The sequence below is a fragment of the Periplaneta americana genome, chromosome 6 (genome assembly GCF_040183065.1).
Source record: "Periplaneta americana isolate PAMFEO1 chromosome 6, P.americana_PAMFEO1_priV1, whole genome shotgun sequence".
NCBI lineage: Eukaryota > Metazoa > Arthropoda > Insecta > Blattodea > Blattidae > Periplaneta > Periplaneta americana.
The window spans coordinates 144,486,628-144,558,716 of NC_091122.1; the positions used below are offsets into that span (position 1 = coordinate 144,486,628).

The window sequence follows — 72,089 nt, forward strand, 5'->3', positions numbered from 1 at the left end:
AAACTCAAACTGGGTAGTTTCCTATACTTGTTTTTTTGAAAGATGGGACATGACAGGATCGGAAAAACAACTGAATGTCACATAGCGTGGTAGGTCTGTTGCTATGGTAACAACGGTTCAATTGCCAAACTTACCATTCCCACGTGGCGAGTGCTTAATAGCTCTCTTGGTGACATTTATTGTGCACAGAATGTTAGCATTGGTGCGTTTCGTGTTTGATTCTCTGTCGATTTTTGTATTGTTTTCTTACCTTAGCGTCAATTGTCAATGAATGTTTTAACGTCAGCCATCTTAACGTCAATTGCTATATAGCTTCCATCAGCTGGCAGCATGGTAGTCCATATTGGCAACATAGCACTGTAGTACCAAGCTCGGCCGCATAACTGTCATGTCCAATCTTCCAAAAAAACAAGTAAAGTATTCGGTATTCATTACATAAGTCGTTTTTGTGTTTACACAGTGGTTACTTTCTGAAAGGAATTTTAATAGTTTGTTATTAGACGTGATTTTAGTCAGTTTGTAATATATTTTTGGTTCAGGGAAAATATACATATTTTATGTATATCCAACAATTGCTAACTTAACTGCTTATGTAACGAGTACCTGACACTAGAAAACTTCCTTAACACTCTAATATGCTTGGAATATCTGTAATCCTTGTATTTAGTAATATAAATTAAAACAAATTACACAATTAATCTTCCTTATGGCACGTCGTGACACAAATGACGCTCCGCCAACCAGTCGTACCAATACCATTTACCATAGATCACCAAATCCACCTGTACTCCGTGTAATCCGTGTATGTTCTTATATATCAGTGGTTTGACCAGATGACCACACAAATCGGCCTATTGGAGTAGCTAAGGGGCTTGTCAACTTTCCGATAGTTCGTTGCTGATGATTGTGAATAGTGAATGATGCAAGAATTATACGTGTGCAAAATAAAAGGATAGCTGAGTGTTTATAAACTTTGGGATTTGATTTTATTAGTTGAGAAGCTGGTGGTTTTCTTGAACGAGAAGTTCATAGTTTTGTAATGACTATTGAATTTTTATTAAAATATTTTTTAATCCTCGCACGATTGTTTATATATATGTCAAGCTTAGACATAATTGTTTGTGAATTTATGAAGTGCAAAAAGAATATATTTCACATTCGTTTTTGGTCTATAAGTTGAAATGACATTATGATACACATTACGAAAATACAATTTTTAGTTCTACTTATTGTATTACCACTGACAGCCTCAAATGATGGTTCTATCACACAGGTAATTGTTGTGGAATGTGTACGTGTAGGGCCTATGTAATTTATAAAACCAACTATAGAGCACTAAGAGAACCTGAATATATATTATCTTTCATGTAATAAGATTTTTGAAGTTGAAATTCAAAGTGGTAAGACATATTTCTTGAAGTTGTTTCTGTTTTCTTCAGCCTCATGAAGTGTTTGTGTTAGAAAAGTTAATGGGGCTGAACGTACTTGTCACTAACCTTCCTCCTCATCAAACACTACCTAACCTCAGCACTGACAGTGAGTGTACTTGTCACTACCTAATTTATCTCGTCATGAAACTCTTATCACTTTGACTACATTGGGACTACTTGTGGTTAATCTATCTCCTCATCACATTCTACATAACCTGTAACCTTGTCAATGACACTGGGCTACTTGTCACCAGGGGTGTACGCAATTGGAGGTTACCGAGTTTGAACTCCCCCCCCCCCTTCAACTTAAAAAAAAATCGGTATATTTAGATTAGAGTATTTTTTTTATCCATGGGAAGATTGGAGAATACTGGGTTTTCAGTGAAAGACCTGACATTGGCAGAACACCATGTATGTATGTAATCGTTCTTCCTTCTTTAATTTTTCACTGTCAGAGTAACAAAATCTACATTGACATAAGGCATAATCCTCCTACCCCTCCTTCAACATAATCCCTGTGTTTGGTGCTGTGGTACATTCGAATTATAACAATGCTATCTTTATTATAGAGAGACCTGCCACTCAGTACCGACCTTGTAATAAAATCAAGTCGACACAATATGAAATTTAACTTCTTGTTTGTTAAAAATTGGATGGATGTGAAAAAATTACGTTTCAAAGATTTTATAAGGATATTCATGAATATGTTTTAGTATTATAATAATAATAATAATAATAATAATAATAATAATAATAATAATAATAATAATAAATATACCATATAATAATCATAATAATAATAATAATAATAATAATAATAATAATAATAATAAAATTTAAAATACCGATATGTAAATTGTAAATAGATAGATAGATAGGTAGGTAGGTAGGTAGATATTTATTAGCCTTAGGAAATACAATGATTTCATGGCATCGTCAGAGTGAATACATAATAAATATGCGGTTACATACATGTTATTCCGACATACAAGATGTCTACAATAATATACAAATAATATACAATCAACACATTCAGTAATGAAGTCAATTCTCCACAGTTTTCTTCAGACCATTACTTGTACAAGGTTCTTGGTTTCCTTATCTTCTTGGGCAGTCTCACCCCAGACATGAATCAGACAGGAAAGAAGAGCAGTAAACACAAAAGGAGATACTAACTACTGTAAGCTAAATTTGGAGTGCTAAACTAAGATACTCATTGACAGTAAAAGGCATGTGGAAAAGTAAAATATGTTTCACTGACTTTTTAAATCTAGCATAGTTAAGGGCTTTAGTTTCAACAGGGAGTTTGTTGTAAAGTCTTATCCCTGTATGTGATAAGCTATTGAGACTCTTGGATAACCTATGATGATTAAAATGTAAATTAGTGCATGTTCTTGTGCTGTAGCTGTGATAATCAGAGTTTATTTTAAAACTATCATAATTTTGGTGGATGAAACAGACTGTTTCAAGAATGTAAATACAAGTAGGGGCAAAATATCAAACTCTTTGAATATTTTTTTACTATCCGAGCGAATAGGTACTTTCTTTATAATTTTCAATATTCTCTTTTGCAGTCTAAACACTTGTGCAAGTTTTGATGACGACCCCCAGATAATTATCCCATATGATAATACAGAGTGAACATAGCCAAAGTAAACCGCTCTAAGTAGTTCCTTGGGAGTTATATTGGTTAGGACACGGAAAGCATAACACAAACGACTTAGTTTATCAGTTAAGAATTGAATATGACTTTCCCACGTGAGGTTGGAATCAATCCATATCCCTAAAAATGTTTACAATCGACGTCCTTTATTCCAGTATTATTAAGTAGTATTTCAATGGAGTCATGTAGTTGTTTCTGACTGAAATACATACAAACGGTTTTACTGACATTCAGTTTTAGTCTATTGCTAGCTAACCACTGTTCTAGTTGTCTTGAGGTTTCATTTATTTTCTCCTGTAAATTATTTTTATCAAGAGCATTGAAAACAATATTGGTGTCATCTGCAAAGAGAACGGTTTTAGCTTGTGTTATCCTTGAGGGAAGGTCGTTTATATATAGGAGAAATAGGATTGGGCCAAGTATGGAACCCTGGGGCACCCCGCATTTCATGATAGTGGGATATGATTTCATTGAGCCTATTTCAACAAATTGTTGCCTTGCACTTAGGTAAGAAACAAACCAACTTTTAGCTAACCCCCTTATGCCAAACCATTGTAGTTTCTGGATCAGTATCATGTGGTCAACTGTGTCAAATGCTTTGCTCAGGTCCAGGAATAGCCCAATTGTTTGATTCTTGTTGTCTTTTGAATTTAGAATAAATTCCGTGAAAGTGAATATGGCGTTATTAATTCCTTTGCCTTTTTGAAATCCAAATTGAGCATTTGATAGTGCACCATTGCAATCTAAAAACCGAACTAATCTATTATACATAACTTTTTCAAGGATAATTTTAATAATGGTCCCTCCTTGACAAAATTCTATTTACGCCACTGCTTGTTACCGACATGTCACAAAGAATGAAGAGGAGTACAAGTAAATATCAGGCCCATTATCCTTCTGTTTGGAATAAACTTATAAACTGGAGTTTACTTCATGTTACCATTTTACTATTACCGGCAGAGCAGAGTGATAATAAATTGTGTAGTCTATCGAAATAATGGAATACTTTTGGTAAGAGAATACACCAGGATAGAGACTATGACCAATATTGTATCATTCTTAAGGTAATATAACATAGTTGTTACTTAATCTGAGAGTTTCATTTTCATTTCGTTTATTCTATTCCATAGATCTTACATCAGTATTGTAGCTTTGAAATGTAACAAATCAAAAAGTTATACAAAAATGTAAAATAGACTACATAGTAAACAGTATACAAATAGGAGTTAAGCATAGTAAGTCCCAGGCTGCTATGCTAGCCTTTGGACCCTCTTCTGTAAGAAAAAAACAGTACCACAATATAAGGCCTATAGTAAGCAGAGGTAATTCTTGTAGTTATCTGCTTTAAAATTAGCATGTAAAACAAATATTTCTGTGGAAGGAATAGCCCTAAGTAAAACTGTATAGAATCGAACTGTACACATGTAGCCAAATTAGGCCTATATTTTTTGTGATAGATAGTTTAAATCTACCGATATTAATTCATAAAATTACATTAACCGAAGTCCCGAACTAAACCTGCATGGTCTAAGTCTTGGACTAATGATGCAGAATGAGTGCTGGTTCGAGTCCTCATGGGGGTAGACATTTTCTCATGAAATCTCGTTTAGTGTATGGGACTATGTTCACCTAGCATCGTGATGAATTTGGGGAGCTTCAGGAAATAGCGAAATCAGATTTCATAAGCCAGTGTTAATGGCTGGGAAAGGGTTATTGTGCTGATCACGTATTACCCTATACTGGTCGAGTGATCATTACTGAGGCATGTGAACTTGAAACCATAAGTCTGCTGTCTGTGGGCCGTGGTGTGACAGATGTTCATATTAATAGTGAAGTCATTAGTTTTAATCGTAATCATATTATACAATGATTGAATGTCAACCACAATGAACATCTATGATCATATACATCAAACTAGGGAATTTCAATACAGTCCAAAGAATCGAAATTAATCCTTCTCGAAAACTAATGTCAATAAAAACGTAATAGAATTTTGTAGAAAAGAAATGAATGTTCAAAACAAATATGACAGAAATTTGCAGAAGAAACTGAAGGAATTGCTTTCAAGGAGAAAGGAAAGTATTTTCAAACCGTAAGTTACTTGATTTTTAGCTTGCAGTATGTAGGAATTTTTGATGCCCCGAAATGAAATGAAAGAACCAATTTCGGATGGAAGCAGAATGGACCAATTCGATTAAAAATTTCAGATAGTATGATGATTTGTTGTTAGCACTTAGTGTTTGTTTTTCTGGACCAATGATAAGTTATATAGTACTTTAGTTTATGCAATTTTTACTAATGTACTGTACCATTTATATTGATATTTTTAATTTTCAGACTTCTAACAAAAATCCAGTTCAAGAATGGGATGATCCGTTGCTCTTGTTGTCAACTTTGGATGGTTCTTTGTATGGGGTTGGCCAGAAAACTGGATACATTAGATGGAAATTGAAAGATGGTATATTAGCTTATTTTAAAAACAATACATGATCCAATTCTCTCTCTCTCTCTCTCTCTCTCTCTCTCGCGCACGCGCGCGTGCGTGCGTGTGCGTGTGTGTGTGCCGCGCGCGCGTGGGTGCGTGTCGCGCGCAATAATAAGCTGTATAGCTAATTTGAGAGAAGGCAGACCGAGAATTTTAAATCCAAATCCAAATATTAATACACACTTACATGTATTACTAACAACAGTCACTCACATTATGGCTGTAGTGAAGTACAGGGACATCATTTTCTTTTTACTTCAATTTTTATTGTACCTGAGTTTCTGAATGTACTTCACTCCCACCCCCTCTACTAGTAAGCTTAAAATCGTTTTCCACACAGAGCCAAGGCCGTGTATGCAGTACTGAGTTAGTGAGTATAGTACATTCCAGAAATATGTTCACGTTTTCCAGTGACGAAAGAGCTTTCAATATTGAATCATATTTTCGCACAGGTACTGTCGTCCGTTTGCCTACGTCGCATCCTGGTTTCCCCCACCTGTTTCTGTTCGCCCCTCTGTAAAGTCTAGTAGCTGGGCTGTCTTAGCTCTTTTCTGAAAACATTAATTTCTGTTAGGAATTGGACGTCTACGTAATATTATACAACTGTTTAAAATAACTTAAGTAAAAGGGCCTCGTTAAGTAATTAACTGTCACGTGATTTCCTCCTCCCCCTTTCTACGACCCTGCGACAAAACCACTTGAACGGACAATAGGTAGCAATTCTGAGTAATTTTATCTTTTTGGATCTGGCAGAAGTGACGATTAAATTTACAGTATGTAAGGTACTCTTTTATAGAGTAGGTACAGAATTATTTCAACATGAGTTACTCGTACAAAGGACGAAACTGGTAATTGGAATTAGGTACAGTAGTCTATAGTGCGATAGTATGCACTAAAGAACTGAAGCCTGTATCGAAATGAACGACCACCATTTTAAAAAAACGAGTTTAAATATCCATATTATGATTATTTTTCAATTTAACTTCATTCTCTGTATTGTACGCTAATGTGCTGTAACAGTACAATATACACTGCATAATTAATACGTCCGACTGGATAGCTCAATTCATGAGTAAAAACACTAAGTGTTAATACAGTACTGTATTTTGATTAAACAAAAACCTAATGAAAATTATTAAACTCAAAATTGCGATATTTCCTAGTTTACATAAATGGATGAACTACTTTTCTTCCCTCCTATACCTAGTAAAATGATTTGTATTTTACGCCAGTATCATCGAACTCCAGTCTTGGAAGGAGGAGCAAGCGGTGTTTCCGGTTCTAGACTTTTAATCCAAAGATATAGCCAGGTTAATATTAAAAATGTTTGTAAAAATAAAATGATGTCCCTGTATAAACGTAACAGATGTCGGTTGTGTTTAATTATATTAAAGACATTTCAACGTTAAAAGTTTATGTTCCATTATAATTATGATCTTTCTTTTTCCAGAACCTGTTGTAAAAGTTCCTGTGGATACTACTAAAGCTATAGTGTGAGTACTCAACAATTACTGGTATCTTTTAATTTTCAACTGAATTTATTGTCGTAACATTGGTACAGTACATCTATTTGGGGAGGATTCTGTGCTTCAGACTGGATTTCCCTTTAAAAACCTGCATTGATATTCTCAAAGAATGTTTTCGATTATCATATCTCGTGGCAATTAATTTGAATATGACTTCATAAACTAATAATGCTATTCCTCTGTAATGTTCACATATTTTTTTCCTCCTTTCTTACGTATGAGTCCAAATATTTTGAATTAATTTAACAATCCTAAGTATTAGGTCTTTCGCATCATTTTTGAGTAATTCTGCAGTAATACCATCTTCTCCTGGAGTTTTATTGTTCTTTAGTGATTGAATTATAGATGTTCATTTTCAGTTGGCATGAATTATTCTCTTCAGTCTCTTCTATGACTAATTGAAGCGTGTAAACAATGAAAGTTGTAAGTGCACAAAACAAAATTTTTCAGGAGACATTTTTCTCCATCCAAAACATACACTACTTGTGACAACTGTAATTGCATACGTTTACTAGAGCCTACTTCCACTTCTAATGCCATCATTTGGTTTTTGTAGGTTATTGGGCTTCACATATACAACTTGTTTTGACAACCACTTAAAAATTATGAAAATGCCTCTTACAACCTTTGTTGTTTACACTTTTCAGTTATATTGCTATCTCCTTGATCGTCCCTCTCTTTACTTCTGCTTTCTTGTAATTCACTAAAATATTCTATCGATCTTCTCTCGATTCCTTCACTATGTCCTATTAAATTCTCTTCCTTGTCCTTACAGAAGTTCATTCTCAGTTGGAAGCCTTTGTTGTCATTTTCAAACCTCCCATAAAATTTCCATTGATTTAACTTCAATAATAGAGCTTTCGCAAAATTCATTTCCTTAAATACCTTAAAACATTCCTCATAGAACTATTTCTTTTTATTTTCAACTAGATTCTTATCCAATATCAAATCTGCTGTTTCTGTTATGACAAATAATTCAGTTGCTGTATACTAATGTTTTCCTTCATATCTTCCAGTTTTATCCTTCTATCTCATTTTATATAAATTAGTAATATTTTTCTTTCAGTTTCTTTATGTCATATTTAACTTTCTTGGTTTCTCTTGTAGACTTCTTATCTAATAATTTCTGTCTACATACATTTATTCTGTACTAGGAAATGGTCCAAATTACAACATACTGCTTTTCTGCTATTAATATATTAGACGTCTAAAATTTGATTATTTGATTTTGAATCCCTAATTCATCTTCATATTAAATAATGATCCCATATCAGTAAGAAAATTTAAATCATTCCTTAGTGAAATTCAGATGTGTTAGTGATATATTTATTATAGTTCACAGACAAAAAAAGAAAAATATAAGTACATACATATAATCATTGAAGCCTTACATTACATAATTTATAATTTACATATAGATATATAATTTTTAATATAATTTCTAAACTTAACTATTTAATATAAGATGTTTTATCTTGCACTTGCGACTAGTTTTGTGCAAGCTCAACTCATTTTAATATGATGAATTTAAATACTTTATAGTCACAATCATGCCATGGTATGAAAGAAAAATTTCACAACCTCGAGTGGGATTCGAACCTGCGACTTCCTGTACTCTGGTCAGGCGCTCTACCAACTGAGCTATCGAGTTTGTCTCACGCTAAAGGCTCGGAATCATCCTTTCATACTGGCGACTCTGTTATAGAGTACTGTCCATAGCGTCTGATCAAGTCAGCACTGCTTATGGGTGGGAAGAAACATTACAAATGTAATCTTCATCTTGCGATGTTGGATGACGTATATACGTCCGTTGATGTGACATTTTAATATGTTGTTACAATTAGTCTTTGCTCACTTGGCTAAGATATACTTCACGTTTCAATCTGCCATGTGCAGCTATCATATATAAATCTTCCATTATTCTAGTATATTTAAAACTTTTGAATATATATATATATATATATATATGTTTTATTTTATTTATTGATAGTACTGTTCAAAACACTAAACAATTTTTTCTTATCCAATTTTTTTTCTCATTCAATTCTAGCTATTTCATTTATTCTTTCCATTCTAACTTTTTTGACCAAAAAAGATATAGATCTATTTGCCTTTGTGAAATTCAGATGTAAGGAGAAATTGATATGATTGTATACCTTTCCTTCATGCACCTCATTGATAATATTCATAATATTGTATATAGAGTTGTGCGAAAACCAATGAAAAACGGAAGTTTAAAATGTAAGTAATATGCATTTTTTTCTGTGGCTAATACATATTTCATGACAGGATTTTGACAGTTCAGTGTTTTAATTCTTGTCTTTGCAGTCCTTTGTTCTTGCCAGATCCTAAAGATGGCTCCTTATATGTGCTCGGTAGCTCAGACAGAGAAGCTCTTAAAAAGTTGCCTTTTACAATACCACAGTTGGTTGCATCGTCACCTTGCAGAAGCAGCGATGGCATTCTGTATACAGGTATGTTAAGTTTCATATGAGGAATAAATATAACACATTATCGGTAGAAGAAAGCATAGTGCAGTAGTTTTTGTGGTTTTGAATTCACTGAAGCTGTCTGGCTTAATTGTATCAATGAAAGTTAATTTAAGAAGTTTGTTATGATGTGTTCCCCACGAAGGTAAACTCAGTAGACATTGCATGTAGTTTCCACTGACCTGAAACATCATCTTCCAAACATGTATTAGGCCATGTGGCCTGTTACAGACTCGATCCATCTTTTTGCAGAATGTTGTATTGATCTTTTACCTGGGAGTCTGTAACGGAGGATCATTTTTGAGATTCTGCTGTTATTCATCCTGAAACATAACATAGCAAATTCATCATAATTTGTTGAAATATTGGTTTTGCAAAGTAGTTTCATATCTTCCATTGATTTACTTTATCCGTGAAACTGTCGACCTGGTTGGCGAGTTGGTATAGCGCTGGCCTTCTATGCCCAAGGTTGCGGGTTCGATCCTGGGCCAGGTCAATGGCAATTAAGTGTGCTTAAATGCTACAGGCTCATGTCAGTAGATTTACTGGCATGTAAAAGAACTCCTGCAGGACAAAATTCTGGCACATCCGGCGACGCTGATATAACCTCTGCAGTTGCGAGCATCGTTAAATAAAACATAACATTTAACATTTCCATGAAACTTTGATCAATATTTTCCATAGGAAAAAAAATGGACACGTGGTTTGCTGTGGATCCAGACACAGGAGTTAAGCAAGAGATTTTGAGTTTTGATAAGGCGGATAAAACATGTCCCCTTGATTCATCTGATGCTATATTTATAGGACGGACAGGTAAGTATTTGATAAGATTATTTGTAACATAATTTTATGTTTAACAAGATTCCTAGTTCCAGCCTTCTTATATTTATAGCTTACACTTTCTAAATGAGAATGAGAGTTTATCATAATATTATAATAGATATAATCTGTATGCATAAATGTGAAGCACATCACAATATGTCATCCTTATGTGTTACTGATAACCATGCAGAGTTAAAAGTCATTGCATGACTATGTAGGAATGCAATTATTTAACATATTCTGCAACAAGAGATTTACATGTTCGTACCTGTCTGAAGTCTGAATTTTCAGAAATGATACAAATCGTACTACAACTCTTCTTACAAAGGAATTGGAGTTGAGTGTTTTGTATATTATCACTTTGCTGCACGTAAAAAATTTACATTAGCAGTAAAGCTACGGTTTGTTTACGGACGCACGTCGCTGGCGATTATAAACGCTGGCGATGATCGTCAGGAAGTGGTTTCTTTATCAGTGTACATCGCTGTCAATTCTCATTTGTTTTGCTACCATAACTCGATTCAATATTTCTACATGGCCTTCTCTAAATATCGATTATTATTGAACATATATGCAGCGATGTGCATCCTGAATTTGCTTCAGAAGCAACCTCCAGCGATCTGCATCGTGTCCAATGATCTACGTTGGCGATCATCGCTGTAAGGAAACCATGCGAATTCATTTTAACTGCTAGCAACTCCAGGTGACAATCGCCAGCGATGTGCGCCTGATGATGATCGCCGTAAACAAATCGCAGCTTAATTATAGAGTGCAATTCACAGTCTGGTTGATGTGTTTGTTGGGTGCCTTGTACTGGCTATTGACACACACTAGCTATATGATCTACGTGGCTATCTTTGATGATATCACAGGATGTTTCTGCTTGTATTATGCTGTCAATGTATGTTCATTTTTCGTTCTTGCAGAATACAACATAATGATGTTTGACAGCAAACAGAAAGAAAGGAGGTGGAATGTTACATTTTATGACTATTCATCAAGTGTTATGGATGCTGAAAGGCTGAATAATTATGGTATGTTACCTTTCATTATATAACAATAATAACTGAAGAACTCACAAAAATAACAGTACGTACCAGTATTTATTAGTTGGATATACGAGAGTGGAGTTTGGAGTTAATAACTGTTCAGATTACATTGGAAAGTTGGTTAAGATTTTAGTTCTCCTCCTCCTCCTGTGCAACAGTCTAGTTAGGCCAAGACGATCTTCGTCCATTGGATACTTTCCTGGGCTTTCTTCTTCATTGACTTCAGGATTTTCAGGTTATTTTCCACATCATTAAGCCATTGTGTAGTTGATCTTCCCACTTATCTTTTTACATAAAATGGATCATAAATGCATTTTGTGTTTCTGCTAAGGAAATGGGACTGAAGTTCAACCGGAAGATGTCAACAATGAGAAGAATCAAATTTATGGTCCAACTGTTCTTTATTATTTACATATGTATAAGTTACGAACTATTGAAATTATTGGGTTATTAGTGGGCGCTAGAGGCATGATTACAAAAAAATGTATTAATTTCTGCAAAGAGGTCAATCTTGAATCCTCTTTGGCCAAGACTGTTTCTTTAATAGCTCTAAAATATTAAATCTATCTTCTAAGAAATCACATATATAAAGTAAATTAATAACACAATAATAACAATTATATTTCTCACGAAAATATTTTCATAAAATTGTACGCATTTATTAATACTTATATATTTGGTATGCTTTGTCCTTCAGGACAACCCATATTTTAGAGGAATTTTGTTTACATACATTATAACTTCCTGAGATAGTTATTGATTGTACTTTATAACAATGTGAATAACATTTCTGAAAAAAAAAAAATTGTTTGCATCAATTTAACTTGTTTATTTTTCAGAATTTGTTCATTTTACTGCCAGTTCAACAGGCCGTACTTTAAGTCTGGACCGTAGAATAGGTACCTTTCTATGGGAACAAAATTACGGATCTCCAGTTATTGCTATGTACATGCTTGAGAAAGAAGGTCTTGTGTCTGTACCTTTCACAAGTGTAGCAGAGGAGACATTAGATCACCTGGTGACACAATTTACATCATCTACAGATCAAATCAGAATCAGTGATAACATGAAATTATAGTGAGTATGAACATGTACTGTACAGAATATGGAATAATAGTGACTTGATAATGATAGAATAAAAATGTGAAACGTCCTTTTTCATGAATATGACACCATTCATTGCATTTAACATGGTACTAGTGCTGATAATAGTATTAATCAGATTACACAACTGAACGAACTTTCAATGGAATGAATTTAGCAACGTAATGCTGAAAATTAGAAATCTGTAGTTTTTAATACAGCTTTTATTTGAAGTGTTTTAGTATTTATGAATGTTTAATCTAGAGTGCATATTGAATAGTATGTCTCGCTTATAAAGACGACAGTTTTATATGTAACATTTTTTAATGTATGTGCAATGAAAAAGTTGTAATGGGTGTCAAGATGAAAGAATTCTGTATACAGATTTTTCAGTCAACTGTCAGCATACAAAGAGGAAGAGATGTGTATTGGAATTGTATGTTTTTCGAAATCCAATGCAGCATATATAAATATTTTCAGTACCTTCTTTTATTTCATTGTATTTAAAATTATATTCTACTATTGATTGAAATTCCCAGTATTTAAGGTTAGATACGAGGCGTTTCAAATACACTGCAAAGTTTAGAGTTTTCATCTTTTTACTTTTGGGACAATATGTAACTTTCATCATTCTCGTCATCGTCGTCTAAGCCTTTAAAGGCTTGTTCCAGTCTCATGCATTAAACATTTGTTGAGTCCATCTTTTCTTTCGTCTGCCAATGTTTCTTTTGCCTGTTGGTCTGTAATCTAATAGCAGTTTTGGAATGCGGTATTCTTCCATTCTTTCCACATGTTCCCTCCACTTGGTTCTATATTGATGTATCTTCTCTATTAGTTTTAAAATGCCTAATTCTTTTCTTATGTCATCATTTCTCCTTTTGTCTAACAAAGTGTAGCCAGCTATACTCCTTAGGAATCTCATTTCTGCGACCACTATTTTCCTCTCTTCACTTTTTCTTAATGTCCAACATTCCGAGCTCTATAGTAACATGGACACTGCCATTACTTTATAAAATTTTAATTTCGTTTCTTTCCTAGTGTGTTTGAGGTTTCTTTTTATTGTTCTACATATGTAGTTAAATTTATTCATCTTTTTTATTACATTGTCATTTTTAACGTATGATACACTGCAGCCTAAATAATTAAAATTGTTTACTTGTTCTATCATTTTTCCTTCTAAAATGATGAGGCTATAATTTCGAGTTACGTTTCATATCTGTAATTATTCGATAGAAATTTATTTGCTGAAACAATCACAAATATACATAATAAATTAGCGTATTAATTGAAATACAGAATGAAAATTAACCTGGTACTGATTAATTTTGATTCACAGTCCAACATTGTATGTTGGGGAACATCTTTACGGACTTTATGCACTTCCATCTCTGGTTGATCAGAATACAGTAACAATAGGCCCAGCACAGACTGGCCTCTTGCTGCTAGAAGGCCCATCTCATCTACAGGCAACAGAAGAATCATCAACAAACTACCGTAGCAGTAGCAGTAGTTCAGGATTGCCTTTGCCTGGTCATAATGTGAGGTTATCACAGTCTGCAAACCATGTTGACATTCCACTGACATTTCAGAGTTTGCCAAAGGAGAAAAATGAAATTACTACACCGACAATTCTTCTAGGTATGCAATATTTATTTCAATATGTGACTCACAATTCAAACATTGTAATGGTCAAAAGAATACAGTGGAGCTGTGATTAACACTTAATTCATTTTACAGAACTGTGTTGATTATCAAAATAATTTAATAATTATTTATAGTGACATTTCGTTTCAAAAATAAAATTTAGGTACTTAAATATTTTTTGGGTTATAATTTTGAATAAAATTATAGGAATATAGGAACAGCTGGAGAATGCATGTGCTACAGCAGCAGTATGGTAGCTGTCTTTTGATTGCACTAAAAAAAAATGCAGATTTTGGAAGATGATATAACATGTTTTTTTCAAAGTATCTAAGGGTGTCAAATTTATTCTATCAATTTTTGTCATTTGGACTGTCAGTTAGGAATCCACCTCTTCAATTAGAGTTCTTCACTCCTGTCTTAGGTGAATGACACGAAGTCAAGTGTCTGTCATTGGATAAAAATATATATTTATCTGCATAGCTCATATTATATATTTTAAAATTTGTTACAGGTTACTACAAAGTACCAGATTACAGTAAATCTTTTCTTCAAATTACTGGAAGGTCAGATAAAGTAATTGCATCTCCAGAAAGCCTTATTGTTGATGATAATGAAACAAATTTTGAAAGAACTGAAAAGGCTGAATCTGTTGAAAGAGATAATGCTGAAGAAAATGAAGCAAGAAAACAGAGTTCAATTGGCATACAAACAGATGATGAAATGGAAGGATCTTGGGAGAAACTGACCTTTTATTTCTCAAAAAATTTTGTCAGCTTTTCATACGGATCTGCCAAATTATGGCTGAATCAGCAAGAGAATAAAGGTCTTAAGTTATTACTCATTATACTTGTTGGTTGCATATTTGCCATGTTTTGGTACTTCAATGCTCAGGTAAGTGAAATTTGATGCGTGTGGCTCCTACTACATACAAAGGTGAAACAACCTAATTTTATATATGGTTTTTTATTTTATTATCATCAGGTCTTACAATGTCCTAGGACATCGTCCTGCACTTATTTTCAGGATTCTATAGCCTTTCTCCATCCTTCTCTATTCTCCATGTCCCATCTTTCAATCCCCTTTCTCTCATTGTTTTAATTATTCCTTGTGTCCATGTCAGTTTTTGTCTTCCTCTCTTCCTTTTCCCCATTAGAATCCATTTATATACATTCTTCGGCAATTACCTTCTGTTATAATCTTCATATGACCAAACTATCTTAATTGTTTTGTTCTGATATAGTTTACAAGTGATCCTTGCACTTTCACTTTTTATCTTATAACAGTATTCCTTATTTTGTCCTTCCTTCATACTTTTGCAGATCTCCGCCAGAAATCCACTGTTTTTTTTTTATTACCTGTACTCGAAAATAATTGTGCTGTATGTAGGTTATTGTTTTTTTACAGCCAAAACGCGATCATTTTGACAAGTTCAAGACTATTTTATTTAAACAATTACAGTATAGATACCAGTATAGGCTGACCAGACCTCCCCGATTTCCGGGGACAGTCCCCGGTTTTGAGTTGCTGTCCCCGGGGAACAAATGTCCCCATTTTTGTCCCCAGAAGTTTTGATTTTGTTTCAATGATATTTTACACGTGGATATTTAAGTATCATAATGAAACTGCTGCGATTGATGCACATTTGTGAACAGTTTTCACTATGAGACAGAAGAACCAGTAGGCACAGAATGCGATATTCTGTACTCTTTAAGAAGAAATACCATCTTTGTCTTCATTCGCATTGTGCGGAAATGTTAGAACTGCTGCAGCATCCATTTTTAAGTAGTTCAAAAAATGAGAAGTTTAGTGACAAACCAACAGTTGAAAATTGGTGTGATGTTTTTCAACATTAAAAAAAAAATTATATTTTATTTGAAAATTTTCTCAAAATATTGTCATTAATCATGTGTCTTGCAGTCAGTAATTAGTCAGTTGAAAGACTATTCTCCACAATGAACTCAATCTGGACTGATGAAAAGTCAAGAATGAAAATTGAAACAGCTTTGTTATAAGTGAAAACAAACTTTCATTTCTCATGTGAAGAACTTAGTGTGAAGCTGTATGGGAATGAACAGATCCTTAAAAAGATATATTCTTCAGACTAGTACTTGTAAAATGTGTGTTCAGTGTATACAATATTATGTGAAAGACTTATGCATGCATCAGTACTGAAATGAATTCTTAGTGGCCATAATTATGTGTAAGAGTTATGTGTGTCTATTCATTTAATTAAAAAAGTTAAGGTACTGTACAAATTTAGTATGCAAAGTTATATAATTGTATCTGCTGTTACATGTAATTTCTGCAACATTTCAACGGATAGTGACTAGATAAGTGTTTGTGGTTTTTCTTGAAATTTCCGATGTCCCCTGCTGGACCATAAAAAATCTGGTCAGCCTATACCAGTACTTCTCTTTCAACTTATATTTACACTTTAATTTAAGGGTTTAAATATTTGAATGGAATACATCAAATTTGATGACACTCAATTTAAGCAAAAGTAACTACCAAATATTTTCACTTGGTAAAAAAGAAAGAGAATTCAATATCCAATACAATGGCCAACACCTTCCTAGGACTTATGAATCCAAATATCTTTGAGTTATTTTCGATAGTAAGTTAACATGGAGCAACTATTTGAAATACATTTCTGAAGAAGCTCGTAAAAGATTCTCCCTTCTAAAAAGACTAGCAGGAAAGAAATGGGGATGCTCTAGGAATACTTTGAACACTACATACAAAATGTTTATACAGCCAGTGCTGACATACTGCGGAGAAATTTTAATTACTTCACCTTTCATAAAGGAAATAGAATATGTTCAAAACCAAGCTCTCAGACTCATTACTGGTGGAATCAAAACACAACTCCAATAGATTCTATGAGATTCCTCACTAATATTAACAGCATCAAAATGACAATAGAAGAAAAAGCACTGATTCAATATGAAAAACTTATTAGACTACCAGGAAACAATTGGCATTCATACAGTCCTCTCTGTAGATTGAAAACTCAAAAAAGTTTCATATCCATTGTTCAAGAATTAAAACAGAAAATCAATATCCCGAATTTAAAAGAAAACCTAGAAATTAAACCAAACCCTTTAACTCTATTAAATATGGAATATAATCTAAATTTAACAGAAGAAATACTGAAATCAGAAGTAAACACTGAAATATTAAAACAATTGTCTTTAGAGACAATTAATATTAGATACCCTCCACAAAACTGGCTTCATTTATACACTGACGGATCCTTGATCTCCAGAGAACAAGGTGCCGGTGGAGGTGTTACGTGCTGTCTCTTCTCACTTTATAGATCTCTTGGGTATGGAACAACAAGTTTTGATGGAGAAATCATTGCTATAAGTGAAAGTCTCAGGAATCTTCTATGCCACATCAGTAAATTTAAAAATGCAGTTATATTGTCAGACTCCAAAGCAGCTATTCTATCAATAGTCTCTAAACACACACCTTCATCTCAAACAGCAGAAATAACTAAAATGCTCTCTCAATTAATATCACTCAATAAAAGAATTGTATTCCAATGGATACCATCCCATTGTGGAATCCTGGCAAACGAGAATGTGGATGCTTTAGCAAAGAAGGGCAGCACTGCTACTTACAGACCTGTTACTAAATCTACATATTACTCTGTGAAAAGATTTATTAAATCTACATACTTAGACTTCAACAAACAAAATATGGTAACACAATCCCAAGGGAAAAAATGGAACTCTCTGCATCAAAATCCACAGTTAATTACCGATTTACCACGAAAATCGTCTGTAGCTGCATTTAGATTGGCAACAGGCCATGATTGTTTGGCCAAACACCTGCATAGAATTGGAATATATCAGTCCCCTAACTGCCCATTGTGCAACTCAAACCAAGAAATGGATTCGGAACACCTCAAAATCTATGCTTCAGTGGCTGGCCATGATAATATCTTTGAAAAATATTGAAGTGCAAGAGGTCAAATGACTTTATTGTCAAACGCCTGGCATTGGAAAACAACGACAACAACATATTTACACTTTAACTCGGCAACAAATTCCTACTACTGCATTACCATATTCTGAACTGTGTTTGCAAGCATATTGTTTACATCTGCTTTAAAGATGTTGTATATGAACTATAGTTGGATAGAACTGTAATATTATTTTTGGTTGTCTTATTTATGTTCAGTTGTTTGTGGTTCCACTATGAATGTATTTCCATCTGAAATGTTTTATAATGTTAGAGAAAAATTTAGCATTGATGTCTTGTATTGTATTTATTACTGTAATTATTTATTTTTTACTTTCAAGGTACGAGAATTCCAGCAACTTTCACAAGGTTCGAGATCCAGTAATAGATCAAGTTCAGGTGGTCGTAATCTGGCAATAACTGCATTAGCAGAAGATGTTGGTGGTGGAAATGTACAAGTTGGAAAAATTACTTTCAACACAAATGAAATATTAGGCAATGGATGTGAAGGAACATTCGTGTTTAAGTGAGTAGTTCAGACTTCTCATTAGTTTTGACGACTAGAAAGAAATTTCTTAATTTGTTCGGAGTAATGTTTACTAAAATACCCTATCAGTCTGAATCTAGTATGAGCCTGAATATAATATGATCCTGGGTTTTCAGATGTTCTACATGGGATAATAAAAATATCTCATTATAATACAACAGACTCTAAAAATGTTATAGAATGAATAGGATGAGAAAACTTACAAATTAAAAGTTGTTTTCAAGTTCTCATTTCCAGTCTTCAGCAACATTCTCTCCTGGTTATCACTCCCAGTCTATCATCGTCATCTTTTCTTCTTCTTCTCCTCCTCCTCCTCCTCCTCCTCCTCCTCCTCCTCCTCCTCCTCCTCCTCCTCCTCCTATTGCCTCATCTTCTAAACTGGAACTAGATTCTTCTTTAGAATGGTAATCTAAAAAAAAAAATGAAATAAAAATAACATCGTTATTGTCATCCGTTTTATTACAAACAGCACTATATGGAACCCTTCAATAATTGACACATTGCTAACTCTATTCCATGGTGTAATATTATTATACATTGGACCAACAACTGTACACTTGGGTTTTTCAATTTGCTTGTTGGAGTCAGAACATAGTCCTTTTTATTACTTGAAACTGAGATTTTGCATTTTCACAAGAATTATGCACTGTACATGCATCTGGTTTATTTCAGTTTGGCCCTTTGTCTACTAAAGCATCAAGGACGACAGTTTAAAACGAGTTTTGCAACCATTCAGTTCAGTTCTTTAACACTGTAATGATAGTACTATTTGTTGTTGTTTAGTCAACTGTTAGAAGATAGATTTTAACCTCATAAGTGACACCAACAAGACATAACTTATGAGTCAACTAAGCCAGGAGATAATGGGGTAGAGTGGCCAGTTCTTTTCCCACTCCATTGCATACATCACTGACTAGTAATATATTACACTAATCAGATTCAGATGAGTACTATTTATAGTTCATTTTTTTGAACTGTTATTCAGAAGACGTTCATAAATAATGTAATTTAATACGCACCCAAATAAGAATACGAACTTTTCTGATTTTAACACTAAATGCTTTTTTTTATTATCGCAAAAGTAAGATATTTGTCTTTATTTTGTATACATTGTGTATGTTTAAATAAGCATATTCAATTAATTTTGCAGAAATTGACATGAATTGTATGCATATAGTAATAGCTTCAAATATTGTTTTACAATTTAAATTGATATGAATGTTAAGTGGGTGAGGGTAAGAGGAGAAGGGTGATGGAGTGAGGAAGAAAGGAGTGGGGGAGTGGATAAGTTTCTCTTAACAAAATATTCACAATACAAGATTCACAATTTCATTTGTTTCAGTTTATTCCACCCAATACAGAACATCACTTCCGAAAGTAAGATCCATTAATTCCTTGCTAAGAATAGTGTGTTATGTTCATCGTCCCCTGGTAAATTTATCTGTAGAGACTGAATACCACTGTACACAGACAGACGGTATACCCAAAACCACTGAAAACATATTTCCGCGAAAATGTCGAAATCATTATTTTGAAGCATCATCATCATCATCATCATCGTGATCGTCGACATCGTCATCATCCCTTATCTGCCCACAATGCACCTCCATTTATTCTTATCGTCTGTCTTCCTTTTCCACTCCTGTATTCCCACTATTTTCTGATCTTGTTCAGTGCTATCCAGCCATCTGATGCTAGAACGTTCAACTCTTTCCTTTTATCTGAAATGTTGATAGCTTTGTAGTTCAGTATTTGCTGCGAGTTTATATTTGAATCTTCTTCTCTGCAGAGAATACATTTTAGCAATGTATAAATTCCAATTTTGAAAGGATGCACTGACAAGAATGTTGGAATATGTTATAAAATAATAATTTTTGTTTCTTTTCCAGGGGAATGTTTGATAACAGAGCAGTAGCTGTGAAACGTCTGCTTCCAGAATGTTTCACATTTGCAGACAGGGAAGTGGATTTGCTTCGAGAGTCAGATGAACATGGAAATGTTGTACGGTATTTTTGTATGGAACAGGATAAACAGTTCCGCTATATTGCTCTTGAGCTATGTGCTGCTACCCTTCAAGATTATGTTGAGAGAAAGTTTGAATGCACCACTTTAAGTCCACTTGAGATTCTGCATCAGGCTACAGCTGGATTGGAGCATCTTCATTCATTGGATATTGGTAAGTTAACAGTATTAATTATTTTTAATAAACACTTACTTACTCTTCACTCACAGACTAGAGCAGCAGTGTCTTAAAAATAGTTTCAGAACACAACAAGCTCAGTGATTCTCCCCTAAGGCTGTTAGAGAGGAAAACTGATGTAGTTCATGTATCTTTGTGTCAAGTCATTCAACTCAAGATTTGAACATCATGAATCATGTTGCTTGTGCATTTATGTTTTTAGTTTCAAACATTCACACTCCTACCCAAACAACTCTTTCTTTTACATTATCTCCTCATAATGAGACATAATTTGTGTGTACGTTTTGTAAGCAATGTTCGTAAATATGATCATATTACTCCATCCCTGGAAACAATAGGTTGGCTTAAACTAGATAAGAAAAGAAATTTACATTCACTTCTCCTTCTCTTCGAAATCTTGAACTCTTCTATTCCTTCGTACCTGTCTTCTCGCTTCACTTACCTTTCTTCCCACCACAATCTGAACACACGCTCTTGCCATGAAACAATACTAACAATACCATCCCATCACACCTCCTCATATTCATCCTCTTTCACAATAGCCCTGCCAAGACTCTGGAATTCGTTACCTGCTAGCATCAGGGACTGTTGAAATAAAACTCAATTCAAACGCAAACTTACTAGGCACTTGGTCAGTAATTGAGATTCGTTCAGACATGGTTTCTTGTAAATAGTTCTCTTAATATATCACAAAATATTTCAATATCCGGTAATTTCATCACTATAGAATTTTGTTATTCTAGGTTTAATTTGTAATTCAGTAAATACAAAAATATTCTTTGTTCTTAAATTCTATGATAAAATGTCTAGCTTTCATTAATCAGGTAATCTTGTCGTACTTTAATTTTTATTGTAATTGTAAATTTAATATTAATTGTAACTTTATTCTTCATATTATAGTTGTAATCTCCTGGTAGAGGAGCAGAGAAGGCCTGACGGCCTTATCTCTACCAGGTTAAATAAATAAATAAATACTAAATAAATACTGATTAACTTTTATTTCCCCCTCCCTTATTTTCACAATCTACTGAACATTCAAAGTGTGATGTACATATCCCATAACTACAAGTTCCAGAAACTTCAGAAAAAAATGCAGGACACTCAACACTGATTTTAAAAATTGAGATTTGGTGTACATTTTCCATTGCGCTTATTCATGATGTCTTCAAAAATTTTAAAATAATACAATTAAATTAAATTAAATACTATTATTGAAAAGTACTTAAAAATAACACACAAAGAACACCCACAACACATACTCAATAAACAAATTTCAGAACACGCCCTATTTGCCTCCACACTACCACACACAAACGCATCCCTCAGTTAACAATTGAAGAAACTGAAAGAAGCAAGGATCTCACTAGTTTTGAGGATGACTAACATGAAGTCGAAACTAGGGAACTAAGTCATTTACCATTTAGATTTCTTTTACAATAGAAAGTTGTTAATATAATAAAATTCTTGACACAAATGTTAAAAGTGTGTAATCAAGATGAATTTGACAAAATTAATATAAAATGTACTCCTTACAAAATAAGTTCTCATTATAGTACACTGCTATAATTCAGTCACTCCTACAATATTTTTCTGATGAAAGAATTTCCTGTAAAATTTTTTTTTGAAGCATTACGTCATAACATATAAATTATTCCAAAATAAGCATTGATTTTACTGTCTTTATATGCAACTTGTTTTCCTCATCAGTCCAAATTGAGTTCATGATGGAGAACAATCTTTCAACATTTGCATTTGTACCACGGATACACCTAATGAATCATACAAAAACTTGAAAAAAATGAAACTGAAAATATCAGCTGTTATTTTGTTATAAAAACAGTCTTTACCACTGTTGGTCACATTGGAATTTGCTGCACTGGCAACATTGGACGTGACACAATGCTTACAATGTTCTTAAAACAGTTCATATTATGAAGCACTTAAAACAGTTCATATTATGAAGCAAACTGCTACCAGATCAAATATTGTTGAATCTCGATTGTTTGACGAGATCATAATTGTGAAACATTTTCTGAGAAAAAAAAAAGATAGTGAATTGGGAGAAATTCTTAAATTAAAACATTTAAATGAAGTGTGTATGGACATGTTCAAAAGTTTTGATGAAATGCTGTTTTATGGCAGGTTTTTACAGGGTACTCTTTTCCCTCTTGGCATTCAACCATTGTTCCATTAATCATAAGTAATAACCTCATCATCCTATCATTCAATAAAAACAATTTGAGGAAACTATGTAGGGTTTCACTATTCCCCAGGATATCACTGTGGCGAAAGGAATTCACTACACTGATAGCCAACAACCAGCCATTGGTTATGGTACTTGAAGATTCACTTCATTGTCCGTTTTATTGACGTGGTTAAATAATAAATATTGTATATAAAGAAATTCTGTTATGATAGTACCATTTTATATTTTCAGTTCACCGTGATATCAAACCCCATAATGTGTTATTGTCCATGCCTAATGCAAAAGGTGAAGTTAGAGCCATGATATCAGATTTTGGACTGTGTAAGAAATTAAAAGTGGGAAGAATGTCTTTCTCAAGACGATCAGGTGTGGCTGGTACAGATGGCTGGATAGCTCCAGAAATGCTGAATGGAAACAGCAGAACAGTAAGTGTCATTGAATTGTTATCTTGTTGGCATGTTAAATTTAACAAGTATACTATTCATTACGTTAGGGGAAGGACATTAAACAAAAGATGAACATTTTTAGAAAATGCCCAAATGAATAAATAATAACTTTTTGTACTAGAATGTATGGACACTGATTTAAATATCGGTATAACTGGCAGTGTGTTGTACTGGAATTTTCTGAATTTGAACCCACAAATACGGTAACTAGATGTTATCTGTCGACTAAAATAAAGATCTTACTCTAGCATATGATATTTTGACAGATACATGACATGCAGTTTGATTGTATTTATTTGTATGCAATTTCATCTCTCTTTCAGACATGTGCAGTAGATATATTCTCTCTTGGCTGCGTGTTTTATTATGTTCTTTCAAATGGTAAACATCCCTTTGGAGATGCATTGAGAAGGCAAGGCAATATAATAAGTGGAGATTTCAGGTATGTAACTAAACATAATGTCATCCTCACTACATATACGTACATGCAACCATAAATTTTGAACAACTTTGAATATCTATTCAGATGTATGGATATCTGAATGTGTTCAGTAAATTCTTCTTTTTAATTATTTCAGAAAGAAAAAAAAAACAACTTATTAACAATATTTTGGAGATACGAAACATGCACTGTGTACTAATCATTTAATTAAAATTTATCTTATTATATCAGAATTAAATTGTAGTGGAATGTTTATTGTCCATATATATGACAATTTATGACTTACAGAATCGATTAATATAATTATGTGTCCGAAACTGATCATGTCTTCATTAGAGATAAAAAAGTATAATTACTAAATTTATAGATGCATGTTTGTACTGTATGCTGTTATCCATATTCAAATATGAAATGTTCAGAGGTTTGTTACATATTGTAATTAAAAAATTCATGATCTACAGATGTTATAGAGAAATTATATTCTTTATGTCTACTTCTTTTTTTTAACTCTACCACAAATTTTGTTTTAGGCTTAGTGAATTAGAAGGGGAAGAAAAATTGCTACAAAAAATACTTGTCGAACAAATGATTAGCACTGATCCAATGGAACGACCTCCAGCAAGTGCAGTAAGATTACACCCCATCTTCTGGAACAAGTGTCAAGTTCTAACATTCTTCCAGGTATACAATATCGAACAGATTATGAACTGTTGAAAATGATTACAATGTCTAACTTTACACATTTTGAAATTTAAGATGCATCTAAACATATATATAGCATATATTCAACAATTAATCTGATTAGTTGAAAAAGTTTTCATTAAATTTGAACACTAACACATGCATTTCAAACATCATGAATGTTGCTGTTGTTTTATAATGCCATGCGTTTGACAATAAAGTCATTTGACCTCTTGCACTCCAATATTTTTCAAAGATATTGTCATGGTCAGCCACTGAAGCACAGATTTTGAGATGTTCCGAATCCATTTCTTGGTTTGAGTTGCACAATTGGCAGTTAGGGACTTGGCCAATCAGTCATGACCTGTTGCCAATCTAAATGCAGCTACAGACGATTTTCGTGGTAAATCAGGAATTAATTGTTAATTATGATGTAGAGAGTTCCATTTTTTCCCTTGAGATTGTGTTATCAAATTTTGTTTACTGCCAAATGTATATACTTTTCTTTCTTAGGAATACATGCTTTAATTCTGCATTTCTGTTAGTGTTACTACTTCACATGCTTCAGCTCGTTTAGAATGACGAATTTTTCAGAGTAATAAAGTCCATACTAAAGCATTGTTTTATAGGTAGTAAATTCAGGTCTCGTACCAAATTTATGACTTGTACAAGAACAAGAATTTTTTTTTTAAAAGGGGATATAGCAAAATTATAAACCTTTTATACTCAAAGATAAGTATTATCTAAGCAACCAGATATGGTATATGTCAAAGAATGTTTACAGACTCCATTGTGGTTTCAGGATGTAAGTGATCGTGTGGAGAAAGATGATCAGGACAGTCCAGTTTTGCAAGCATTGGAGACAGGTGCCTACTGTGTGGTTAAAGAAGACTGGAGAAATGTAATTGATTCAGAAGTGGCTCAAGATTTAAGAAAATATCGCAATTATCGTGGTTCAAGTGTTAGAGATTTGCTCAGAGCACTTCGCAATAAGGTAAATTTAATTTCAATATTGTCGCCGTGCCTCCAAAATCCGCCATGTGCATTTAAACAGATTTTTCAGGAGAGAGAAAAAAGTATTATCACTTTTGATTTCCTTGATTTTCAAAGATACTTTCGGTATAATTTCAGTCATTACATGAAAAATGATGAAATTAGTTTTGAAAATCAAGGGAATTAAAAATGATGTTTTCTTTCTCCTGAAAAATCTGTTCAAATGCACATAGCAGATTTCAGAGACGCAGTGACAATATGTATCTGATCAGTATAATAGTTATAGTAGTTATTCACTATCTAAATTGTGTGATAAATTCACTAGCCGAAATTAATAATTTATACTTATTCTTATATGTTAAGTGCTGATTTCAGTAATGATAGATTTTTCTATCACCCACTATTTTTGTGTAACAGAGAACATTGATATAGCAATAAAAAAAAAAAAAACTTAAAACTTCTATGTTGATGCAAAGAGACAGACACCGTTTGTAAATGCCATTATCTTTATTAAATTTCTAATGTGAGATCCTCACTAAAGTCACAGATCATAGTACAAAATCATCTGGTACGACTTGTGATATAAGAAATTTTTTATGCCTGTTTTCTGGTTGGATGGCAACCTTCGTATATGTGAAAAAAAGAAACTGTATGTAGTTCCCGAGTATTCTAGTCTATTTTGTTAGTAACTCTTCTCTTTCTTTTACATGAAGTTTAAAGAGAGGTATTGTGATGATTAAGGAGATGCATTAATGAAATTTCTAAAATCCAGAGTGTTGAAATTTTTATTGAATATGCATATCAATATCATAATTACACATCGTAAATTTCAATATTTTCTCATAAACACTTTTAAAAAATTAAACTTAATTTTTTTTTAATTTTCTTAGTGAGAATTCTATTTCTCAAAGGTAACACTGCATATTGTGTAATGGTTAATGGAACTTTTAGTACGTCCCACTCTAATTTGTTCATTTATAAAGAAAAACAATGTTTAGACATTAATAAAAAATAATACTGCTTTACATATAATCTCTAGAATAAACTATGCTGAATACAGCCACTCAAATGCTCCATTTCACAACAGAAATATTAATGAATAAGTATGCCAAGTTTCATCACTCCAGCTTTAACTACTGAAAAATAAAATGAATACTTGTCATTGAAAATGCAGAATTTTTTTTTTTTTTACAATTAAATTTGAAGTTTTGGTTATACATAACTCATATATTAACACAACTTCTGCCAATTATATGTTGTTGTTTTCTAATGCCAGGCGTTTGACAATAAAGTCATTTGACCTCTTGCACTCCAATATTTTTCAAAGATATTATCATGACCAGCCACTGAAGCACAGATGTTGAGGTGTTCCGAATCCATTTCTTGGTTTGAGTTGCACAATGACAGTTAGGGGACTGATATATTCCAATTCTATGCAGGTGTTTGGCCAAACAATCATGACCTGTTGCCAATCTAAATGCAGCTACAGACGATTTTCGTGGTAAATCGGGAATTAACTGTGGATTTTGATGCAGAGAGTTCCATTTTTTCCCATGGGATTGTGTTATCAGATTTTGTTTGTTGAAGTCTAAGTATGTAGATTTAATAAATCTTTTCACAGAGTAATACGTAGATTTAGTAACAGGTCTGTAAGTAGCAGTGCTGCCCTTCTTTGCTAAAGCATCCGCATTCTCGTTTCCCAGGATTCCACAATGGGATGGTATCCATTGGAATACAATTCTTTTATTGAGTGATATTAATTGAGAGAGCATTTTAGTTATTTCTGCTGTTTGAGATGAAGGTGTGTGTTTAGAGACTATTGATAGAATAGCTGCTTTGGAGTCTGACAATATAACTACATTTTTAAATTTACTGATGTGGCATAGAAGATTCCTGAGACTTTCACTTATTGCAATGATTTCTCCATCAAAACTTGTTGTTCCATACCCAAGAGATCTATAAAGTGAGAAGAGACAGCACGTAACACCTGCACCGGCACCTTGTTCTCTGGAGATCAAGGATCCATCAGTGTATAAATGAAGCCAGTTTTGTGGAGGGTATCTAATATTAATTGTCTCTAAAGACAATTGTTTTAATATTTCAGTGTTTACTTCTGATTTCAGTATTTCTTCTATATATATTATATAAAAGTATACTTATAATTAAGATATTGAGATGAAATTTTCATGAAACTGTACATTTTTTAGAAAAAAAAATAGAAAAATGATCAAATTTGTCAAAATTCGACTATTTTCACTAAATAAAAATTGATAAAGAGGTTTTCACAGAAATACACATTTTCAGCATTCCTGATACCGAAAAAGTGATTTTGGGTCTGTTTGTGTTCTGAACTAATGGACTTTCAAATAGTAATATGCTCTCCTCCCTTCCCTCACCTTTTATTACGTTGTAAGTGACCTAGAGTTCAGCTATCTGGACTTTTTTTTTCTTTTCAAATAGTACCTCATAAGTTGTTAAGAGGATGTGTTAATGGATTGAGTGTGTGCAAAATTCTGCTTATTGAAACAGCATTGTTTCCTTTTTTTACTTTGAATATAATTGCTATTCTTTATAAAGCTTTAATAAACAACTTCTGCTTCTATTTATTAGAAAAAGAGAAATAACTGTAGCTATATTTAAGTATCAGTTATCAGTTAGTGGAATGCAACACACAAAAATTTAATTTGTGGTTCTTTTTATTTTATTTTCTGTAGAAACATCACTACCGTGAGCTGTCTGAAGAAGCACAACAGAGTCTAGGTGAAATTCCCAACAAATTTATTGATTATTGGACCCAACGTTTTCCATTACTTCTTTTACACTCCTGGATAACAATGCAGTGTGTTAAGGATGAACCCATCTTCAGCCAGTATTATCACAAGAATTACACATTTAATCACGATTTGTACATAGCCGGTAGTAAAAATGTATGTAGTGCTTATAAATATACAGTACAAACAGAAGATAACTTTTCTGCAATGCAACATTGGATGGTAAGGAAGTCTTTGTTCAACACTCCACAGAGAAACAAACTACAAGCCCAGAATAATATAGGCGAGCTATTAAGTATTGAAGATAATAATTCGCATGTAAGAAGAGGTCTAGACTCATCACCTAACAGAAGACGCTCGCCAAAGAAATTTCAGAACACAGGGAGAGATTCTCAAGTTTCGAAGTTCCAAAATTGGAGAGCTGAAGGTGACCCCGTGAGACAACTGTATCAAAGGACTAGAGACGACGAAATTGTGACTGACCAATCACTGCAGTCGTATGTTAGACCCACTCAAGAAAAATTTGTTTCGTGGAGAGATTCTAGAAGGCAGATTGAATCTAGGACAATGCTTAATGAACCTACCTTCGATAAAGAGTCAGGTTTTAGGAATAAAGCAAATGTAGAATTAAAAACAGATAATTGTCTCGACGAGTCATGTGTAAACTCTGCAACAGAGGGTGTGTTAATTGTAAATAGTGAGAAAGAGATTTCCCCTTTGTGGAGGCAAGACAGACTAGTAAAGAAAGATGTTAAAAATCGGTTAGTTAAGAAGCGTCACAGACATAAATCAGCTGAGGCGTCTCCAGTGTGGTTGTTGCCCGATTCCTCTCAATCATGAATAATCAGTATTCCTTCTTGGCAGTGAATACTGATGTAAGTGTGGTCTCTCTAAGAGAGAAAAGAAGAAAATTCCTTTTAAGTGTATTTATTATTAATGCAGAGGCTTTTTTAAACTGTGCTTTTCAGAAGTGATCACGTACAATATGTGTGAAATTTTAAGATGGTGATTTTTTTATACCTTTTTTTTTATTCATTCATGACCATAGTACGTACATTTTACTTTAAATTGAATGAAAGCAAGTATGTTGTGTTTACAAATTTCTCAATTCCTTGAAACTTTTATTCATTGGTCATTTGCTCAGATTTCTGCATGATGGAACAAGAGTGGATGAAATATTATTTTGTTTCAGAGATAAGTTCTTCAATGAAAAGTCACAGTTTTACGACCAGTAATTCAGTCTGTGACTCTTGTTTCGTACATTAAAAATTAATGACAGAATCAGTGAATTATGGATTGATGGGAAACAAACAGCGTATTCCGAATCTCACTGGTCCGGTGGCATCAATGACGTCACGTTGCAGCGAAATTAGGAACAAAACTGGTGGAAGGATCGATGGCTGTCATGGCGACTGTATAAGTTGTCTGTGCTACGCTAGCAAAATTTTGCGAAATTTCCGTACTGCCATCTCGTTCAAAGAAAAGCGATCATAAACAACTTATTTCTTGAACCGGTAGTAGTAACTGGTCCGTTGACATGTTCGCTCATAAGCCATTAATATATTGTTTTTACATTGTGCTCATTACAAACAATACAGCAGAACTAAAGCAGAACACACCGCCATGACACAACAGTGCACGATATCATTCATCTGCTAATTCCCGCCCTATACAAGTACCAATCAGATTCACTGATGGCGGCTGATGGAGATTGCCACCACCTCTGCAAGCTGATGGCAACGGTGTGACACCGGTGGAGCATCAATGATGTCATCGGTGGAATTCGGAACACCGTGATGCCATCGGATTGCTCACCGGTGAGAATCGGAATACGCTCAAAGTAAACACTGTCCATTCCACTACAACAGCACAATACAAGTAGTAAACTGGATCAGCTACTAATTTAGTATGAAATGACGTTAGTTTAGCACTACAGTTAAATGTTCACAGTAATCACGTGTCAAAGTTAAACGGTAAAGTAAAAGTTAACTTACGGCGTATTCATAAAACTGTAATTCACATGAATTCCCGTAAGCTGTGATTTTATTTTACACATTATTTTAACAACACTACTCTATTGAGTTCAATATTCATTGAAGTATTACTTTGCAAGTGACAGTGGAGGTTTTTATATTTAAGTTGGGTTTGTTTGTATGTAGAATTTTATATGTAGACTGTAAGGTTTAGTTAATATTTACTGATGATGTAATTACAGTGTAGACGATGTAAGAATGTTTTACTATTAATGCCTACAAATTTGTGCAATTGTGCTGAAATGCTTAATATATTATTGCTTAATGTTAAGTTACAGAATTAATATAAAATGAACATGTTTCAAAGCTCAGTGGTGTTACGCAGAAATTTTTAATCATGTATATTTTGTATATCTCAAAAAGTTTTGAAATATGTTCATCTTAAGGCTCGTCTCCACTATTAAACATTTAACAACAACATGTTAAATATAACATATTGAATTTAATATGTATATGGACATTTCAAGTCTCAATTGACTTAACATGTTGATTATGTTGAAGTTAACACATTTAACATGTTGGCGTGTTTTCCAGCAGCAATGGAAAACATGTCAAGTTAAATCATTTGCTCGTGCAGCATTGGTACAGTTCGGCAAAGTTTGTACTGTTTCCATTGCAACAACTAACTTCCGATTTTGTGGCGCGTATCTTGATAATTTTTATACTATCATTGGTCCTTGGTGTTGATTGTAAGTTGTTTGAAGTAATGGAGTGGACAAAAGAAAATACGTTAGAATAAAATTAATGCACTGATGGAAAGACCTTGTTTGTGGGATGTGTCTGCAAAAGAATACAGAGACAAAACAAAGAAGGCCGACTGTTTTAGAGAACTGGAATTATTATTTAATTGTTCTCGAGAATACAATAGAGAGTTTTCGCACTCTCGTCGTACGCTAAACATTAATGCTATGTTGACGTCAGTAATTGTCGTATTTGGTGATATGTTAATGTTCGTTAAACTTCGGAAAGAATAATTATACAATATTACCTGCTCCTGTAACTTCTATTATGTCGTAGGTTCTATGACAGTCAATCAATCACGCTGTAATTTTTTAATTGAGATGACATGGCTGCTCTCAAATTGTGTCTTTGATGTAACAGGAATTATTTTTGCAGCACTATATTAAAATCGTGTTCGGACATTCTCAGCAAGTCCTGAATCCAAACCGATCTTCAACTTTAAGCTCGTTTAGAATGTCTTCTGCATAGTGTCTTTTACTAAGATATTGCCACACCCACATTCTCATTTTCTTCCTTGTAACAAGCAATAGAGGCAATTACAAAAGTCAAATCATCTGAGTCCATTGTCCATTGAGGTTTGAAAATAAGACACTATCTACATTAAAATCTCATAGACTGTTTATGGTGGACTACACAAAGAAAGTTTAACATGTTTAACAGCGTGGACAAAGTGTTAAATGAAATTAGCATTAACATGTTGTTTAAATATTTAATAGTGGAGACGAGCCTTTACACTCAATGGTGTTAGGTACAGAAATTTTAACTGCATGTATTGTATATACAAATATCACATTGATATGTTATAGTGTTCATGGGCTGTGAATGTATATACAAGTTCTTTGTTTGGTAAAGGTATTGGCTGTGAACAGAGTGAACATGCACAGAGGTTAATTGTTTGGTCTTTAAGAACTGTACAGAAGCACATCTCCTAGAAATGGGATCTGAATATCCACTATATGTAAAAATTACATTCTTTAAAACGACTATATTTATGCTACAAATATGATCTGCACAAAAATAAACAGCTTTTATACAGTGGAGCTTCGATTATCGTCATTTGCTGTTCAATGCATTAGATACTTTATTACAGTAAAATCCCTCGTATCCGGCACCCAAATAACCGGCAATACCAGAACAATGGCACATATGGTTAGGTCAAAAAAGAAAGTCATTCATGAGAAAGGGAAGAGTCAGACGAAGATATGAGTGGTTTTCGTGGATCGCACATGCCGCATATTGTGTTTACTCTTTACATTGTTCACACGTGAAAACAGACAGAAAACCTCGTTATGTCTACATTGTTCACACAAACATACGTAGACAGAAAACCCTGTTATGTTCCTGGGGTAGATCAGATAGCGTTGGTAAGTTGCCGCTTGGGCCTTGCAAACAATGCGCAGAGACAATATCTTTAAATTTACCACTTGAACTCGCCCATTTCGAGGGGGTATTGGATGAGTCTAAATAGAAAAGTGTGAAATTCTCTGTTCCTATAGCGCATAAAAGTTTCATTCGTGTGACAGATAGCATCATGGCTACTACCACTAAATGCAAGGGAAACATCTTCACACTGAAGCAAAAACTTGAATTACTCGAGATAATGGAGAGAGGAGGTAGTAGATGCAAATTAATGGACGAATATAAAGTTGGAATTTCAACTTTATACAATATAAAGAAACAAGGCAGTCAGCTCCAGTGATTCATAAGTAACACTGAATTTACGAAAGTTGAGGAAAATCGGAAAACTTAGATCGTGTTCCACTATAAAGAATTAGATCGTGTTCTGTATGAATGGTTTGCAGTTAAAAGATATGAGGGAATATGCATTTCTGGGCTGATGCTACAAGAAAAAGCCAAGGAATTACACCAGAAAATGAAACTGCAAGATGAGTGTGGATTTTCTGTTGGGTGGCTTAACAGATTCAAAGAGAGACGTGGAACCCGAAAATTAGATGTGTCTGGTGAACAAAGGAGTGTCGACGAAGTGTCTGTGGATCAGTTTATTAATCAGTTCTAGAAAATTGTGTTTGAGAGTAATGTTAGTGCGGAACAAATACATAACGCTGACAAGATTGGTTTATTATGGAGGTGTCTTCCTACAACAACACTAGCATGTGTGACGGAAGCCTCACGTAAGGGCTTCACACAAAACAAAAATCGTTCAGTGAATAATGGAACCGAAAATTAGTGTATTTTTGTGTTAAGTGATGTGTTGTAATAAAGAAAATCCACACAGTTTTGTATTATTTAGTTATGATCAAGTGACTGGGAAATAAGCTTCATATAGTTGCAGTTTCACCAGGTTGATATCATAAATACGAACAGGTAATTTGGTAAAATACTTATTCAATTATCCGGCAAAATCTCGTATCTGAAACTTGCCTGGTCCCAATGGTGCCAGTTAAGAGGGATTCTACTGTATTGATATTCTGTCGGTACAAATCATCATTTTTGGTTATCATGAATATATACCTTTCTATTATTTATTTTATTTAATTGCCACATCTGTTGATATAAATGACATTTAATTTGTCACTTTTATTTATTGCACATTAGTTTTATTACTTGATCACCGTAATGTAAATAATGTGTTTGGTTATGATCTTTTTGTTTCTGTACATAATAACAGCAGTGTCTAGTGTTGCATGCCTACTGTTCTGGAGATGTGAACATGTCAGCTGTAAATTTCATTGTCAAAGTCAATGAACAAATATGGCACCTGCAATTCAATGTTTATTGAATTTTAAATTTTTTTAAGCTTTTCTGTCGGAGTTCTATAAGAAGTGTTATAGATTTAATAGTTTTTATTACATTAAATCAATGTGACCGTGTTCAGACATGACATTTCTGCACATAATTATGTACAAAGTTATAACCTAAAAAAAGAATGTTTTTGTGAATATGTTTTATTTTGGGAATGAATTGTTACTGTATCATGCATTAAATTGATTTCAGTTGTATTTCGATCAACTGTCGAAATTTTGTGGAATGAATTAATGGCGATAATCAAAGCACCACTGGAGATAGGTAAAAGTGAAAATTTTAAAATTAGAATTTTAAGAACTCTAATGTAAATTCAATTTTTATTTCTTTACACAAGACCAGGAAGGTATTCAAAATTTCATCCCATAACAAAATGCTAAGTAGCAATATATCCTGTAACACAGAATAGAGGCTTTCATACTTGACCAAGCATTTGAATTGAAAACAGATTAAGAGGAAAATAGAATATGTAAATCTGTTTGCATTTTATTTTATGAAGTTAATGTAGAATTACATACAATTAAAAATATAAAAATTTTTAAATGCATAACGATACGTAATCATATGAACATTTTATTACTCAGGCAGTAATTGTAGTGACATTGATAACCAATCAGGTAAAGAAAGAAGAAAAAATGTGTAGTCCAGAATTTGTTATCAACTCATTATTTCCATCCATACGTAGCTTTTATATTTTGTACCTGAAAGTCCAGATCGTGTCTAGTATATGGATTAGAATATTTTGTATATGCATATATTGTTGTATTTAGAAATAGTTTAGAAAATAAAATGTGTGTGTAAAGTGTATATTACGCAGTGAAAGCAACATGTTGGAAGATGAAAAACGGCGTTTCAATGATTATAGGTAATAGGTTTACATTTTTCCATGAATACATCTTGCTGTATCATTACTTCCCTCCTCCTTTCCCTGTATATTTCTTATAACATGTAAGTAGCTCATCATACACTGTGATTACCCATACCTATTGCTACTTCTTGATTAAATAAGCATATGATGAAGTGATTTTTTTTCCAACAGATCTTAATGCTGTTGAACATTTTCCTCGTACCATGTTGCCCTACTCGAGATATACAGGTGTTAAAAAAAGTATCCAATATTTTAGGAGGTGATAGTATGCATCAAAACAAGAAAACAATGTCTAATAAACATGGATCCTACAGCACATACTTTCTGAGATCTGAACGCTTATTCATAGGAGGTGCTCAATGTGACATCCATTTATGGCAATGCATTTTTCTGCCCTAAAATACAGCAGACTACCAGATAATCATACCATAGCTGATGGGATACTGATACATCGCAAGGAATACTGAAAACAAAAGTTTCGTTGCAGATATGAGCAGGGATCAACAGAGATGATATTGTGAATTTTGTAATCAGCATGTATGGGCTGATGAAAATCCCCATGCAGTTGAAGAAATAAGGCATCAGCACCGATTCTCAATCAACGTATGGGCAGGCATTCTTGGAGATAGATTAAGGGTCATATGTGCTACCACAGAGATTAACTGGGGCTAGTTATCAGGACTTCATATTGCCTACCTTGCTGGAGTATGTGTCATGTCAGCAAAGACTACAGATGTGGTTCATGCATGATGGCACACCAGCACATTTTCTCCACAATGTGCATGAACACCTGACGTTGACATTTCCGGACTGCTGGATTGATCGGGGAGGCCCCACACCTTGGCCTATTCGTTCCCCAAACCTAAATCCTCTAGACTTTTGATTATTAAGAACAACCAGGTAAATTTCAGAGTGCGTGATTCCTTACGCTGAAGGGCAGAGGAGGAATGCATTGCCATGAATGGATGTCACATAGAGCACCTCCTATGAACAAATGTTCAGATCTCAGAAAGTGTTGTAGGACCCATGTTTATTAGACATTTTCTTGTTTTGATGCATACTAGCACCTCCTAAAATATTGGATACTTTTTTTAACACCTTGTATGTATACCGTGTACACAGTGCTGTCATGGTAATTCTTTTCTTGGCCATATGCCCCACCCCTTGTTTTCTCTCTTGAAATATATTTTACTCTCCTCTCTCTATCTCTCCGACTGTCATTTAATGATTTTTTTAATATTATAGAAGAAGTAAAGAAATTGTTTTGGTTTATATTTTAATTGTACAACAAGTTTGATTTAAAGAATACACCATGTAGCACCACTGTAGATGCATACTTGTCTCGATGAATCTTTTAGTGTGTATTTGCAGCACTTCTTGTTTTTCAATCGTTATTTTATATAATTCTGGATTCCAGTGCTGCAGAGGTGGACAGTTTTTATTTATGAACATCAAAGAAAATACATTAGGAACAGCAAGAGATGATCTAAGATCTGTTCAGGTCTCTATGTACAAAACTTAGGCACCCATATGCCAATGACTCCATACAAACAAAATTTTCTTTTCCCCATATGATTAATTAAAAAAACTGCAGGTTCCCATAAGATTTATGTCTTCCATGACAGCACTGCGTGTACATATATAAACGTTATTCAGGTTCTGGTTCTTGTAAATATAGTTTTGAGTTTTTTCAAGAGATGATTGAAATTTCAGTGCGTTAAAAATATATTAAAAATTTGGTAACTGTAGTCTTCATCAGAATACTTTCATCCCAAGTTATAGATTTTCAGTATTTGTCTGATTCACTCAGTATACCTCGAATAAAATTCGAGTATTTGTGAACATTAGATGGAATATAACAGTTCCTGAATATTAACCGTTGAATAAGTATTATAATTTATAATATAAATGTGGCAGTTTGCAGTTTTCACATATCGCACAAACACATCTCTGGAGAAAAAATAGACACACTATCAATCTCATTTGTTTATTCAAGAGTGACACTTATAGGACTCAAGATAACAGTTCTCCTTTGTTCTTTTTCATGTGTCATATCATATCATATCATATCATATCATATCATATCATCAATTGTTTTCTCTAGAAATTCTATTCACCAAAAGGTTAAAGCAATAATTGTCTTAACCATTTAATGATGAACATGATATAAATTTTTTCCTCTGGGCATGATTTACATATTCGAATTATATTTGTACTATTAATATGGTACAGGGTTTTTTCAAAATAAATTCAAACTTGTAACAGTCATACAAAAGAGGCATAAACATTTCTGTTTCATTCTTTAAATCCGTCTTATATGTTCTTTTTATACATAAAAATAACTATTGATACAAACTGCAGAACACGCATGACTACAGTTGTGTAAATATGACGTGTCTGATTATGAAACCATTGATAAATTTCTATGCTGCTAGAATTTCTTTTACACCTTTTTCATTGGAAAAAAAGTCAACGTTAATGAATATTACGACTGTTTCAAGTAACACGTGGGTTCGATTCCTGGCAGGGCCAGAAATTTTCGTGTAAAATTTCTACCTCGGGACTAGGAGAGATGGCAGTGCACAACTTCTAATCACTAGATTGTGCACCTATATGTCTGGGTTAAATCCCAAATCTCCGCAGTGCATATGAAGAGAAGGCATAATTATGTCACTGTTGATAGTGATTCGTCCATCGGACAGGGACGTTAAGCCTGGCGGACCCTTTGGTGCCATTCGACAGGATTAGGCTACGTGCCGGCACCAGGTTTCTCTTTCTCCCTTCCTCATCTTCATCATCACCCATTCCAGGCAATACACTTACACGAACACTTACACATACGTCCACCCTAGTATACGACATAACTCTCCACAGATACACATCACGTACAGCGTGGCCCGCCAAAGTGGTGTACAACTAGAAAATAGGACAGTCTTGCCATCTATCCGCAATATGCGAAACTCGAATCACATAAAGTGAAGTGGGTAGGAATTGGATACATACATACATACATACATACATACATACATACATACATACATACATACATACGTTTTCTATCAGACAGAAAGATAGAAAAATGACGCACACAAGGCTGAAGAATGGGTTTTCCCTGTTTATTAGCCTTAGTCGATATATCGTGTTCTCGAACTCTAAAACTGATCACTGTGAAGAACATTTTGGTTTCTTTTTCTCAATTTTTGTCTGAGTTCTCATAAAACAGATTGTCTGGTAAAAAAAAATTCATTTATTTGGAAACCTATTAATTCTGCGTGTTCTTAATTATGTATTAATTTCAAGGTTCTTCATAATCTTGTTACAGTTGCACACAAACATTAACCATATAATTCTTTTAACACACACTTGTGAGCTCCACAGTACCTATCCAATAGCTGAAAATGTGTTTCGAGTTCTATCATTGAAACTTTTTTGTAAATAAAAACTGTAAAATTTAATTTTTATAGAATTTCAAGGTCAAAATTTATTTGCTATGGACTTTCTAATGTTTTCTAATCTCTCAATTTTTCTGTCCATTTCTTAAGCTACAAGATGAAAATAAGTTCCTATATATAATTAATGATAACTGACTATATATTTCAGTTGTATGTGTAATATACCCATAGCATATATTCGCCAAATGTCACTGAAATCTCAAACTGTCAGATTGAAAGTATCTTCATACAATGACTCACATTGCTTAAACTGAAACAGTTGTCGCAAATTTATCGTCCTTTGTGGAAAGCATTCAGTTAATCTCTGTACCAGCATATTCTTTTTCAATGTTACTCACAGAAATAATATCAAAATATGTAACATTACTAACAATTACAAAATGAATGCTTTCCTCATCATAAAATATGAAACTAATGACTAAGTCAAATTGGTTTTGTATATACTCGTTGTAGCACACTGTTAAAGAGATAATATATATTTAAAATACGTGGTTGCAGTTACATGTTGAACGCAATTTGTTGAGAGAATGAAGAAAATAATTATTTGAATGTGCATTTAATGGTTTATTAACCATTCTTGTTTATTCTGTTTTATGAAAAATACTGTATGTAACTGCCATTTGCAGATTATAATAATCACTATTCCATCACTTTCATTCAGTGGTACTAATAATGTCAATGAGGGTGCCTTATTAGATATTTGACATTTATCAATACAAAGAAATTGGGCATTTTTATATGTCTGTGTTTATAAATTTTTACTGTATGTGGAGAGAATGAGTTTGATATGCACAATAAACTTGAAAAAAATGTATATGCGTCATTTATTTTGTGCAGTTGAAAATATTTCAAAGCAAACTAGATAATACAGTGAAACTTGTTAATTCGAACGTTTTTAATTCGAATTATTCTTTATTTCGAAGTTTTCCTCTGTCCCCTTGAATTTCCTATGGAAACAGTGCATAAATATCGTCTTTTATTTGAACATAATTTTGTTTCATTCGAAGAAAAAAAATCCAGAATGGACATGAGTTTTACAGTGAAATGTGGCAAAGGCGGAACGAGCCAGTACTGTAACAAATTGACCTGACCATAGGGGTTGGAGGCTGGAACCGGGAATGCATTGTATCTCCTTTTCGGAGAAAGTGGTCCCAGTGCGGGTTGACAACCCTTGGAGTGTCATTCATCTCGAAAGTACAGTTACCGTACTCAGTTAAAACGGTCACTGTGCATTGCTTTTCACAAACTCCGAAACCCCGATCTTTCACTACCGAGAGCTAAGAAGATTCATTGAGGGACACCAAAATGTGCATGGTTCTCTGTTTGATGCATTAAATAAACTGGAGGACTTTACAGTAACCCAGCAAATCAATAAAAAGAAGCAGACTAAAATCACATCCTACTTAACAAAGGCCTAGTAAGGTATGTTTTTTAACTACTGTATGTGTTGTGCATAAATGTTTACTAATTACTGTACCGTACTGTATTTATGTAATGGGCCTATCATTATACAGCACTATATTTTCTTGTATAATACCCTGTTGTCTTGAAATGTTATAGCAATACATAGTACATACAGTACACCTGTAGTTTGCCTTCTGCAGTACCATTTTTTTAATTCGAATTTTTCCATAATTCGAATTTTTTCTTATGCCCTTCAGATTCGAATTACACAAGTTTCACTGTAATTCAATTTTCTCATAATACTAGACATGGAATGTTTAGGCAATTGCCAGTTTTACATAAATAAACGTTTTGAGAATCCGAAAGAAAATATACGCAAATAATTTTGAAGATTAAGTTTCATAATAAGTACTTATTTCTCTCTCTCTTTTTGTGGGAGGCATATGAAAGAGTGTAAAAACCATATTTGTAATTTTTCAAGTTGTCGAAACAGATTGTCTGCAGAAAAATCATATGGTGAAATTCAAAGTGAAAATAGATCCTAGTTAATGCATACTATCCCAGATGTCATCAGTAGAAGAAGATTTGAATGGAGAAAAATGTTGTTCTGTACACTTACAACATTATTTGCCGTCTACATTCCTCATTGATCTTTTTCATCCACACTTTAATTTTCTACAGTCGTCGTCAGTATTAGGCCTATTATTATTATTATTATTATTATTATTATTATTATTATTATTATTATTATTATTATTATTATTATTATTATTATCATCATTATATTATTATTATTATTATTATTATTATTATTATTATTATTATTATTATTATTATTATGAAATGATATCCGGATAAATATATAATATTATATATTCATCCATGTGGTCGCTTTGCAATGCACCCAACATAAAAAAAAAATCGAAGGACGTACTCTTATAGGACTGTGCGCTCTTAGACTGCAGCAAAAATGATGTTTTCGAATGAGTGCGTGTTCTTAAACGGATTTTTCGCGCTGAGTTCAAGAGTGGAATCCGTTTTTTCCCATCACGTCAGGTTTTCGAGAAAATCAAGAATTTCTGTTTCGTAAAAGTCCCGTTTATATACCATAGGAAGGCATGGATAGTATCTAGCGTTAAAATATGATAACATCTTTGTATGTGGTCTGACAACAGTAATTCTTAGTTGCTTATTCTAAACCAGCGGTGACCAAAACTCGAGCTGCAGTGATTACATGCGACAGACAGCCAATGAAGTAAAGAGACGGAGGAAAGTTACTTGGCATGAAAACTACAACCAGTGGTGGTTCTGTACTAACATCTTGATCAATCCCGCAGATAAAAATCTCAAGCTTTGCTGTATCAGTAATGTCATTGCTGTCATCAAGAGTCAGTGAATAATATACAACTTTTCTTGCTTCTTTTTTTAAACTTCCTCTTGAATATAATTAGGAATTTTCTAAATTCTTCTCTCGATACTTGGTCGAGAAATTCGTAGTTTTTCAAAATTAAAAACTGCTTATGGACAAGTTATTTAAGCTATTTTAATCATTACTATTTTGAGAAATTCAGTTATATTAATAGACCTTAGAGCACCAGATATTTCAAACCCCATTAGGTAGCTGACTTCCTTACATTTATTTATCTTATATTTCTCTTCCTGGCTATGATTTAAGACATGTCAATTCCTGGCGTTTAACAGTTCGTTGGTTACATAATATTGAATCAGTTTTTCTACAATATTATTATTAAATGAATAACTAATAATAGTTACCCTCATCTAAAGAATAAGAAGATTAAAATTGAGATAAACCTAATAATTATCAACCTTTTATTGGGACTACAAATGGGATACCTTTTTCCTATGCGAATGGGATAGTCGAGACAGACAACATCACTGGCTAAGGCGGGAGTGGCCAACCAGAGGAACCTTGACACCCGGAACAAAGAAACTAAATTTAGATTTTTGTGTTGTGATCCCTTTTAAAGAAAAGAGTCCCTTTAAGTAAGTACGTAACTGTCACGTGATTTCCCCCGTTTCGATGACTCTGCGACACTTGGTCGGACAGTCGGTACCTTTCCGTAGTTTCACAACCATGGCACTCCATATGTAACAAATATTCCCGTAAAACTTTTGTGATGTCAGGTAAGCTTACCAGTATCAATGAAGAAATGAAAACTTGATCACACTCCTATATGCTCTGTTGAATTCTTTCACCAACATTCCTACGACAGAACAAGATGCATTATTAGCAAGATAGATAAATTTGTCAGTAAAACAATAAAAATAATTAAGTAGTATACTTCGGTCTAAATCTTGATAGCAATGTTTTCCAGGACTGCGTTCGGGCGTGGGTTCGATTCCCACTTGGGCTGATTGCTTGGTTGGGGGTTTTCTGATGTTTTTTCCAAACGTAAAGCGAATGTCAGGTAATCTATGGCGAATCCTAAGCCTCCTCTCACAAATATTTCGCTGTCACAAATTCCATCGACGTTAAATAACCTAGCCGTTGTTACAGCGTCGTAAAATAACCAATTAAAAACTTTAACTTGAATCTTTTATTTAATTGTTAATAGGTGTCTGAATTGTTAAACCGTATTGCTCGTATTGAACATTTTGCATATATATTCCCAAATACCACTTCACATTCGAGTGCGTTTATTCTTTTGTATTACTCAAAGACCAAATATACAGGGACATCATTTTATTTTTACTAACATTTTTATATTAACCTGGCTATACCTTTAGAGAACCGGAAACACAGATTGCTCCCCCTTCCACGACTGTAGTTCGATGATACTGGCGTAACACACAAACAAATCACTTTACTAGATATAGGAGGGAAGAAAAGTAGTTCATCCATTTACGTAAACTAGGAAATATCGCGATTTTCAGTTCGATAATTTTCATTAGGTTTTTGTTTAATCTTAATACAGTACTGTATTAAGAATAAGTGTTTTTACTCACGAACTGAGTTAGCCATTCGAACGCATCCATTATGTAGTGTATATTATACTGTCTACAGCACATTAGCGTACAATATAGAGAATGAAGTTAAATTGAAAAATAATCATAATATGGATATTTAAAAACATTTTTGAAAATGGTGGCCGTTCATTTCGATACAGGCTTCAGTTCTTTTGTGCATATTATCGCACTATAGACTATTGCATCTAATTCCAATTGCCAGTTTCGTCCTTCGTACTAGTAACTCATGTTGAAATAATTCTATACCTATTATATAAAAGAGTACCTTACGTACTGTAAATTCAATCTTCACTTCTGCCCGACTGCACAGATAAAATTACTCAGACATGCTATCCACTGTCCGTCCAAGTGGTTATGTCGCAGGTTCGTAGAAAGGGGGAAAATCACGTGACAGTGAATTACTTAACGAGGCCCTTTTATTGAAGTTATTTTAAACAGTTGTATAATATTACGTAGACGTCCAATTCCTAACAGAAATTAATGTTTTCAGAAAAGAGCTAAGACAGCCCAGCTTTTACAGAGGGGCGAACAGAAGCAGGTGGAGGAAATAGGGATGCGACGTAGGCAAACGGAGAGCACCTGTGCGAAAATATGATTCAATATTGAAAGCTCTTTCGTCACTGGAAAACGAGAACATATTTCTGGAACGTACTATACTCACTAACCCAGTGCTGTTTACTATATGCGGTCTTGGATCAGTGTGTAGAGGACAATTGGAACTTCATTAGTAGAAGGGGTGGGAGTGAAGTAGGCCTACATTAAAAAACTCAGGTACAATGAAAGTTGAAGTAAAAATAAAATGATGTCCCTGTATTAAAACATGACGAGAGTAGGGGTGTATTTCAGGCCTAGGCGCCAAGGTAGGCCTACTATCTTTCGAGGTCGGGCGGCGTCAGGCCACTTTTCTGATTTTCTAATTATCGCCAAATTTTTCATTTATAAAGTCATATTTTATTTATAGGAGGTCTAAACAGTTTCATATTGATGTCTACTCTGCAGACCTAACTAACAACCTCTTTGTTTAGATTCGAATCCATGTATTCTCGTCTAACATTCCATAAAAATTCCTGCAGAAATCATGGTGTTAGTTATGGTGGTGACGACGTTGATTATGGCGATGATGGCAGCGACGACGAAAGCAACTATTGTCAGTATTGCCGAATCGCAGAGCCAGGGTACTTTTCTGTTTAGAAATACACCACTGGGCAAGAACAAATGAACCTCACGATAATCAATAAAATTTTACTGGAAATAGTCATATTGCATTTATGAAAATTATCAACTTATATTGCTATTATTCAAGTATTATTTGCATTTATGAAAATTATCAACTTATGTTGATTCAAGCATTACATCTGTTTGTTAAGAACTTGAGCCTGATATCTGAATAAATTGTCAGGTTACTATAATAATTACAGTCTTATATTCATTACGACATCGTGAAGGCCTAACCTCTAGCGAGTGAGCGAGTGGCGAGTGGCGCGAAGCTATTAAAATGATTGCACAAATGTCTTCCGTACGTTCCCTTCCGGGCAGGACTCGGGACAACATCCTATGTCGGCGATGCCACAGAGAGCCAGAAACGCTTGCACATGTCCTGGGCTCCTGTCCTCACGGTGAAGTACTCCGTAACTCACGACACCATAGAATTCGTTCGATGATCGCCGAACAGTTTAGATCAATAAATTTTCAAGTGTTCGAAGAAGTACACAGACTGGCAGACAATGGCAGTACAAGAAGAATAGACATGACTGCCATCCCGCCAAATAACAACAATGACTACATCATCGATCCTACCGTTAGATTTGAAAAACAAGAGCCAACCTGAAGATGTAAATGGGGGGGGGGGAGACATCTATGTACGTACCGTTCCATATTTCATGGACAAATACGGTCTACAACAAATTGAAGTAATAGGCCTTATGGTTGGAGCGCGCGGAACTATTCCCGGTTTCTTCTTACAGACCTGGCAACGTTTCGGCCTACAGAGGAAGGCAATTGACGACATCGTTCTTAATTAGTACCACAGTCTACTATATACAGTCACGAAGCTTGAGTTTTGAGGGTGCTAGAAACAATAGACTGTAACGGTACTATTTTGCATTGCCTGTAATGAGGCGATATTAGCGATCCTAGTGGTGAGCAACTATCTAATGTTTGCATATTTACTACGTATTGAGCTTCGCGATTGTATATAATATACTGTGTTAGTACCTAAATTTTATTCAGTAATTTCTTGTCATTGTTGTAAGACTCCATTAAACTTTAACATATGTATGTTTTTTGTACCATATTTGCTCGCGTAATTTGCGCACTTTTTAATTAACTTTGGCCACTGAAAAAATTGGGGTGCGTAAAATATGCGGATTTTTCAAATAAGAGGTCCTGTTCTGAGTTTATCTCAATTAGTATATGTATAGGTAAGTATTTACGGTAGGGCTAATTTTCTATACCGGTAACTTGTCTCTACCAAGGACAAGCATTGTTAAAGTAGCGGGACTTTGGGGTTTCTTTCTGAAGCAGGTACTTCAGTTGCTGGTGAATGATCTACGATGGACTGTAGGGAAGGAAAATCCCTACTACACTGAAAAAAATATGTACGTAAAATGTGTGCGCAAAATACACGGAGCAAAAATAAAGTTCAAAATAATCCCTTAAAAATTAGGGTGCGCAAAATACGCGGGGCGCAAATTACTCGAGCAAATACGGTACTTTCAACTGCCTATTGCACAATATGACTCGGACCTAGAGACAGCACCGATCAAGTCTTCATGATTGCATTGCGCATGCGCACCCCGGGATACTCGGAAATGTTCGTGTCGCAGATCGGACGCTTTCGGAAACATCCGGGGACTGAAAGTGGAGTACACGTGGAAAATTAGTGAAGTCACTTTCAGTTTGAATTATCGAAATGTATTTATGTCCTTATGAATAGTAATGAAGTTTTATTGTAATATCCTCTGTTCCGTGTGCAGACGTGAATACGAGCTCTTGTGTTCCATTTGTTGTTGTGCACACTAACCGAAGAAGAACATGGTTAAAATGTTATGTTTTATTTAACGACGCTCGCAGCTGCAGAGGTTATATCAGCGTCGCCGGATGTGCCGGAATTTTGTCCCTCAGGAGTTCTTTTACATGCCAGTAAGTCTACTGACAGGAGCCTGTCGCATTTAAGCACACTTAAATGCCATCGACCTGGCCCGAGATCGAACCCGCAACCTTGGGCGTAGAAGGCCAGCGCTATACCAACTCGCCAACCATGTCGACAAGAAGAACATGGTGGAACATTATTATGAACAAGTGATCCCGCGCGAAAATGTGGTCATGAACTCTGTTCCGAGTGTGGGATGAATGCTGGCACATTATTAACAAGTGATCCCGCGCAAATGTGAAGTGAGTAAATTTCAAGATTCATTCCTTCCTGTGTTGTATTAAATTCGTTATTCATTTATGTTCGAATGAACAGCAATAATGTTCCTGTGTTCCGTGTGTGGTCGTGAATACGAACTGAATAAGAGCCTGCGAGCACATATTAAGAAGTGTCATCCTTCACAGGTAAACGAATTAGCGCCTAAAGGTAGGAGAGATAATGGAAAGGGTAATTATCAGTGTGACTTATGTGACAAATATTTTTATCGGTCCTCAAATCTCCGTCGTCATAAAAAACAATGTCATTCAGTGAATTTTCCCGAACTCAATAAAAACATTAAATGTAGCATCTGCGATTTTACATGTTCTGTAAGAAAAGACATCGTTGCACGTTTTGAATTTAAACATGACATACAATTGAAGACTGAAGAAAAGCAGTTCTCATCTTTCACAGACTTCTGTAGTTGGAAGGAGTCTGCAGAAAAAGAGACACACTCTTCCTTCGTGAGGCTTAGAGGTGTGAAAAGTTGTAGAGATAGGACGAAAATGTACAGTTACCAGGGGCGGTTATTCAGGTGAAGTAGGTGAAGTATCATTTCACCTATTTGCGTGTAAAACACAATTTTATCTCGTATTAATAATTAATTCTAGTTATTACTGGTTCCGTATTTCTAAAACAAAAAAAGTGTTATTTTCAGTCGTTATAAACAGTGTTTAGTTGTATAAATAGTACCTGTAACCGTCCGCTGAATAGAATAATGTCAACTGTTACGAGCGCCGAGCGGTGTCTATTGAAACCTATGATACTGTAGAGGTGAAAATATTTGGGCTCGCATACGGTAAATTAGCTGGCTATATGTTATTTTATCAGGAATGCACGCCACATACATTTGTAAAGTTTAAAAGTTGTTTTCCGCCGCGTGTATTATTTCTTCTCATGAGTTTGACAGGTTTGTTCCAGCTCTTGTACTTGAACGTTTAACGCGCGCGTAAATGTACACATGTAGTTTAGTACTTATTAACTTATTATTTAATGTATTTAGAGTATATTAGTGATAAGTGTATAAAGTCTATTAAAACAGCAAACCTGTCGATGACATCTTAATAAAATGTCTGAGTTTAACTGAGGGTGGACAGTATATCTCTATGCAAAGCTATGGGGCTAATGATGAAAGTCTCTCCTGTTATGTGGCATTCCAAATGAAATTTTCAGTCTTATCGAAGAGAAAAGCTTCTTTCATCGGAATAATTTGTTATTTCATACAACTTCTCTATTTTTAGCACTTTTTAGAACAAAGAACAAATGGAATTGTAGGACGTCCAGAATTTAAAACATCTTTTCCATCCTCATATTTATGTCTGCAAAACGGCATTTCCAATATATTACAAACCGTGCCATTTTCGGGATACATATTTCGCACTCGTTTATTAATATTTTCTATATACTGGTACCTAAGTATTTGATTAATTGCACTATAGTGATTAAACATACAATATACACTACGATGTAGGATTAAAAGATAGGAGGATTGACATTGTATGCAAGAAATTGGGTGAGTCCTGAAATAAATTAATTTTCCTGTTTGCATGTGTTCTAGAACTAGTAAAATTGTACGTAGTTTACGGATAGTAGGCCTTATTATGTTAGCAAAACTGTTCATGCATTTGTGTATGTGAACAGCACTTCACCTATTTTCTTTACGATGAGCCGCTACTGACAGTTACCAGTGCCACCGCTCTGGTAATTACATTTCCAAGTGTAAGGGGGATAGGCACCTCAAAACTCAAGGCAGCTGCAAAATAAATAGTTTCTGCCGAGCTAGCATTCAGGTGACAATGACAGCAGATGGAGTATGCAAAATAAATCATACAATTACACACGTAGGTCACCAGTGGGAATTAGGACATTTACGTTTGAAACGGCAAGAACGAAAGCTGATTGCATAAAAAATCGCTGCTCATATTCCTATGAGTACAATTTTAGATGAAATTAGAAGTTCCATCAGTGATGAGTTAGAAAGGCTGCACTTAACTGCACTTACTTTCTCAAAAAGTTCTGCAGAACATTGAACGGAGCTTCAATTTAAACTATGGCACAATACGGCATCAAGACGACGGTACAAGTGTGAGTGCGTGGGTGCACGCAATGCAGGATAGCGACAATTCACGTGTACAAGGTGAAGAATACATAGGCCTCAGCAAGGATGACTTTGTATTGTTGCTGATGAACGATGCGCAGCGAGGTATGCTGAAGAAGTACGGAAGCGACTGTGTGTGTATGGATAGTAGGCCTACACATGGTCTCAATTAGAGTTGGGTCGATTCGTGAACGAATCGTTCATTCGAACGACTAATAATAAAGAATCGTAAGAATCGATTCGTGGTATCAACGAATCGTCGTTCAAAAGAATCGTAACGAATCGTCGTTCAAACGAATCGTAACGAATCGTCATTCAAAAGAATATGAAGGAATCGGCATGGTATCGTAACCCACGATTCTATTCGTTGTTTGATGTAACCTGTCAACGGACATTTCCGAACCGTGTCGAATGCTCCCGAGCGAGAGTGAAATCAAAATATGTACTGCATTTGTTAAGTATGGAAAATAATGAACACAAACCTGAAATTTGCATAGTTAAATAGAGATGTAATGCAAAAAATGTACTTCATAATAAGGTTCAGTTGATAAATTATAATTTAGAGACATTATCTTCGGTAATTTTGTAGACTAATGGAGTCCATACTGAATGGTTCCAGCCAATGAGAAAGAGACAATCCAATGTCTCGCCTCTTATGCCATCTATGAGAGAGATGTAGAACGTTTTTGTTCTACGCGTGGTTTGCAAAGGAAAGTGTCTTGCGACGATTCAAAAGAATAGTTGGAATCGCAGACTGGGAAGAATCGTGAACTCGTTGACGATTCAAAAGAATAGTTGGAATCGCAGACTGAGAAGAATCGTGAACGAATCGTTAGAATCGATTCGTAATGTGTGATTGAATCGTTGGAATCGACTTCTGAAAAAGAATCGTGTTGCCCAACTCTAGTGTCAATAGCTACGGATTTGAGTTAGTTACCGTACTTGTGCTGGACGATCTGAGACAAGGATTTCCTTGCGTTTATGATTTTAAACAAAACAGATCAAACTATTTTTAGAGCACATTTTCCGTGAAACTGAAAAAATCATGCCGGAAGTGCTTATGTCCGATATGGCTGATGCTTTTTATAACTCATGGTGTGAAGTTATGGGGCCTCCCTGGAAAAGATTGTTTTGCGCCTGGCATGTAGACAGGGCGTGGCGTAAAAACCTCACCAAAATAAAACAAGTGGAAATCTACGAGCTCGTCCGAACGATATTGCAAGAGACGGATCCTGACACATTTATTTTACTTCTAGAAGAAGGACTGCAAATTATGCGTCGTGATCCGGATACTATCGAATTTGGAAATTATTTTCAAAATTCTTATGTTTCCTGTAAAGAGTTATGGGCCTATTGTCACAGAATTCACACCGGTTTAAATACCAACATGCACCTTGAAAGAATACACGGAACAATAAAACATATCTATTTCCAGGGCAAAAATGTGAAGCGCCTGGATAAAGCCATTCATGCCATTATGACTTTCGTCCGCGATAAGCTGATTGATAGATTAGTAATTCTGCACAAAGGAAAGTAACGTCTAAAATATCAGATTTGAGACAACGACACAAGAAAAGTCTAACAATGCCAAGCGATCTTGTCTCAGCAAATGGTGATACATGGAATGTGATTTCCTCTTCTCAGGTGAAAGAAATATATAGTGTTAGAAATATCACTCAACTTTGCGAATGTTAAAATTGTTTGTGACGCATGTAAAGCTTGCATCCATCAATACGCATGTACGTGCATTGATTCGGCAATTAAATGGAATATGTGTAAACATAGCCATCTTGTGTGCCGTGTAACAAATACCAATTCCCGTCAGCCTGAAGATAGCGAAAATGTGGGATCCCTGGTGATAGATGAAGCTGAAACATCAATGACTGTCACTGAGGTAGAAATGCTCACAGAAGCACTTAGGAAGCGCACAGCTACACAGACATGTACTTCTACATCGCTCGAAACAAAAAAACAGAAGTTATTAGAAAGAGTACAGAAACAACTGGCAGAAGAGATAAATAAGATAGAAACAGAAGAAGAAATCAAGGCCACCATTTTGCACCTCTGCAAGCCATATTGACCGCAGTTAGACGCAACAATGGACAACATGCAGAACAATTCAAAGCTGGCGTCAGTGTTTGCCCTGGGAACAAAAAAATCCGTCCACAGAGGCTGTTTTCAACAAAAAAATCCAAGGGAAAATCTAAAAATAAAATGTCCAAACCTTCTCTGGAGGAAAGTCATGCTATCGCTACTAACATAATACTTCAAGCACGATATTCAACACAATAGGAAGTGTGATAGTAATATACGTTACAAGAGCGATATGTTGACGTTTTCATGTTCGAGGAAAAGATTGAAAAAGCGAAACGTAGTTGAGCTTTTTTAATTTCCGAGAACATGAAAACAAACATACCGCTCGTGTATCGTACATTATTTTGTGCGAAGATCGTTTATTAGATATCTGAAAGACGAATTTCTAATTAGTTGCAATGAAATCTCCATGTTGGTTTCTGTTTAATGACGGCAACTTCGGAAAACCAAAATATCTTTCTTCAACATTGTTGCTATAAATTGTTTTCCGAGTTTACTATACTCCAGCAGGCCGTGATATACGTCTGTCTTTTTTTTTCACCCAGTCTAGAAATGCGAACTTAAAACAAACGGTAAGGTTATGTAATGATTTATTTTTCATTTTAATATTTTTAACAATATTATTTATATAACATATTGCAGTAATAACATCGGCATCTGGAATCTTGTTCATTTTTTCACGGCTTCCTTAATGTTACTTGTATCAGGAATGCAATAAGTTTCGTGGAGTAGTAGAATTTACTTGATTTTTGCAAATATTTAAAAACAATAATTAACATTGCAATTTCACCTAAACAATGTTGAAGAAAGATATTTTGGTTTTCCGAAGTTGCCGTTATTAAACAGAAACCAACATGGAGATTTCATTGCAACTAATTAGAAATTCGTCTTTCAGGTATGTAATAAACGATCTTCGCACAAAATAATGTACGATACATGAGCGGTATGTTTGTTTTCATGTTCTCGGAAATTAAAAAAAGCTCAACTACGTTTCGCTTTTTCAATGTTTTCCTCGAACACGAAAACGTCAACATACCGCTCTTGTAACGTATATTACTATTACAGTACCGATATATACAAGACAAACAATTATTATTTGTGTTATTTACTTTAACTATCGGTACTTTGTAATATAAACCATCCATTGGCATTGCATGTAACAGGTCCGATTGTGAAACTGTTATATTTATTTAACGACGGTTATTTGTATGTACTGTATCAAGGCCTGTGCCCGTGTGTTGGAATTTTGTCCCGCATGAGTTTTTTCGTTATTATATGCGACTAAATCTACTGACATTAGACTTTTGACTTAAATGCTACTGATCTGATCTGGGATCGAACCTGCAACCTTGGAAATAGAAAGCCAGTGCTAAGTGATATGCAGACTGCGCCACTCGGACCGACTAATTGTGAAATTGCGTAAGTTGGACAAATATAATAACATTATCTGTACTCATTGTACCTAATCGTTTTATGTGTCGTATTGCAAGATACTGTAGATTTGTTTGATTGTGAGAAACGTGACATTTATTGTGACAGTGAAGTGACATTACACAATGTGGACAAGCTAAATGCTTCAAGAGGGGGCAGAATATTCACCAGTGCATTTGACAGTATTCTCAGCTTTCAGCCTAGGAAAGGAGTAAGTAAAAAAAAATTACAATGTTTGTTTAGCGTATATTAATAATAGGAAATACGCACAAGTTTGCAGAATAGCTAGTCTATACTGAGTTCAGTCACGGTTTTGGCATTCTTTTTGCAGTTCAGAACGTCGTATTTGCCACATTTTTCACCACACAGTTTGCATATGCAGTTTTCAGATACTTCATGGAACCTATCTATGCCGCACACTTTATGGTGAAATCCGTGTACCGCCAGTCTGGTAACAACGTTCCTCATTTGCTGATTTGCTCCTTCCCAGCTTCTGTCGGTCATGGCACTGGTGGTGTAAAATTCTTCTTCTACTTCCTTCCTCTTCTGCAGGATCTCGATCAGTAGATTCTCGTAGGCCTCCGTAGTTGGCAGCAACAGGGAATGTCGTAGGTCTTCAATCAGGTAGGGTTCTCTGGAGAGCAGGTATGTGAGTCTGGACGGTGTGTATTTCGACACACCGAGCACCTTCTTTAAGTAGGTTGCCTTGACGTTCTCCCAGATTTTGACGTCTCTCTTTTTCAGGCGCTCCCATATTATACAGGGACTTCATTTTATTTTTACTTCAATTTTTATTGTACCTGAGTTTTTGAATGTACTTCACTCCCACCCCTTCTACTAATGAAGTTCAATCGTCCTCCACACAGATCTAAGACCGCATATACAGTCATAGTAGCTTTACGGTCATAGTAAACAGTACGTTCCAAAAATATGTTCGCGTTTTCCAGTGACGAAAGAGCTTTCAATATTGAATCATTTTCGCAAGGTACTGTCGTCCATTTGCCTACGTCGTATCCCGGTTTCCCCCACCAGCTTTTATTCGCCAGCTAGTGGCTGGGCTGTCTTAGCTCTTTTCTGAGAACATTAATTTCTGTTAGGAATTGGACGTCTACGTAATATTATAGACTGTTTAAAATAACTTAAGTAAAAGGGCCTCGTTAAGTAATTGTCACGTGATTTCCTCCTTTCTACGACCCTACGACATAACTACTTGGACGGGCAGTAGATAAGTTAGTATGTCTGAGTAATTTTATCTTTTCGGATCGGGCAGAAGTGAAGATTGAATTTACAGTACGTAAGATACTCTTTTATAGAGTAGGTACAGAATTATTTCAACATGAGTTACTAGTACGAAGGACGAAACTGGTAATTGAAACTAGGTACAGTAGTCTATAGTGCGATAATATGCACAAAAAAACTAAAGCCTGTATCGAAATGAACGGCCATCATTTTCAAAAATGTGTTTAAATATCCATATTGTGATTATTTTTCAATTTAACTTCATTCTCCATATTGTACGCTAATGTGCTGTAACAGTACAATATACACTGCATAATTAATACGTTCGCATAGATAACTCAGTTCGTGAGTAAAAACACTTATTCTTAATACAGTACTGTATTTTGATTAAACAAAAACCTAATGAAAATTATCAAATTGAAAATTTCGATATTTCCTAGTTTACGTAAATGTATGAACTACTTTTCTTCCCTCCTATACCTAGTAAAGTGATTTGTTTGTATATTAAGCCAGTATCATCGAACTCCAATCGTGGAAGGAAGTAGCAAACGGCGTTGATCCAGAGGTATAGCCAGGTTAATATTAAACATGTTAGTAAAAATAAAATGATGTCCCTGTATATATTCCATACGTCAGTATGGGTACTATTTTTGCCTTAAATATTTTCATCGCCGTGTCCAGGGTGAGTGGCTGTATGTGGTTTACGTCATTCATTGCTCTAATTGCCGAGATCGCCTTTTGTTTGACGTGCATGTTGAACGTTGTTCCAGAAGCTTGGAAAATCTCCCCAAGGTACTTGTACGAATTAACGATTTGTAACCTCCCGTCTCCAATCTGCATTATGTCTTTCTCTGATACTCTGCTACCTTTCCTGAATATCATCTGCGCGATTTTTTCTTTGTTGATGAGGAGTCCATTTGTCTCGGCCCATTTTTGCAGATTATGTAGGCATTCCTGTACGTCTTCTGGCTTGCCAGAGGCTAGCGTATATTTGCATGCTAGTTTAATCTTACGTAGGTAGGGATCACTCACTGGACGCCCCCGTGATATTATACTCCCTTCCCACTATAACAGACCGAACAAAAGCCGACAGAATGCTTCTATTGCGCGTGCGCGAAGTGAGGTGAAGACTTGATCGGTGCTGTCTCTAGGTCCAAGTTTAACCACATTACCGATAGATATCTTATAGTCATATAGACCCGACTTATTCATATAGGCAATCAATAGTGGAAAATGTACTATCGAATCCTATTTCCCAAGGTATATAGAGAGTACTAATCCTATTTCCCCGTTCAGTGTTGATTACTGGCAGAGTCAGCGGTCGTTTTAGGGTCTTACATTACAATGCCCTCTTCGACCTTGAGTGCTTGTGAGTGTAGTGGTACTAGAATGTTAGATATTTGAGGCTTTATGAGATTGAGACGTGGAAAGAAGACAGGTGGGTAGAAAGTAAGAAAGAAGATTTTAAAAAGAAGGTTATGGGGGTCGTTTTGTTGTAATGTGAGGAGAAAACATGTACTATTTGTGAGATAATTAAATTATATTATTGGGCTTGTGTAAATTTGGAAATGCAATTTATTTTTTGTTTAGTTATAAAACGATATCTGTCGTGCATCACTATGCAGTGGTGAGGGCAGTCACAGTTTGTTTGTAATGTTGCTTTCCAGGCGTTTAGGCGTTGGCAGCTCTCCAGCAGTCGGTGGGATGTTCGCTGGTACTTGATAGTGTGGGTGGGGTATTGCCAGGGCTTGTTCTATTGCGCATCCTATCATAGTCTGGACTTTCTGGACTATGGGTGTAATTATTACATCTATATTGTTTCCATAAGGTGTAACGCTGACTTTTCTATTTATGGTCTTTTTGGCTGTGGCATTGATAGTGGCTGTGGTATTTTCAAGTCGTGAGGGTGGAGTCATGTTTATTGTTGTGGCTGTGATAAATTGTGTTAGTTTGTTAATGGCTTGATTAATTTTTTCGTCGATGTATTTTTCAATGCGGGTTATGTGGATGGCGATACGTTCATCGATTAATTTGGCGATTTGTTGGGGGGTGGGGAGATCATTTTCATCGGTTTTTTGGGATGTTGTCATGATCTGAGCAAATGTGTGTGGTTTGGAACTGTTGGTGGTTTCATTTGGTTTGATGGATATGTCGCTGTCAACGGAATTGAGGGATGGGAAATTTAATGTGTTAAGAGACGGAGGTTGGGTTGGGGGTGTCATTTGGCTAGGTTTAAGTGGCGAATCTATATTTTGTTTCTTGATGAATGGTCTATATGTAGGTTCATCTGGGAGTTGGATGTCGCGTGGATATAGTGGACAGTGCATCTGTTCTGTATAATGTCCGTCTCTATGACAGGTGGCGCAATGATGTGGTCGTTCTTTATGAGTACAGGAAGTACCAATGTTCCCACAGTGAAAACATACTGTGGGGTTTGTGCAATTTTTCTTCTCATGCAGATACTGATGACAGTTCCTGCATGGAATATGGCGTTTTGCTAGTTTGGGCGGGTCACAATGATATGTTCTGCCCCACAGTCGGAGGCCCTCGCTGAGAAGTATCGATATGGTGTTCGGGTTTTTTGTGAAGATGCGAACAAGAGGCGTTGGACCGTAGCTGTTTCTGATTCTTGTGATCCTAGTGTGATCTAATTTGATTTTAGTCATTGCTGTTGATATTGTTTCTATATCTATTTCTGGGGAGATTCCAGTAGCAACTAAGTTGGTTTCTTTGGCGGAAAATTGTGCACTATCAGTATTTCTGTTCGGTCTGCTAATTTTAATAGCGTATTCTGCATTGGGGCCGAAAGTGTTAGGTGGGTAAGAGGAGATGAATTTATCAAAGTGTTTTTGATTTTCAAAAATAAGGGTTGTTGAGCTGAATTTTTGGGACCAGGTTTGTCGAGGTGGTGTGATTTGGATTTTTAGGCAGTTTTGATATATGATGGTGGGGTTGTTCTTGTGTAGATCTTGGTTGTTGATACGCATAGCTACGCTAGAATCAATTTGGGATTCAGCAGTCAATGGAAGTGTTTGTGATGTTTGAATGTCTTCGCTAGGAGTGGTTTTATTATTTACATTTGATGTGGAAGGTTGTGGCAAGGTATATGGATTTACTATAAGGTAGAGCCACTCGGCAATTTCCGCTAGCAGACGAACTCTTGACGTCACTTCGGAAGCTCGTTAGCCACGGGATGCATTATGGCCTCCTAGCACCGAAGTATTTGTAACAAGTTATCGCACAAAATTCTTTTAAACGACAATTTGTTTTTTGTTTAACTTTTATTTGTGAGGAAAAATGTACCACTCACAAAAGGAAACTATATTAAGCGTGTCTTATCCCTATGTGTTACAAGTAATTTCATCTTCTAAACTGGAGAAGAGTTTGTACGAAATAATATTTTTGTATCAGAAAATATAGTTACCCTTCATAAGAAATGTTCGTTATTAAATAGAACAATTACATAGTGAATGCTAATAATTTCCTAACATAATAACAATGACAGAAAACATAACACATTAATAAATATTATTAGAACATGCAGAAATAATAAAGCCATGGGTAGGCCTAATTATTTCTGATAGTAGGCCTATGTATTTTAATTAATATAGGCACATAATTTTTCCATATATATTACTATATCATTAGTCCTATATTTTCAAATACTCGTTATAATACACATTAAGCTGATTATTAACATAACTCACTTAAAGCTATAAACTATATTAAATGTTACAAACATATTATGCTTGACATCTTTGGACCTAGATTGGCTCTAGAGCCCTTTCAGCCTCATTTAAAATTACCATGACTCCACGGGGTGAAGTCGGTTGGAGAATAAAGCTAGCCACCTCATGCCATTCATTGACTATGGATATGTGAAGTTGTGAACACTTCATTATGTTTGAAAATAGGCTGCATATTTTCAAACACAATAATCATTAAGTAGGTATTTATATCACATACCTTTTTCCCCCTCCCTGAAGATTGGAATGAATTCTTCTCTCTTGTCAGCGCCTAGCAGAAGCTTGCCATTTACGTGCCTTCTTTCTTTGTAGTTCCGCTGCTCTTGCAGTCTTCGCTGCCGTATTCAGTGAACGAATGCGGATAAATGTCCTTGTTCTTGTATATATTTTAATTATTAATGGATGTACATGTGGAAACTTCTGTGCGAGAATGTTACACATGCCCTTAATGACGTTGCAGCAGTTTAATTTATCACCATGCACTCCTACAAACACTACTTCAAACTGTTTCACTGTGCATAGCCATTCATCTGATGGTTTGAGCAGACCTCCTCGAGACAGTTTTTCAATCCAGCCCTGATGTACCGGCAATGCATCTGGTGTAACACTAATTAATTGGCCTGTAGGATCCCCTAATGATCTATCCACTTCACTACAGCGAAAAGCAATATAGCCAGCCAAATATCGTAGACCTTCGCTGGAAAATTCAGAAACATTTTGTATGACTCTTGCTTCAAGAAGGTTTTCAACAGTAATTTCTGAAATTTCAGAATCATTTTCTATCATTGCCAATGCCTCTGTCATGTCTGGTAGAAGTCCTGCAAAAAGGTTAGAAGTAAGATAATCAATTGTATCTGCTTCTAGTTCAACAGCTGAGGAATTGAACGAAATGTCTGAAATGTTGCGACTCATTATAAGCAGCCTCAAACGGTTTTTAAATTCTACTGGAAGGGGATGGTCGTAAGTGCGTCCCAATGCTCTTATTTGAGAGGAAAGATTTTCAAGGCAGTCTTGGTTCAGTCTAGCAGTTAAGATGTAGCTTAGCCCATACAATTTTCTGAGGTCAGAAAAACAACCTAATAAAGATCTAATGGACATTATAAAACCTTTCTGAAAAGGAAGCAGTGAAGTGTTCTTGCCAACTCTCATTTTTTCACACATGGTATGAAATGTCCTTAGGATATTCTCTTGGTCTTTAAAATGTATGCCAAAACCACTTGCAATGGGAATTTGTTCACTGTCCGGAATCCTAGAATTGAAAATATCAAAAACATCATTAACAAGTTTGAAATATTCTGATGCTTCATGTTCATTTGGCAAGAGGTAACTAATGGCTTTTGCAACGTGATTTGAAAATAATTCACATGCAGGACGGACACGCTGTCGGTCTCTACATGATGCCATTAGATGGTTATATTTCAGTTTCGGGCAGATTTTTATTTCACCTCCATCCATAGATAAAATATTCTCGATAATGGTTTTGTTAATTATCTTCCCACTGGGTAAAGTAAAACCATCGTCAATGAAGTGGTTTCTCAATAATTTTATCATGTGTGGCACATCTTGGAAAACCCATATGCGCTTGGTGTCATCACTGGGGTTATCAAAACAACTTTTCTTGTGATCTACTTCCAAATCCTTCCACACTCTCTTGTTTTTCCCACCCATGTCACTTACAACTCCCACAATAACAACACCCACCTTTTGCACTTCTAAAATGATTTCTTTTAGCAGTGATCCTGTCATTGTAACGTCAAAATCAAAAAATATTGGCTGCTTCCAATTACTGCATAGCGCTCGAACCATTACGACTTGTGCCTGGCTGTGAGGCCCATAAACTTTATCCTCATCTTGGTCATAGCACACTCTTGCATCCACATTCATTTCATCAAAACTCAGGATACATAAAAGTTCATTTTTTGTTAAATTCTTGCATTGAGTTTGCATCATAAATAAAACATCACTTAATATGCCAGGCCTGCACTTAAAGGAATTGGAAACCCAGCGCCTTAGAGTTGACAGTGATGGTAAGGGGATTCCTACACTTTGCCTTAAATATATGTAGCATTTCCTCGATATTGAGCGGAATGTCAAGGCTCTGCTTATATCTTCTCTTGTCCATTTTGGCTTCTTTTTTGTCACCAACAAGTTCTTGATCTGGTTTTCTGTAAACATTTTTCTCAAAACAATGGAAACTCTCTCTTTTACCTTTGCATTAATTCTGTTCTCAAGTTGCTGTATATGTTTACTTTTCCTGCTCAGAGCCAAGGTCAGTGACTTATTTTTAAGTTTTAACTTATTCATTTCAGTCTGCATTTGTTTATTATCTTTCTCTAATTTGTCTAACCGTGCTTTCAAATGTCTTTCTGAGTCACTAGTGCTATCTGTAATTGTACCAACATCAAACTTCTTCTTCTTGGGTGATAGTGTCTTCAATCTCTCAAGCCCTCGCTTTCTTGAATGTCGATTAATCTGCCTTGTCTGTCTGTCACTTACCGTAATTTGTGGTGACTCTAGCTGGTGTGAAGATGAAGCCTCTATATTCATCTTGTTTGGTCTTGAATCGATGTCCAGATGCAATGAAGGAACTGCAGAAATTTTAAGCATCTTTTTAGGTTTAATGTTCAAGAGCTCGGCTTTCAGGTCCCTCTCATAATCTTCTGGTAGAAAATGAACACTACACACGGTGGCATTTTTAATGTTGATTTTGTCTTTCCTTCTGCAAGCATGAATCCATTGCTTACAAACACTGTCATCCTTGGGAAAGGTGTGGTAAATCAAATCTGAACCTTTAGTCTTACGATTATAATTTTTACACGAAAACACTGCGCAACCGGGCATGGTAAATAATGCAATATGTTTTTAGGCACAAAATATTTACAATAAACTAATTAACTTAATACCACGTGGGCTAACTTAAATACATAACCTATATACTACGATTATAAAACACGTGAAAGCCCGAATTAACAACAGTAACTGCTATAAATATAATTCAGTTCATTATAACACATTTTTATTTGGAAATATTCCACTATGAGTGCAGATTTGTCACATTTAGGGCACACGTAACCAGAATCACTGCTAGATTAATACAAGACATAAATCAGATCTTCATCTACCCTCTGTTAGTCTAAGCTGTTTTAAAAAAGGAGTTCGCTATTCATGTATAACAGTCTTCAATGCATTGCCTAATTATCTTAAAGATTTGAAGAACAACGAGAAAAGGTTCAGAAAAGAATTAACCAAATTTCTACATACTCATACCTTCTACACAATTGATGAATTGTTTATGCTTGTGAATTGAATTATTCTACTTAAATGACATGTACAATTTTATATAGCTCAACTAAAATATGTTTTTATATTGACTTAATCTGTTTACTATGTATTGTATTTTTTGTTTAGCATAACTGATGAATTGTATGTACTGTAAATTGAATAGTATACTGTATAGGTCAACTGATGAATTGTTTAAGCTTATAAATTGAATTAATCTACTTCATATGAATTGTATAGCTTAACGAAAATAAGTTTGTAAATTGAACTAATTTGATTGTATATGTTTGTATAGTTTGGCTGATGAATTGTATATGTTCTTAAAATGATTACTAGTCAGTGTAGCTCTACTGATGAATTGTATATAGGCCTACTGTAAATTGAATGGTAATATGTATAGCTCAACTGATGAATTGTTTATGATTATAAATTGAATTAATCTACTTGATATTAATTGCACAAATTTGTATAGCTTAATGAAAGTATGCTACTTTGTATTGTATATATTTGTATAGATTTGGCCGATGAATTGTATATGCCTTAAATTGAATAGTAATCTATATAGCTCTACTGATAAATTGTTTGTGTTTGTAATTTGAAGTAGTTTGCATGATATGTATTATCAATTCCTGTATATCACAACTGGTTGAATTGTTTATGCCTTAAATTTAATTAAATTGTTTTGTATTATAATATAGCTCAACTTATGAATGATCGTTTGCGTTTGTAAATTTAATAATCTGATTGGCTATGTATTGTATACTTTTAGTAGAGCCATCGATGTTGGTCAGTCGACAGACTCGCTGGGCTGCTGATCCGGAGCTGCGTTCGGGCTTGGGTTGGATCCCCCTTTGGACTTTGGTTTCTTCGGAGGTTTTCCCCAGCCGTGGGACTGAAGCCGGATGGTCTATGGCGAGTCCTTGGCATCAACCCCTTTGATTTGATTACCTGGTTGGGTTTTTCCGAGGTTTCCCCCACCGAAAAGGCAAATGCCGGGTAATATTTTGGCGAATCCTCGGACCTCATCTCATCTCACTACATCTCGCAAAAAAAAAAAAAAAAAAAAAAAAAAAAAGTAAAAAAATTGTACAAAATTGTAAAAATTGTAGAAAATTACTAAATTGTAAAACTATAAAAATTTGTAAAAATTGTAATTGTAATATTGTAAAATGTTGACATGTTCCACATCTTAAAGCTTCATTGCTCATGTAAGATCTATGGAATAAAATAAATGAATGAATGAAAAAATGAATGAGAAAACAACTTATAGCTTGCTTTTAATTCATACTGCCAATTGTTTAGCTTCCTCGGTGACGTCATGCGTCAACTGTCTAAAATTTACGTGTCTGCGCATAGCCGTATGAGCACCCCGTAAATTTGCATGGTTTGATTGGAGACAGCTTTATGATTTGTTTCCCCATTTGGACTTCAATTTAAATTTTTATTCACCGCTAATTACATGTGAGAGTTACAACATAATTATAACAAATACACTCAATTATTGTAGGATAAGTTTAAAAACTACTCACTAGAATTATTCCAAAAATTTTACAGATATTGAAATGACATTTCTGAATTGAAAGACTCGCTAATAAGGCCGAAGGAATGCAGATATAAAGAAGTCAAATATTATGAGAGAAGTTGAAAAAAATGTTCACCAGAAGGTCTAGTCAAATTTCGCCTACAATACTTACTATATTTTCCTTTCCGAATATTCTTGAGCATTTATTAATACATAACCCGTAACCAAAATTAAAGCATATTACTCTTATATACTGTACACAACGTGAAATTCTAATTACTGTATATAATATGAAGTCAAACTATTATGTAGTGTTTAGACTTTTGCAAAATTATAAATTACGATTTTACTTTAAAACAACTGTTTGCTTTATTTGTAACAAAATGTTCACAATGAACATGTAAAGCACTTTTGAGGTACCATAGCCGATATGTAGATAATAAAATCTCAACTCGTTTGTTACCTTGGGACTATAGTGCCGATCCACTCGCAACATGCGTTACTTTCTAACTAGGAAGGGTGAAGAGCATTCAGTTTCCAATCACCACAGACAGAGGGCAGTTGTGAGTTGGCATAATTCAGTCAATGAGATTGCAGACATTTTTATACTTTGTTTCTTCATTATATGAAATAGAATATTTCTCGGGAGGAGAATTTTACTTATTTAACTTATTTTTTGTTTTAATATTTAATATGTTCAGTTTAATATTTATACATTTTGGGATCCTGCTTTCAGGGTGATTTATTAAGGAACACGCGCCATCATAACATTCGCTCCATTATGTAATAATAATAATAATAATAATAATAATAATAATAATAATAATAATAATAATAGTTTTATTTTTCCTGGCAGAGTTAAGACCATCAGGCCTTCTCTTCCACTCAACCATGTATGTATGTGTATGTATTTATTCACACTGCAATGGGTATATACTCGGTGGCAGTGGTAACTAATTACACTCAATAATGACAATAATAAACTTATTAATTAAAAATACACTAACAATACTAATAATAATAATAATAATAATAATAATAATAATAATAATAATAACAGGGAACATCCTAAATTAGATGAAGCACGATCACTTAAAATAACATTTAAGTAAATTTAATTTGTACCTTAAACCTAAGTTCGAACTAAAACCCACGAGTATGATATGTTCATATCTGCACAAGTACCTTTCAACACTACACTCATTTCGCTGTCAACTCACTCACTGCACTGGAACTACGACACATTTCACTGATTCTATCCTGATTTCACTAACACTTCAAAAACGTTTCACTGTTCAAATACTTTGCACTGCCACTATAGACTATAAAGTTTCACTGACAGGAACACGTTTCACTTACACAACACACTTCACTGACACAACACACTTCACTGACACAACATAATTCTTCACTGATACAACACTTCAATAACAACATATCATTTACACCCTTTAAATACTGTGTATAATTACCGTCTATTAGTAAAGTCCTTAAGCCTATTTTTAAATACATTTTTGGTTGTTGGTAAAGCCTTTAGTAAGTCTGAAGGTAAAGCATTCCAGTCCCTGATAGTACGATTGAGAAAAGAAAACTTTCCAGTGTCCGTCCTCTGTCTTCTTTCCCTCAATTTATATGAGTGGTCGTTCCTTGGAGAGTAATTTGGCGGCTGCAACCTATTTTTTATTTCTCTCCGGGCAGGCTCACCTCTGTATGTTTTGAACAGTGCGCATAATCGAATTCGCGTTCTCCTGTCCGTGAGTGTGTCCCATTTTAATGGTGAATTTTTCCGACAACACTAGCTGCAGCACTAAGAGATAATGATTTCAAGGTTTTCGAAGAAGTCCACGGCTTGATACGAAATGGAAATCACAGAAGAATCGATATAATTGCCTTTAAAAACAAAAGCAAAGATTATATTATTGACTCAATCATCAGTCTCAGCCTTTAGAAGTCCATCAAGAAAAGTAAACCATTTATACACCTACCATTTCATTATTCTAAAGAAAAATACGAACTCGACGATATAGAGGTAATGGGTCCACTCATTGGCGCTAGAGGAACAATTCCAGACTTCCTAGCAAAATTTTGGAAATCTCTTTCCCTCTCAACATCTATTTTAAAATAAATAACTATTGCCACTATCAGGGGTTCCTTACAAATTAAAAAAAAAACATAGCTATTATTTATCTTGATTATTAAACTTTTCAGGATTTTTCACTGTTATAATCTTCAATTGTCTTTAACTGAACATTGTATTTAACGCATTATACAAATTGATAATAATGATAATAATAATAATAATAATTATTATTATTATTATTATCATCTAGTATGCTTTGTCTACGGTAAACCTCAAAATTTGAGGAAGCAAAAAAAAAAAAAAAAAAATTGTGTTTAATAATTTTTGTGGGAGATCGTGCGTATTTGCTTGGTTTCCGCACAGAACCAATCCGCGGAAAGTCTAAAATTCCACATTCAATATTCCCAACCTAACACACACAACAATTTCCCTCTTCTTACCGCTTAAGTGACATATTGATTTTACTGCTTTAGGCTTTTAACATATTATTTTTAGAGACGTTCAGTATAGTAATAATTATAAATTGGAAACTTACCACAACAATTTCACCTAAATTGCACTGTTAATTATTGTTTTTAAATATTTGCAAAAATTAAGTAGACTCTACAACTTCACTAAAGTTACTGCATTCGTGATGCAAGTAACATTAAGGAAGCCGTGAAAAAATCAACAAGATTCCATAGACTGGGGGAAAAAAGACAGACGTATATCACGGCCTGCTGGAGTATAGTAAACACAGAAAACATTTTAAAGCAACAATGTTGGAGATAGATATTTTTGTTTTGCAAATTTGCCGTCATTGAACAGAAACCAAGATGGAGATTTCATTGCAACTAATTAGAAATTCCTCTTTCAGGTATGTAATAAACGATCTTCGCACAAAATAATGTACGATACACGAGCGGTATGTTTTCTTTCAATTCTCGGAAATTAAAAAAGCTCAACTACGTTTCGCTTTTTCAAACTTTTCCTCGAACATTAAAACTTCAACATACCGCTCTTGTAACGCATATTACTATTGCATACCATTCTTCTGTTTTTATTTACTGGAATAAAATTTCAATTGTAAATTTTATTGTTCATGCTCTTATTAAATATGTTACATAGGCTACATATGTAAGACAATTGATTTACAGTGATTGACAAAACAATGTGTAGGCCTAGCCTTAATTGACAAAATACTTAGATAAATATGTAATAAATAATATAATAACCTATGTACATAAAATAAACACACTTTTCGTATAATGAGGAATGAGAAATTTATTCCTGTTGTGTGTTTGTTTAGCTTGGCGTTTAGAAGGTCAAATATGGGAAATATCCTTGTACTAAAGCTTAAATTGATCCATTATGCGCCCTATATATTGTATGCGAGGTTATTGAAGTTCGACAGATGGTTTGACTGGCATTCGTGAATCCGATCTTGTGAAGTGGGTCATACTGCTTCAGTTCTGACAGGGCCAGGTCCCATTCCTACGAGTATGTGACAAGCACCAGAATCCGAACCCCGAAGACTTTCCTATATTAGCATCAGAAATCCGTATTATCTCTAACACTTCACCTCAGCCTATTTTTCAAGATAGATAAAATGAGGGGAGGTCGAGAGTTTTGGTGGAACGGAGGAAGGAAACGGGAGTATCCCGAGAAAATCTTCACGACCTAACCGGGGGTCGAACACGGGAATTCTGGATGGGAAAACAATGCGCTACCCCTGTACCACATAGGCGGTTTATGTATTAGTTTAGTTGCAATTAATTTTCACTACACCTCACTTGTCTATACGTATATTTTTGAAATGCTACATATACTGTAAATACTGTAAATACTGTAAGTTGTATTAAAGTATGAAACTGTAACCTATCCCAATTAAAGAATGTATGCTTCCACATTAAACTCCTGTACAAGCGACGCAGAAACTTGCCAGGTCATCAACAGTACGCGGACAGAACCGAGACAAATACACTCAGAATAAACGCACCAATTCATCCCGTATATGTGGACATACTGAGCTGAGATTAAGATACGTAAAAACATTGATTTCCAACACATGTTTTCTTGTCTATACATATATTTTGAAATCCTACACATACAGTAAATACTGTAAGTTGTAATAAAGCAGTGATGTCAAAGCAAGCGCATTTTTCTGACCTTGACGTCGTGTGCGGGCAGCAAGCGCTAAGTATGGAAAGAGGAAGGGTTGTGTATATGAATAAGCAACCTGTTGGATTAAGAAAACAGTGGTGCACAAACTTCAAACGAAACGTGAAATTTTATGTCGTTATTTTTATATGGCTTCTTTCTGTTTAATATTATCTATGTTGTCTGTAAAACAAAAGTACTAATACTGGTTTCTTGATATTGCACTTGTGTTTTAAATCTTAATAACATAATAGAGAGTTAAGAGCGAATATTCACTTAAATTCCATAGTAGTATAATATTATACTGTATTAAATGGATGAAACACATCATTCATAAAGGAAGTGATATTCCAAAGAAAGAGATTGAGTATGACATGATAAGTTGGAATTTATATTGATGGTATCTTTAGCCTTACAAAAGTAATGAATAAACTAATCAAAACAATATTACAGTACAAAGCAAAGTTACCTAGGTACTGTATCTGTTTTAAGTGTAACATTACAAAACTCTTATCGCATTATGATTTTAAGGTGATATTTGTGAGCAACTTCCTATCAACAGAATATTAAATTATTTTCTCGAAATCTGCTGAAGCTATAGAGCTGACATTTTTACAACACATGGGTACGTATCTTTTGCTTATGACGTAACAGTAGTTGCTTTGTTAATTCATTTCCTTACAAACAATTTCCATGCGAATATTTTCAAAATTTTCAATACACTATCTTCAGTAATACGTATATACGGTATATTAGATTTACGAAAACATTCTGTAAGGCTACTAAATAAATAGGCCTATACCTGAAAATTTCACTTTTCTATAAGAAAAGTTGAGATAATATTTCTTTTGAATAAAAAATCAAACTTGTGAAAAATGAGCATTAAAATTAAAACTTACATTCTTATAATGCACTTATACTTCTCAGGAAAATCTAAAAATTGACATGAATAAAGTTTTAATAAGTTCTCTTCCCTTTATCTATTGGATCAGTGCTGGCCATCCCTGAATATAGCTCGACCAAGCGACATATACCACCTCTTTCGTCTGTCTCTTTCCTTTCCGCTGTAAAGCGGTCAGGCTCTCCTGGACTCTAAAGCGCGCGCTTGCTCCTGTGGGCATCAATTGACATGCCTGCTGTACAGCGGTGGACCAATACCTGCTTGTATTCATTGGTGGTCTCGTGGTTATCATGCTGACCATTGGATCTGAGATTTGTGGAATCAAACCCGACTGAGGGCGATATATATAATTGAAATAAAAAAATTCTTAGCACAGCTTCCTCCGGGAGGTAAGTAAAGCTATGAGACGCATGTCGTAGATTACGACACATAGAAGGATCTTATCCCAGACAGAGGGCTACAGGAAAAAAAAAAATTATCAGATATTTCTCGCACAAGCAAACGAGCTTCAGGCGACCCAGATTAACGATATTCTCACATCTGAAACATCGAGGATGCCGCATGTCACGTAACTGAGAGATGTTTGTGCAGCGTCTAGGATTTCTGCACATCATCACACGGTTCTTTACAACATGTTCGGAATCTCAGTTCTAATGTCGACTCAGTATAAATAAGACTCGAATAACCATCAGATCGCATACATCATTTAAAGCTTCTCCTGAATATGTTGCATCCAGTTCTTGCATACGTTCTCAAACAGGTAAGGAAGAAGGAAAGAAGACTAACTTCCATTTAGAGACAATATTGGGATCTAAGACAGTTCAGTAAGTCTCATGTAACTTCTACAGGGACATCATTTTATTTGTACTAACATTTCTAATATTAACCTGGCTATACCTTTGGATTAACGGTTGAGAACCGGAAACACCGTTTGCTACCCTCTTCCACGACTGGAGTTCGATGATATTGGCTTAAATACAAACAAATCACTTTACTAGGTATAGGAGGGAAGAAAAGTAGTTCATATATATCGAAATATCGAAATTTTGAATTTGATAATTTTCATTAGGTTTTTGTTTAATCAAAATACAGTACTGTATTAAGAATAAGTGTTTTTACTCACGAACTGAGTTATCTATGCGAACGTATTCATTATGCAGTGTATATTATACTGTCTACAGCACATTAGCATACAATATAGAGAATGAAGTTAAATTGAAAAATAATCACAGTATGGATATTTAAACACATTTTTGAAAATGATGGCCATTCATTTCCATACAGGCTTCAGTTCTTTTGTGCATATTATAGCACTATAGACTACTGTACCTAGTTTCAATTACCAGTTTCGTCCTTCGTACTAGTAACTCATGTTGAAATAATTCTGTACCTACTCTATAAAAGAGTACCTTACGTACTGTAAATTCAATCTCCACTTCTGCCCAATCCGAAAAGATAAAATTACTCAGACATGCTGTCTACTGTCCGTCGCAGAGTCGTAGAAAGGGGGGAAATCAGGTGACAGTTAATTACTTAACGAGGCCCTTTTATTTAAGTTATTTTAAACAGTTGTATAATATTACGTAGACATCCAATTCCTAACAGAAATTAATGTTTTCAGAAAAGAGCTAAAACAGCCCAGCCATTAGCCTTTACAGACGGGCGAGCAGAAGCGGGTGGGGGAAACCGGGATGCGACGTTGGCAAATGGACGAAGTACCTGTGCGAAAATATGATTCAATATTGAAAGCTCTTGCGCCACTGGAAAACGAGAACATATTTCTGGAACGTACTATACTCACTAACTCAGTACTGTTTACTATAAGGCGACTTTGACTGCATACGCAGCCTTGGTTCTGTGTGGTGGACGGTTGGAAGTTTACTAGTAGAGGGGGTGGGAGTGAAGTACATTAAAAAACTCAGGTACAATAAAAATTGAAGTAAAAATAAAATGATGACACTGTATATTCAATTAACAGCTATCATCAGAAACATATTTTGAAATCATCTGAAGTTCTGTTCTTAGATAAATAATGTGGATTACTGAAGAAAGTTAACCCAAAGAGTTTATTTGCTTATTTTTCTTCTTGTTATATTGAGCTAGTATGTCAGTTTTATCAATGGGCCTAAAGTTTCATGAAAATATGTATCACTTGACGATGCAGTTGCTCAGCGTTCCGTTTATTTTTCTACTATCTCCCTGAATGATAAAGACATTGAAATGTTTATTGGGCGAGCATGGAACATCATCAAGCACTTCAGCCCAAATAGATATTTTGTGCATCTATAATGGAATGAGTTGCGTACCGATTTTGCTTCCACGCTAAGCCGGTTCCACCATCCACCACACTACGCATTCCTATCTAGCCACAAAGTTCTGGCTTGGAAATACCTCTGGTAGTGGTCTTCCGTATCTCGCAGATCTATAAAATTCATGATATCCCTGTTAGGGAAGAAACAAGAACAACCTAGGAAATTATGGCGTCTCTTATACAAATACATAAGTAGTCTAGAGTACATCACCACAGTCATCTACCGTTCTTTGGACACACCACGATGGATTATCGATCCGGCGTCATGCAAACACAAATGGTACCCTATTTTTTCGAGACTGAGATAATAATGAATTACGTCCACCATTAGACTAATGATTATTTTCATCTTTATCAGTTTGTTGTTTTTGTTCTGTTTACGTGATTATTTTATTCTCTTTTCTTATTCATTTAGATTTCCTCACCCCCATCATCTTCCAGACATGTGGCGCCTGTTACAGTCTCGATCCGTCTCTTTATCGGTCGACCCATTGGTCGTCTACCTTTGGTTGGTGAAATGTTGTATTGAAGTAGGTATAGGGACTTTGAGTTAGCAGCCCAACCACTAATCTTACTTCCTATTGGCCAGCAGCCAACTGGAAGACACTGATTTATTACTGATAACATTTCATTTATTTCTTTAATGACTATATACCATGTTATATTATATCTGTGCAAGTATTTACAATGAAATTACTTTGTTTCATCTGAAATGGTATGTTGGGGAGCCGTTAGTGTGGATCTATAAAGAATGCTGTGTTTGCAGTGAAAGACCTGTCTTGGGCAGAATACTATGAATGAAGAAACTTATCACAATTTAATGCAATTCTGTGTAGTAGGCCTATAATCAATATGAAAATTAGATCTTCACTTAGATTAGGCTGACCAGACGTCCCCGATTTCCGGGGACAGTCCCCGGTTTTGAGTTGCTGTCCCCGGGGAGAAAATGTCCCCGTTTTTGTCCCCAGAAGTTTTAATTTTGTTCCAATGACATTTTACACATGACTAATTAAGTATCGTGATGAAACTGCTTCGATTCATGCACATTTCTGAACGGTTCTCAGTATGAGACAGAAGAACCAGCGAGCACAGTATGAGATATTCTGCACTCTTTAAGAAGAACATACCATCTTTGTCTTCATTCGTGTTGCATGTAAGCATTAGAACTGCCGCTTCGTCCATTTTTAAGTAGTTAAAAAAATGAGAAGTTTTGTGACAAACCAACAGGTGAAAATTGGTACGATGTTTTTCAACATTAAAAAAAATTCTATTCCATTTGAAAATCTTCTCAAAATAGTGTCATTAATCATGTCTTTCAGTAAGTAATTCGTCAGTTGAATGACTTTTCTCCACAATGAACTCAATCTGGGCTGATAAAAATTCAAGAATGAAAATTGAAACAGCTTTGTTACAAGTGAAAACAAACATTCATTTCTCATGTGAAGAACTTAGTGTGAAGCTGTGTGGGAATGAACAGATCCTTAAAATGATACATTTTTTCAGACAAGTATTTGTAAAATGTGCGTGTTAGAGTTCCTTGTGTACAATATTATGTGAAAGACTTCTATGCATGCGTCAGTACTGAAATTGAATTCTTAGTGGCAATAATTATGTATAGGAGTTACGTGTGTTTATTCTTTTAATTAAAAAAGTTAAGATACTCTACAAATTTAGTGTGCAAAGTTCTATAATTGTATCTGCTGTTACATGTATTTTCTGCAACATTTCAACGGAGAGTGACTAGATAAGTGTTTGTGGTTTTTCTTGAAATTGCCGATGTCCCCTGCTGGTTCATAAAATCTGGTCAGCCTATCTTAGATTGGAGGTAGATTTTGAGGTTAGTTTTCTGAATGTACTGTACTAAGAAGTTGTAATATAATGTATATGCAGTGTCAGCATACCAACCTCTTTCCTTGAAAAAAAAAGGAAGAGCCTTGTAGCCTACAAGTATATTTCTTCAATTCAGCATTATTCTCGAACTGAAATCAAGGTTAGACTGTCGTATATATTACGTAAAGACTGCTCTTGTTTTTTCATGCACATAAGCACTTACTGATTTAAGCTAAAAGCAATGTCAACGAAAACACACATACAGCGAATTTGCTGTTAATTATATTTTTTCTGCTATTTCATTGCACTTCAGTAACTGCTGCCCGATCTAAATAACTAATATTTCTGTTAATATTCACATCCGTTGAATCTGCTACTTATATTACTGACAAGGAGACTTTTGGTGACCTTAAAGCAATGAAATTGTTGTGAAACAATGTGTTTTTTTGTTTTGTTTTGTTTTTTTTTTTTCAGAGAAAGAAAGGCATAAATAAAACATACATCTTCAGGGTTAGTAAAATTTTAAAGAGAATGCAGGGGCAGGATTGACAACATTAAAGATTTCACATTTTTACAGTATTACCATTGAAATATGAAATTAAATGTAATTGATATTAATATGAAATTTAATTTACAAATTAATTCAGTCATTACATATAATTTATTTCCAAGAAATAGTCTGCCCAGGCATCCTGGGTTGCCAAAAGCACAGAATAACACACATATAAGAATAATAACGATTACAGTAAATAGATGAGTCAAATTGAAATGTGAACTAGGAGCTTAAATTTAAGAAATAATAAATTTGTACGAGTACATATATTGTAACAATCAATCACACACTAACGGACAGAAATAGTGGGGGATTATGATATTCCGTATAAATGATTTTTCACAATCGCCACAGACCCTTTAATGCTAGAAGTAATTATTTTTGGAATGATGTCATGAATTCCAAATGTTTTGATAGTGTTTACAGTTGATCGTGGGATGGTGCCCCTCGCTCCGATCATTAAACCATAAACTTCCCAGGTGCCTTCCATCTGATATTTTTCTCGAAAATACGGAATAGTAGGCTCATAAATTTTTTGTTTCTCTTTGTTGACTTCATATGGTTGGGTCTGACTCATCTCAAATCTAACAGTTGGGTCCAGTATAAAGCCTTTACTATTAGTCTTGTCTAGAGCCACGATGTCCGCTCTTCTAATTCCGCCGCCTTCAGACGCAACGCAGTGCACCTCTTCATGGACCTCGAAGGATCTTTTTCTAAGGGCTTGTGCTATTAATTTTCGGATGTTATGATGGCGTGAATTTCTCA

General features: G+C 34.7%; 1 protein-coding gene across 1 annotated transcript; it reads left to right on the forward strand.

Annotated features, from left to right (window-relative positions):
* The first annotated feature begins 834 nt into the window (after positions 1 to 834).
* On the forward strand, positions 835 to 39,114 carry LOC138701880 (serine/threonine-protein kinase/endoribonuclease IRE1-like). The gene is made up of 16 exons (XM_069829220.1): positions 835 to 1,273; positions 5,431 to 5,551; positions 7,029 to 7,071; positions 9,433 to 9,578; positions 10,278 to 10,406; positions 11,342 to 11,449; positions 12,304 to 12,541; positions 13,884 to 14,185; positions 14,703 to 15,082; positions 18,499 to 18,683; positions 20,594 to 20,880; positions 23,342 to 23,535; positions 23,880 to 23,998; positions 24,529 to 24,679; positions 25,482 to 25,673; positions 28,387 to 39,114. Exons 1-16 carry the CDS (start codon positions 1,190 to 1,192, stop codon positions 29,281 to 29,283), a joined length of 3,576 nt encoding a protein of 1,191 aa, XP_069685321.1. The 5' UTR covers positions 835 to 1,189; the 3' UTR covers positions 29,284 to 39,114.
* The last annotated feature ends 32,975 nt before the right edge of the window (positions 39,115 to 72,089 follow it).

What these genes read in the sequence shown, in the direction of transcription:
- LOC138701880 (XM_069829220.1), top strand. Translation starts at nt 1,190, where the DNA reads ATGATACACATTACGAAAATACAATTTTTAGTTCTACTTATTGTATTA. An exon ending in AGTGATAACATGAAATTATA is followed by an intron (nt 12,542 to 13,883) that starts GTGAGTATGAAC and finishes TTTGATTCACAG; the next exon opens with TCCAACATTGTATGTTGGGG. An exon ending in ATAATAAGTGGAGATTTCAG is followed by an intron (nt 23,999 to 24,528) that starts GTATGTAACTAA and finishes ATTTTGTTTTAG; the next exon opens with GCTTAGTGAATTAGAAGGGG.